At 41.2% G+C, this 72,089-nt stretch overlaps 1 protein-coding gene and 1 long non-coding RNA gene across 2 annotated transcripts; both read left to right on the top strand.

The window, feature by feature from the left end:
- Positions 1-26,559: 26,559 nt before the first annotated feature.
- Positions 26,560-39,986, top strand: LOC137580353 (uncharacterized). Its single transcript, XM_068294364.1, has 5 exons — positions 26,560-27,585; positions 27,678-27,889; positions 28,023-28,307; positions 36,631-38,827; positions 39,672-39,986. The coding sequence occupies exons 1-5, from the start codon at positions 26,560-26,562 to the stop codon at positions 39,984-39,986; spliced, it is 4,035 nt and encodes a 1,344-aa protein (XP_068150465.1).
- Positions 39,987-41,024: 1,038 nt separating this feature from the next.
- Positions 41,025-41,641, top strand: LOC137580179 (uncharacterized). Its single transcript, XR_011032965.1, has 2 exons — positions 41,025-41,325; positions 41,382-41,641. It is a non-coding gene; the product is annotated as an uncharacterized lncRNA (long non-coding RNA).
- Positions 41,642-72,089: the final 30,448 nt, after the last annotated feature.

Genomic DNA, 72,089 nt, shown 5'->3' on the forward strand with positions numbered 1-72,089 from the left:
ATCAGTACACGTGCAACATTGCCACTATTTTGTAGAATTTAGATTTTAAGGACCCTATTTTCTTATTGTTTTCAAATAGGGGTTCAAAATAATGGCGTACTGAAACTGAGAGATCATTTCATTTTTCTAATAAGAAACTAAATAGATTTTAAACTTTTCTTATCCGTGTATGTGAGCTATATGATATAGTGGTCCGATCTGGCTGAATCCGAGATATACAAAAATAAATTAAAATAACCTTTTTGCAAGGGTATAATTTTATTCCAATTCAACGACTTTTAGTTTATCGGTAAGTACGTCTTCTTGCTCCTGTTCAGATTCTGACAAAGTCTTTTCTCCAATGTCCTCCTGAGGCCTTTCGGTGGTCACCTCGGCTTGCGCGTGGAGGGCTGCAGCACGCAATTTCTGCCTCATTGGTGTTTATGTTTTGCTATGCCGTTCCCTTTTGGCTTGGTCTTGGGTTTTGCTGCTACCTGCGGCGGTTGCCCAAAATAACACGTAAAATGAAAGGTCTGAAAAAATGGCAAGAATTCGGATCAACATTAATAATTTCTACATGATTTCAAATTCATTTGTATATATTTTTTACTTACCGACTTTGTGATGGTAATGTTTGCCATTTTGATCAATTATACATTTGTAAAATGCATACTAAGTTGCCACTAAGAAATAAATGGGGTTCAAGCAACCCCATTTAAAAATGTTGCAAAATAATAATGGTCAAATGACATTATTTTTGCACAAAACAGTACTTAAAATATCAATATTTTGCTTGAAATAAATAAATAGAATAACAACTTAACAAATAATTTGTATACCCTTGCAAAAAGGGTATATAGCTCTCATACAAACGGCAAAGTCACGAACAGTGACTTTTCTCAATAACTTCGTTACTTTGGACGCGGTTGCTTTCCAATTTAACATTTGTTACTTTAATATATCTTCTAATGACTATGCCAAATTTGATCCAGATCGGGTGTCTACATCATATAGCTTTCATGGGAACTGTGGGAACCAGCACCGAGGTGCTAAGCGGCAATCGACGCCTACAAAGCAAAGCCCTTTTACTCTCTAACTCTCTCTCTCTCTATGATCCATTATTACCTCTCTCTCTTGATTCTAATTAGTATATGTATATGTATTTAGTATATTTGTGACAATCAAAGCGGCCGCATCGAAGCAGAAAAATTTACATGTGTTAATAATTTTTGGAAGTAACGTGTTGTATTGGAAAGTACCGGGTTATTACAGGAACGATCGGTGAAAACAGGACCTCTACCCTTTACACCGCAGAGCTGCTTGAAGACCACTCGGAGCTTTACCTATAAGTCACTGAAGCTACAACTTTAAACGCGATTTTTCAGGAAAATATAGAATAGTGCGCCGAAATATTTCACACAGCTTCAAATTACGGGGTATTCTACAACATATCCAAAATTCATCCAAATCGGTGATTCGCTTACCTCAAGTTCCCCTTGTTAGCACTCGTTTGAAAAAAGAAGTCATGAATTGAAAACCAGTGGGCCGGGGCCAACTTCGACCTTGCCGAAGTTTGTTTTTCTTCGGAAATATATGTACATATGTATGTATGTATGTATGTATATTCAAACACTTTCTCGTCGTGCGTTGAAAACGTTTTCACCGCTTTTCTTTGCCGCTTTTTCGTCGTTAGCCGCCAATTTTTCGTCGTTTGATGAAAAATTAATTTTATTCGTTTCGCGCTGTTTTTTTTTTGTCGTTTGATTCCACTGTTGCGTCGTTTTGTGTATGTTTGTCTCTTTCTCACTCACTGATATTACTTTTTTTACTTCTTTATAAGTTAAGCCCCCATATTTGTAGGAATTTGTGTTATTCAATATACATATGTATGTACATGTAGGTATGTATGCCAATAAATAGAATTTAAATTTCATAGGTTGTTGTCTTTTTCTCCTTTCTTTATATATATGTATGTACATACATACATATGTACATATGCATATTATTCTGCAGTAAAAAAAAAACTACTTTGTCACTCGAATTTTTGAAGCCAATCAACCTCTCTCTTTCATTTACTCATTTCCTTCTCTTGCATTTTAAGATTGTGCGACTCGGTCCTATGCTAGAGCACTCAATCAAACCAACATTCACTCATTCCAACATGTTCGACCTCGCACTAGAATCACTCAACTCATTTCGTCAATTCGAGTGTGTTTTTTGCTATTTAATAGGGTTGTGAAAATGTGTAAAAAATATCGTATCGATGATTATCATTGTTTAAAAATATCATCAGGTCTTTTGCGATATTTATCACCAAAATATATCGATATATCGGATATTTCAAATTTTTTTCTATTTCGCCATAAAAATCTTAAACCCCCCAAAATAACATTAATTTTAAATGCATTCTAATTTTTGTTTATTATTTAAAAATAAAACAATAAACTTTTTTCAATTAAAGAGATCTTAAGGTTGAAGTAAGGATACAATAAAATAATAAAACTTAAAAGACTTCATTTCATTTTTTAAACAATGAAAAATTAATTACAGGTTTGTAGAGTGGTGTAAGTAAAATTAGATATATATGTAACATGATTTTACCTCCAAAATTCTTTTTTAAGGATTTCAAAAAAACTCTTTGTTATACCCTTGCAAAAATGGTATATTAATTTTGGTCAGAAGTGTGCAACGCATAGAACGAAGCATCTCCGACCATACAAAGTATACATATATATTCTTGATCAGCACGACGAGACGAGTTCAAATAGCCATGTCCGTCCGTCCGTCCGTCCATAGGGATCAACGCAAACTCCTCCTAGACCGTAAGAGCTACGAGCTGAAATTTAGCATGTAAACATTTTTCAAACATCTCTGTAAGTTTTGCTCTCAGCTATAAGTTTTTTGAACTGAATCCTCCTCTCAAAAGACATTTGCGTACCACGGATCATTTAAGTATGCAAATTTAAATACTTTAATGAATCTTCTATCGCGAAAACTTGACACATAGAATAGGGTAAAAAAACCAACCTTCTAGCAATAGTGTTTGATCGTGGAGGGGGAAGGATCCAAATAAGCCACAAGTGGTCGGCGGGTGCCAATTTCTTCAGGGGTCTAGTGTGTGAGTAATGCAATTAAAACGCGCGAGAACTTCGTTTAAATTAATGATGGTTTATTTGCTTTAAATTACAATATGTCCCGACACACACGAGAAATGATTCGGGTTGGAAAAAAGTACAATCGAGAAAAAGAAACGCAAAAAAAGAACGGGTGTTCGGGTTGGATGCTCGTACTGGATTGAATATGGCGATTTACAGGAGAACCCTTCGTCACCCTCCTCAGTATGACCGAATTCGGTTTTGGGAAAAAACCCTACCCCTCACTCTCTGCTGTTCACCCGGTGGCGTGAACAGTGTTAAACAGAACAGTGTCATTATCTGGCAAGTTATAGTAATAAATATCGGCGAGTGTTATGCGCTACTATTTTGTTGATCGCAATTGCATATACATATGTACACTGCCGATCAACTGAATATGTTCATGATCTCAGAGGTAGGAATTTGTCCATAATTCCTAAACCAGTATTCCGATTTACATAATTTTTTTTTTCTTTAATTCTTAAATCATATTAGAGTAATACGCTGAAGTACGATTTTCAAAAACATTTGATTTATTATATATTTATTTTATCTTCTGAGAGAGTATCAAAATTAGTGATTTTTTTTCGTTCAACTGAATAGGTTCAACCTATAAAAATAAAAATTATGAAACAAACTTAAGATTATTTTCATTTTTTTGGCTCTTAGCTTATATTTAAAACATTTTTAAAGTAATTTTAAATAAGTTTAATAATGCGTGAGTCCTCCGCTGTTAGAAATAACTTCAAATACACGATTGGGTAGTGAGGTGTACAAATTTTGAAGTATTTGCAGCGAAATGGTTGTCCAGGCCGCTTTAATTGCCGCAACTAAAGTTTTTTTGGAATCAAATTGCCTGCCTCCTTCATATACTTTGCGCGATAACAACCCCCATAGGTTTTCCATTACATTTAAGTCAGGTGAATATGGAGGCCATTCGAGTAAGTCCACCATCTGAGCCTTTATCCACTCCTTTACCACCCTGGCTGTATGAATAGGAGCGTTATCGTGCTGGTAAGTCCATTGCAAAGTGTTAAATGTTCAGCCGACGATATCACACGTCTAACAGTAGATACTCTGGCTGTAACACCGCAAATTTCTTTAATTTTGGGTGCTGATAGGTGGGAATTGAACGCAGCTCGCACAATATGCCTCCTGTCTGCCGCAGAGGTGGCGTGTTTGACTCCGCCTTTCATGTTTTTGCCGTATTCGGACATGTTTCTTAAAAAATGACCCACAACATTTTGACTCCGTCCAATTTTTTGACCGATTTTGCGTTGGCTAAGTCCACTTTTGTGATAGGCTTCGATTTGGCCTCTTTCATACTCGGATAATTGATCCCCACGTCCCATTTTTCATTAAATTTAAAGAAAATATATTAAATTAAAAATTTGCATCAAAAATAGGTCGCCGCACCGCCAAGTTATACCGCAAACTAAAAATCTTTCAGCTGAACCTAGTTGAGCCAAAAAATTGTACATTAATTAGCGAAAGAAATAATAAAACAGAATATGCAAAGTAACGGTACTTAGCGAACGGTTCTTTACTAGCGCACACTGATTGATACAAATATAGAGATGCACTGGATTTCAAAAAACATGCGTTCGATCAATAGGTGATGAAAAAATCATGAAAATGCAAGCATAATTATGTGAACCTATTCAGTTGATCGGCAGTGTACATATATGAGCCTACATTAAAAATTTTAGCTCCCTATACTTTATGTGATCGGAGATGCTTTCTTCTATGCATTGCAAGGGTGTAATGAACCAACAAGGAAGAGAGAGAGAGAGAGAGAGAGAGAGCAACAAAGACAAAGCTATGATGATTGAATTGTATTTGTCATTTCATTCATTCAAAAAAAATTAAAACTTCTTTAATACAAAAAAAATTTATAAATATTTTTTTAAAAAGTAGAAAACTTTTAGAAAAAATGAGTAAAATTAAAAAAAAATTTAGAAAAGTTTACCAAAAATTGAAAAATGAAGAAAAATGGGCAAAAATGAGGAAAAATTGAAAAAAGTTGTACTAATTAAGAATAAATTAAAAAAAATTTGGAGAAAATAACAATAACCTAGGAAAAATTTAGCGAAAAATTCATAGTAACATAAAATAATTTTGTTTATAAAAATAATTTTCATTTTAACATATGTTATTTGCTTTTAAAATGACGAGTTCTTCGCAATGGCCATAGGATAGGTTTTGCCTTTTCTTCCTGTCGACTATTCCGGCACATCTAAACATCTACATAGATCAACGGAAGGCATACTGCTATCATCTTCGTCGGAGTCATCTTTTAAATTGTAGTTCACAAAATTAAACATACATACCTTCTACCTTCATCAAAATGGCTGTCTTCACTAAAATCATCGTTTTCCGTCGCAGCCAGAATCAAGCAAAGCTCGGTAGCCAATTCGATTATTCATTAAATAGATTATTTACTTTATAGATTATTTTGGCGAGAGTTTGGGAAAATAATGAAGACTTGAAAAAGCACGGAGATCGAAGGAAATCATTCAAATGTCTGCCCCCACTAGAATCGTCGTGTGGAGTAGGGTCAAGCCAAGGAGGGTTATTGCACGTGCTCACCAAAGGGGATTAATGGGCAAACATTTATCCCACAAATAAAACATCTATTTGGTATAAAATATTTAGATATACATATGTATGTGCAATCCACATACTAGTAAATTCAATAAAAACAACAAAATAGTTCATATATATGACTGAATATGTAATAAAAATAATATAATTTCTTTAAATTAACCAGAGGGCCGGGGCAAACTTCGACCGCTTCAAAGTTTGCATATCCCTACAAGTTTTTTGCTACTCTTTCCTTACCTATAGCCGTCAAGAGAGAAGAAAAAGAGCTAAAGTTACCAGAAGCAGATAAAACGAGTCTAGGTGCCTCTCTCAGAGAGCCATTAGTGAGGTTGTAACCTACCGCATTACGAGTTGAACGGGACCTGGGCATGGGTAACCTAAAAATCCACCACTCTCACCCAAAGCAGCAGCAAAGTGAAGGCCATTTAAGTCCAAGCATATGCACTGGCAAGGGCAGTCAGTGTTTGGAACTCAGCAAGAGAACATTGAGGAGAAAAAAAGTGCTTCAATCCGGAAGGATAACAACTTGACAAGGATCATCAACAGGACTACTCGTCAATACAAGGATTTACAACGGAAGGATCAACAAGGGGATAGGACAAGGATATTCACTGCTAAGGTGAACTAAGCTTCAAGGATACCTCAGCACCCAAGGAGATTAAAGCAAAGGACATCAGGAAATTCGGCAGCAAGGACCATTACTTTCCCAAGGATATTCTAAACATTAATCGGGGTAAACGCTTATTTTCTTTAGGCAACATCGAGGGAGATTTAATCACTTCACCAAATATATTCTACATTTAAAGATTTTCCCAATCTAAATAAACAAACTGGGTCTAATTCTGTCAACAGGCAAGATCTTTCTTATACATTCGAACCATTGCAAAGATTTTGTTCAAAATATTTAAACCGAAAACCACCTCGAAAGTTTCCCTAGCGGCGATAATTCTCATTTAACGGTGACGCTACTTCTCTTTGAACAAACATATATATTTTTATATTTTCTGTCCCCTCCCCTGCAGAATTTATTAAAAATTAAATAAAATATATATACGCATTGGTCAACTTGCACATCCATATCATAGTCTATCGGTTTACCGTAGCCATCTTTACCTAGTATCGCGTAGCCTACTGGGCGAACTCCGATATCCTTTGGCCGCTTATCGCTTATATTACGATCCCGAGTTGTTACTAATATCCTAGCAATGGGCGCTCATTGGATAAACCATCGTCGCAAAGCCGAGTTGGAAGTCCTTTGTGACGAATTCGGATTAGACACCGGAGGAATAGTGGTGGACCTAAGAAATCGTTTCCGCGAGTTCGCCTCAAGGGTAGATCATCATCCTGAGGTATTGAGTCGACTTGCCGAAATCGAAGCCCAATTTAGTGCCGGGGACAAGAAATTAGATGTAAAACTACAGTCTAGAGCACCGTCGCCTACTCCCGAAGGAATCGTTTCTCAACTACCGGTGCCACAAGACACTAACTATCGTTCTGAATCGCATTCTGGTTCTCGTTCCGGTTCTCCGACACCTTTCGTTATGCCTGGCTCAAATATCAACGTCGAACCCAGTGAACGGAATCGAGTCCCTGAATCTATGGTAGGCCTTACAACTGGGAGCTATGCCTCGATCGCGGAGCGTATAACTAAATGGGGAATTGCCTTTAGCGGATCTACCGATCCTATCTATTTCATAGAACAAATAGAGACCAGAGCCGCGACGTACCGTTTGAGCACTAACCATAGAATACATAGATGCGTCAAACTCAAGATTTTTTGATTACAAACGCTAGCCTGAGCGTGGAACCCCAGAGAACTTCGGCAAAAGCCGAACAGCGTAGAACCCCAGAGAGCGGCCGCAGTGTCGCTACACATCGAAAATAATTCAGTCTGCCACAGATCGCAGAACGATAAGCGCATGTCTGTGTCGCTGTGCTCTCGTTTTGCATATGTATGCGTACACTCGTCGGTACATGCTCAGGCTTCGTAGTGTGTGTGTGTGACGTGAAGTTGTACAACATCGCATTTCAATAGTTCCCTCAACCAAAATTTTTAATTTTCGACAAAAAAGCGACAATGCGAATAGGTAATGCCTCTGTGAAAAGAATATCAAGAAGTATTGGCATCAGATTCGTATGTGTCACGGTGGCTGTGCCGATAGAGTGCTCGCTTGGCGATCGGAATATCACTGGTTCGAATCCCAACTCGATTATCGTTAACGAAGGTTTTTTTTGTTTATATAAAGGCCCGTATAAAATAATCAAGTTTCTTTCCAGCAATGTTGTTAGACTACAAGAAGCCCAGGGGCGTGAGCGACGTACCGCCGGCCTGGCTGGCTTGAAGGCCTTCAATAGCGACGACAACGAACCCCTAGAACTCGGTCTTTCTGAAGACATCGGCCTCTGGACGCCTCGTACCCACGGCCCGCAAGAGGCCACTGATTAAAGATCTTTCAAGGGGGACCACTTGTTGGTGGGTGCGCCTGCCCAACGTCCCCCTCCCTTCTAAAGAGGGGTTCTTCGCACCGATGCTAGGCAAGAATTATCTAAAACATTGTATCTTAGCTTTAACCCTTTCAGGACTGAATTACAATGGGAAGACTAAAAAAATATTTGATTGCATATTACGATTAATATGGCCACAAATATTGACCAAAATCCATATTTTAGTCCTACGTATCCTGGCTCGTCCTCACCGAAATGTTGCCTATAGGCAACATTGGTCCTGAGTAGTAGATGTTTAAAATAATACGTATTCGTAATTGATGAATTAATATTTTATTTATTTCACTCTTTTATTCTTAATATTTTAATACGTTTAAACTCAAGAAATTTTTTCTGAGACTCTTTGGTCTTCTGCTATATTATATATTTATTACTTAAACTTATGTGTGGTATGACACAAAACAATTCTTTTTAGGATTTGAGCAAAGGTGAACGTCACACTTGGAACACTTTGAACGTGGGTATCCTGTTTTGCACAGTCTGCACCTGCTTTTTGAACCCCATTGAATCCAATGTTCGATTTTGTCATATCTTATGTCCTTAGGTTTTTCTATAACATAACTTCTTTTAGATGTTGGAGTGGATAAAATTGATAAAGCGGGGGAAGATGGTGCTGGAGATGAATCGCGCGATTCAATATTGAGCACAAGTTGTGCTGGACGACCCCTTTTTCGATATTTAATTTGCATACTAGATTGAAGAAGTTCATATGCAATATCCAGTTGAAATTGTAATAAAGGCATGTGACGGGTGTTATCTTTGGTGCAGTTCAAATATCTACGATACAGAAGCCAACTATTTACCACCGCCATATTTATACACCAAAATACAATGCGCATATACCACTTTTTGGAGCGGTGATTAATTTTATAAAGTTCTAAAAACATGTCTGAAAGATCAACCCCGCCCATAAGCTTTTTGTAGCATTCTACAATAGCAGGACGAGGCACTTGTACATTTTTTCTCTCCTTCCGGCACCAGCGAGTGCATTCTGTGACAGGTTGGTCGCCAATATAATTTGAAATTAATTGGACACTTTTGTTGTCATACCAGCGGCAAGTAATTAATTTTAGCGAGGTTTCTACTTTCAAACCATAGGATCCTCGACCTTCTTTCGAAAGGTCCTTTTCAATCTTAAGCACACAATTCTTAAGGCGGTTTGGGCGAATCGTTCCGGCTGCGAGGATACCTTTTTTTTAAAGCAATCATAAGACTTACGGAAGTGAACCAGTTATCAAAGAAGAGTTTAAAGTTTTGATCTTGGGGCACATTTGATGCCAAATGAAGAACTATATCTGATGATAATCCAAGCCCAAAAGAATCACAAGTTCCTTCACCAATATAAAGGCAGAAATCATAAGACCAGATACTCCAGCTCTTGAAAACATTTTAAAGCCCCACTTGTGTGGTTTTTTAGGAAGATATTGTTTCAAGCTATGTTGACCTTTAAATGAAATCATTTGTTCGTCAATGCTTTGATACTCCTCTTGCTTCAATTTGTTGCAAACTGCTTTTATTTTTGAAAGCAGCGGTCGTACTTTATATAACTTGTCGTAGTCATCTGAACCTTTTAGGGGTTGGTTTAAGTTGTCATTCAGATGAAAGTTTGCTTTAATTTTTTCAAATCTGATTCGACTCATCGAATCGGCAACGGCTGACAGTCTAAATTTTGATGACCAAGTCATGCGCCAAACAGGTATTTAAACCACTCCCAAATATAGCAAAATGCCTATAAAACGTTTAATTTCAAAGACACTGCACTTGAGTTCGACTCCATTACTTTGTAAGGCATATGCGTTTGTTTCTGAGCAGATTTTATTCAAAATTTCATCATCGAAATATACAGAGAAATACGAAATTGGTTCCTTTGTTTCCCCAGATTTTTCGAATCCTTTCCAATAGCTAATTGGTTCAATTAGAGTTGAAGTATTCTTTCTCCATCTCAGAGTATCTTGATTTCCTTTTTCGATACTTTGCTGCACCGTTTCAGTACTGGTTTCTCTCTTACTACATTCCAATTGACCTTATTCAACAGTGTGCCTTCATAATCATAGCATTTTTGTAAGCCGCACTCATAGGGCCCCGTTAGGACACTCAGAATTCAGGGTAGTTTTAACACACTTTATATTTCACAGTACTTCACAGCAAGGAGAAGACGACGGCGATCGCGCGGCCGACATAGCCCGGATCGTCGAGAAGATGATAGCTGTATGGGAAAGGGAACACGGCTCTGTCAAGCCCGTCCCCCCCACAGGCGATAGTCCACCGGAAGACCCGGTCCGGCTCTGCCGCGTAGAGCTGACCCCGACTGACATCCCAATCGAGCGACCTTCAGGGAGCAAGGATCACCAGAGCGACAGAAAACCACCCGACGAGGCTCAACGAGCTTCAGATTCTGCCAAACTCCCCCCCTCGGCACAAGACATTGGACCCTCGGAGTCTGCCGGCCCTGTTCGTCTAGAGGATCCAACGATATCCACTGGTCCGGTGGGGCAAACCTGCCCGAAAGAGACGATCGTCTCGGCTGCAGCCACGTTCTTTGGGTCAGTCCCACTGGCACTCGGACAATATCGGCAAGATATCCTCAAACGGAGCCCCTTGTCTGGCAAGCAGAGCGCGTTTACCAAGAGGAAATATTCGTCCTGCCGTACCCAGGGCCGGACCCTGGTGAAGTGCTCGCCGTCCCGATGGAAGACTACGAGCCCCCGCCGCTGATGACTGTGGATCCAAGTCCAACTCGCCGTCTCCCCGTGTATCGGACACCCCTCTGCGGCACGTGCACGAGCCGATTAGCCCCCCAGCAGACACAGGTGTTCGCCTGACAACCATCAAGTTCAGTGAAACGCCGTCTGACAACGCCGACGAAGAGATGCCCCTAGACCTCTCCGGGCCCCGCCCTCGACCATCGCTCGCCCCAGCTAACGACACCGCTACCCCGCCGATGGCCACCCCCGCGGCTTCCAATTGGGTCCTCACACCACCGGAATGGCTCGTCGACACCCCCGATAGACGAGTACCCGCCGAAGTCCGAGATCGGGTGGCGGTACTCCGTCATGATGGACCCCGCAGAAATCACCTTTTCCTCATGTGGGCCGACGACCGACTATTCCGCATCGAGATTAAGATACACTGTCAAAATAAGGACACCGTGTGACGAGTCACATTTTTTGCTGGAATCTAAACTACGCCCATGTTGGGCCCCTTTTTATTTTTACGTAACTGTAGTTCTTTTTTTCTGATAGGCAATACTTACGATCGCCGCCTCCCTCTGTTTCTAGCTACCGTCTTGATGCGGCTGCAGCGTCGACGCGTCGCCGAGAGAACCACCTCCCGACAGCGGACGCTGCGCTGCATGTCGACGCTAAAGAGACCGTGAGCAAATCGAAAGTGAAAGAGAGAGACGGCGATCGTGACGCGTGCCAAAGCACAAGACGCATCGTATGTTTTCACCGTTAGGACATAAGTAGGCAGAGCAAGGGTGGGTTTGAACAGAGAGTTAGAATTAGGGAGAAAATCACTTCGCCAGTGACAAAGTTAAGAAAGTGAGCAACCAGCAGCAGAAAACAAGGACATAGAACCATAAGCAACCATCAAGTGAAATACCAGGATTAGCAGGTGAGCCCATGTCCTTAGATCCCCTTTATTTTGCTTGAGTGCGGTAGGGACCCAACTTACAAAAGATGTTTAGAATTAGTTAATTAACAATAAACTATATATTATTATCGTTTAACACACCCAGCATTATTTCTTTATTTGTGACCAAATTTATGTCTACCCTTTCCCTTCCCTTTTCCTTGGCCCCTTAACTATTTAAGTGGAGCCGCAGGATCAGCGGACTTCGGCAGGATGAGTTATTCTCCTGCAGAAGAAGTCAGTCGCTGCTCTCCAGGCTCAGTCACTCAAGGTGAAAAGGCAACGGATCTTGGCCAAGCGGGCTTCGCTCGGCAGACGAGACCAGCCGGTGCAGTTACTCTTCACCATCCCTCTCTAATAACCCCACTAACATTTCGTTTCACGCTTCCCTTTCCCAGTCCAAGAGGCAAAGGATCTTGGCCAAGCGGGCTTCGCTTGGCAGACAAGATCAGTCGTTGCTACTCCTCTTGGTCTCTCCTCCTACCCCTTTCCCACCCTTTCCTCCCCTTCATGTGGTCTCAGTCTCATATCCTAATGCTCATCAAGGTCTCCAGATCAAATAAATGTTCTGTAGACGGGACTCTGGGACTGAGAACTGTACCCCAGCGAGAGCTTCCTTACAAAATATTTAGATATATGTATGTATGTACAATCCACTAGTAAATTCAATAAATAACAACAAAATAGTTCTTATATACATATGTATATGACTAAATATGTAATAAATATCAAAGAAGTTAAATTCGGTTAAATTTGGCAACTCAATTCATCAATATACAAACAAAACAATTTTACTCTTTACACTACAATTTGTTCTTCTTCTTGCATCATTCCCTAAGCAAAGCAACGCACGCATAGACATACAGTTCATGTAGCGTCGCGTCTGTGTGTCTATGCATGTGCTCTGTTGATGACGTAGTAGGCAGCAAGCAGCGCTGCCGGCAGCGATTGAACCGATTCATATTGTGTTCTATTTATCCGATCGGATTGAAATTGGGATCTTATGTTTTATATCCAATATTATCACATATGTAAATTTTATAGCGATACTCCAATTTTTATGAAATTTTTATTCAAAATGTTTCTTCTGGAGCTATATGATATAGTGGTCCGATCCTGACAATTTTCATACTTGATCTGCTCCAGATAATAAAAAGCACACAGCCGGACAGCTCTTCAGATGGCTGTGTAAAACGCATACGCACGGACGGACAGACAGACAGACGGTCAGACGGTCATGGCTATATCAAATCAGCTTCTCATGCTGATCAAGAATATATATACTTTATGGGGTCGGAAACGTCTCCTTCTGTGCGTTACAAACATCTGACCAATTTTATAATACCCTCTGCAAGGGTATAAAAAAGGCGCTAACCTACTGACCACCACTGTATTTGATGGCAAATACCAGCGTGTTGTTTTTGTGTTTTGTTTTGTTTTGTTTAAAGCTTGTGTTTTAGTTTTACTAACAAAATGTGTAGTTATGACCGTCTATAAATGTTTTCTATGTTGAATTATTTATTTGATTAAAATATAGATAATATAGGAGAACGCGTTGCTTAAAAGCGACGAAATAAAAAAAATGCTACAAAGTGGATTGTAAAGCTTAAATGATAAAAGCGAGCAAAGCGAAGTGTGGCGATATTTTGCAAAAATCAAAAACAAATGTGGAATTAAGTTGAATGGCCTTGCTTGCAAAATGTGTTTTTTGGTTTTGAAGTTTTCAGGTAGCACATCAAATTTGGTAAAACACAAGTGCTACATTGTGAACGCCTGTAAAACATAGAAAACTTCACTAATCGAAACAAATTCTGCAACAAAGCATGAGGCTGGTAATGTTGTTACCGAATGAGTAATAAAAAATTGTCGCCCGTTTAAAATTGTCGAAGACAATCGAGCTATTGTTACTGATCGTGGGTACAACATGAGTAAAGCCTTCTGCAACTTACAAGGGGAACTTCAGGTATGCGAATCACCGATTTGAAGCTGTGTGAAATATTTCGGCGCACTATTCTATATTTTCCTGAAAAATCGCGTTTAAAGTTATAGCTTCGGTGACTTATAGGTAAAACGCCTAGTGGTCTTCAAGCAGCACGGCGGTGTAAGGGCTAGAGTTCCTGCTTAAAAGTCAAGAAATCCAAGTTCAACCCAACCCCCGCCCGGAACTAGTTAGTTTTGTTTTTTCATTCTTTTTTTATTTTTTTGCATTTTTAATAATTATTTAGGCAGGTTAAAAATACAAGAAAACGGATGAAAAACTCCTCAACGCGTATAAAAGAAAATCGTGGAATTTTATCAAGAGAAGACTGCATTAAGGTCCAATTCCTTGCACATTTCCATTTGTCATGGTTCGCTTCGAAGTTGACCGATAAGAGAGTGTTTTTCCAAAATTGTTATTCGGTTTGTTTCTTTGAAATTAATTTAAAGTTGGTATAAGTTTGGCCAAAATAATTTTTTTTAACATGTTCATAGTCTTGAATAAATGTATGATTTATTTTTATGATTTATATCACAACAAAAAATGTAGAGGCAGAAATTAATTCTATTCTATACGTCTATTTTATGTATGTAATGGTCTATATTTCTAGATTTATGTTTTTGTAAAGGCATACATGAATGAAATAAATTAATCCATTGAAAAATCATTGTTATTATCCTATTTTGCTATTAGAAAAAATAATTATTAAAATGTGAAAAAAAAGAATGAAAAAACAAAACTAACTATTCCGGGCGGGGGTTGAACCAGTATTTCTTGCAGGGACCGTAAATAATGATTATTATTTTTTTTTAAATGAAAAAAATCATTTACTTATAGAGGACTTAAAAAAGAATAGATTACACCAAAATATTTAATTCGATACCATCTATGCATTTTTGGAAAAATTTTTAAAAATTCAATTTTTTTAATTTTCTTCAAAAAAGATCATTAATTTTGAGTAATTTAATAAGAATTATCCATAAAAATCTTTTTTGATCAAAAAAATAAAAATCAAAAATAATGATTAAAATGATTTTTATTTTTTTCGCTCAAAATAAAACTCACTTTTGAAAAACGGCTTCCATGTTAAATATTTTCAAAATATTTTTGCACATCCTTAAAAAGGAGTTCAAGGACTACCACTCCATAAAATTTTTTTTTTTTTGCATTAGTATTAATACCAATTTTATCATTGTTTTCATTTTTCATACATTTGTCAAAAGCTAAAGCTGATGATTTTTATTTTTTTTTTCGCTCAAAATAAAACTCACTTTTGAAAAACGGCTTCCATGTTAAATATTTTCAAAATATTTTTACATTTTGGTTGGTTGAAATTTTACATATTTTTGCCAATAACTTAGCAAAATCGTCCACTGTGCGACGGATCACAGCTTTAACACGCGTCGAGATTGCATTGGGCCTACGCCGCTAAGCTAAGCAACTGTACTATTTATTGCCCAGCTTTACAGCGATGCCCTTTAGTAGCGTATAATAAAATTGGGTATCCCCAATCTGTCCATCTGTATTGCTCTGTTGTACTTTCCGTTTTCAAAAAGATATTAATAATCTTATAAAAACACATTATTATTTAAAAAAGATCCGGCTTTACACCGAATTCCATAAAAATCATACAGAAAATAACAGGGTATAGAGCATTCGAAGACACTACTTTATTGGAAATGTCTTAAGCCGCGAGTGTTACTGAATCAAACATATTTTTGTTATTTCTAATTATGATCATTCTTTATCGTGTTCCGAGATGGGTCGCAAGCGTAACTCTATTTTGCGAAATTTGTTTGCATTTGACGTGGAAAAAAATGTTTCGGAGTGTAAACTTTGCAAAATGTGTTTCACTGGCAACTATGTTTGCAATTTAAAAAGACATCTAGAAGTGAAGCACAAAAATGAGTTTAACGAATTGTCCGAACCAACTGAAGCGCCTGAAAAAAAGAAATTTTCTGTTGTTTTGGGACAAGAGGAGGTTAAGAATGCCTGTATCGACCTTGTCACCACCGCGAAAGTACCGCTGGCTGTATTGGACTCGGACGGTTTTAAGACTCTAACAGCTCAAATATTTCATGCCATCTGTCAATTCAAAGAATGTTATGAGATTAGTTGAAGAAAAATATAGCCAAATTAAGAGCGAAATGGTCCAAGCCTTAAAAAACAGAATCCTCTGCCTCAAAGTGGATACGGCCACACGGTGCAACCGCGGAGTGCTTGGTGTAAACGTTCAATACATTGATAAAGGCTTAATGTGCATTAAGACATTGGGATTGATCCAGTTAAAAGCATCGCATACATCCCAAAATATATGTGCTGAGATCAAGTCTATATTGACTGATTTTAGCATATCCAGAAAGCAAGTCTATACCATTACAACCGACAATGGTCGAAACATGATAAAGGCAGTGGAATTACTGAACAATGATTCCGAAGATGAAGAAGAAGTTGCTGGGGACTTGGATGATGATGGACTGCTAAAAGATCTTAAAATTTATTCAACACGTTCGATCAAATGCGCAGCACATGCGCTTCAACTGGCGGGGAAATATTTTTTCAACGGCACGAATCTGCTAGCTTCATTAACAAAGCACGGAAGATTGTGAAGCTTTTAAGAACACCAGCAAATAGGTAAGATTGATTTCAATTATGGTTATAATTAAATATTTATGACGTTTTTTTGTATTTTGAGTGTAGGTATTTAATAACGGAGGAGTCATTGCCACAACCAATTTTAGATGTCGCGACTCGGTGGAATTCCACCTATAGTATGTTGAGTCAACTTAAGAACTTTGAAGACTTTTGTGAAAGGCGCCTCAAGTGTTCAATGAAGCTAACAACGACTGAGTGGGATGACCTAAAAAAGACTCGTTACTACCCTGCAACCGGCATACACAGCTACTATCAAGCTACAAAGCGCCGAATTATTTATAGGTGACTTTTACAAACTGTGGTTGGAGCTCAAGCTTACTGTTGCAGCAGTAAACACGGCTGAAAGCAAAGCTTTGAGCGAGTGCATCGCTGAAAGGGAAGTTGACCTCTTAGGGACTGACTCAGTAATTTGCAGCATATACTTGGATCCACGGATAAGACGGGTATTGCTGCAAAACCCTATAAATGTTATGCTAGCTAAAAGCAAGCTTAAGCAGCTTTTTCTGCAAATATTTAATTTGAAAGAATCTGTAAGTTTTTCCGAAAACGAATACTAATAATTTTATTTATATTTCAGATCATTGCAACAGAAGTGCCTTGCTCAAGTACCTCCTTGGCATCCACATCCTTTGAGGCAGACATCGCATTAACGCAAAGTTCAAACACCTGCTCTCTGTTGAACGATTTTTTGCAAACCATTGAGGTAGCTTCGGAAGACGAAACTGACGATGGTGAGCGATCGGATCTGCTAAAGAAGGGGTATGCGGAAATTGAAGCCTATAGCCCGAAGCCAATTTCCTTGTCCTCCAATATAATGAAGTATTGGGAGGAAAAGCGCTACGCTACGCTGTCTTTATCAGCTGGTGGTGCACTCGGTTCCCGCAACACAAGTTAGTGTCGAAAGAGCGTTTTCAGCCCTTAAAATGCTGTTGACGAATCAACGATGTAACCTCTTCAATAAATCACTGGAACAACTGCTTATTGTCAAATTAAACAGCAAATAATAAAAAAAATTTTTTTGTTACTGAATACCTCATTGAAAAAAAAAAAAAATTTATGGAGTGGCAGTCCTTGAACTCACTTTAAGGATGTGCAAAAATATTTTGAAAATATTTAACATGGAAGCCGTTTTTCAAAAGTGAGTTTGATTTTGAGCGAAAAAAATAAAAATCATTTTAATCATTATTTTTGATTTTTATTTTTTTTGATCAAAAAAGATTTTTATGGATAATTCTTATTAAATTACTCAAAATTAATGATCTTTTTTGAAAAAAATTGACAAAAATCGAAATGTAATGATTATCAAATAAGTTTTTTAATATAACTTATAATGATTACGGTCCCTGCTTTTTAGATAAAACGTTCTTCCACATTGATGGCTCATAGGTAAGGAGAGTTACCAAAAAAGTTGCAAGGGTATACAAACTTTGACGCGGTCGAAGTTAGCACCGGCCCTCTGGTTTTTTAACATTTTGGCACAACTGTGTGCTAATCCACTCCATTCAAAGAACATAGATTCGAGTCATTCTGAAATGCTGGAGATTTGGCTTGTATTTTTCTAGTTTCTTCCAAAGTTTTCGATTTTTTAGACTATAAAGAAAAAATTTATACAAAAACCCTATAAACTTTTAACTTAAAAACTAGGGACTTACAATTAACGTTAACTTATTAAGTATTTGGGGATAACTTAAAGAAGTACATCTAGATACAAAGTTAGTGTGCAGCTTAGTCAGTCTTTCTAAGACTAGTTCTATTTTGGCGATACTGTCCAACTCCAAAGTGGAGAAATGCCAGGGAAGATTTAATATCATTTTTAATATTTTGTTATGCAGCACTTGAATTTTATGAATATGAGTCTTAGCAATAACGGCCCAAACAGGTGCGCCATAGAAAATTGTGGACTGAAAAATAGACCTCAATAAGTACATCTTATTAGCTAAGCTAAGCCGTGAATTTCTGTTAATAAACGGATAAAGAACTTTAATCAATACATTAGTTTTTCTAATTGTATGTTGGACGTGATCTGAAAAAGTTCGTTTTTTGTCTAATATAACGCCCAGATATCTCATTGTTTTCCCATTTGATGTCGATTCGATCGAGCTTAATACAGTCTGGGGGAATAAATATATTTTTCCTTTTTCTTGAGAAAAAGGACTGCTTGCGTTTTTTCGGCATTGACCATGATTTTCCATTTTGTGAAGTAACGAACAAGAGAGTAGAAAGCTACTTGAAGTGACTCCGTGATGTCTGTGGCAAGTGACCCAGAGCAAGGATGATATATTGTATAATATTGGGGAAAGACAGGAACCTTGTGGGCAGCCTGCTGTTGTGTCAATTACAATTGAATGAGAGTTGCCTATGTGCACTGCAAGTAATCTGTGTTTCAAAAAACTTTTGTATTAATTTAATAATTTCAATAGGAAAAAGAAGGAGATTCATTTTGTATATGAGTCCATCATGCCACACAGAGTCAAAGGCTGCTTTAATGTCTAGTAAGACCATACCCGTATAATTTGATCTGCTGAATTCTGACTTAACGATTTTCTAACTAATTTCTTCTTTAATATTATCTCCATAATCTTGCTTAGTGATGAGAGCAAACTAATGGGTCTGTACGAAGCCGGGTTCTCCGGGGGTTTATTCACTTTTAATATGGGAATGATTTTGGCCATCTTCCATTGCTGTGGAAAATATCCAATGCGAAAACATTCATTTAAGATAAGTGTTAGGAATTTTACTACTTTTCTAGGGAGGGCCTTGAGACACACATTATCTATTTTATCTAAGCCAGGGGTCTTCCTTGGATTGAGATTTTTAAAGATCAAAGAAACCTCGAGAAACTCTGTCGCGCAAGATTCTGCATTGACAGGAAGGGAGTCCAATAGGGTCTTAAAGCTTGAGACCTCAGAAATTGTGGATGGATCACTAAGACCACTTGAATGGGTATGATTTGAGGCAAACATTGAGGCTAATAGTTCTGATTTCTGTTCAGCATTTGCGTATTTTTGTTGATTGTGGTTCAATATAGGTATTTCTATGTTTTTGTTCTTAATAACTTTTGCAAGTTTCCAAAAGGGGGAAGAATTTGAGTTAAGTGAGGATAGGAGGTTGTTCCAATTCTCATTTCTGAGTTTGGATAACTCGTTATTCACCTGTTGGCCTAACCATCTCACCAGAGCTATGTCGCCTCTGCGTCTGCGCCTTAACCAATTCCGACGGTGCCTGTTTCTAAGTTTTATCAGTGAGATAATGCTAGGAGGTAAGGCTTTTGGAGTAGATCGGATCTCTTTTTTGGGGATACTTCTCTCTTTAGCTGTGAGGATTGCTGAGTTGAGATCATTAATTAACTTGTCAATGCCGTCCTTTGACCAGACTAGGACGGGGTCATGATTTGGGAGTAATCTATTGATTAGTCTATGATACACGCTTCAATTAGCATTTTTATAATCAAAAATAAATTTCCGGGTGGTCGTAAAATGGGTGTGGAGTGATGATTTAACTGGAAGATGATCGGAACCAAGGTCGTTTAACGCTATAGTATTAGTTAATAGATAGCAGCTATTTGTTAGAAAAATATCCAGCGTAGAGGACTGGCATCTGGCACTACTTGGCACATAGGTATGATCGTCTGGGAAATGAACTGTCAGGCCATGTGATAATAAAAAGTCGTAGATCAGAGCACCCCAGACGTTAGCACGACTGCAACCCCAGAGCCTTTGTCTGCTAATAAAAAGTTTCCAGGACGAGAAGTAAGTTCTCTTATGTCGTTAATAAAGCCTCGTTTTTGGAAAGAATCTGCTCGTCCCCCAGGGAAATAACAGCAAAAGAGGGTAGTACAGATACCTGTATTATTGGTGATGCTGATGCCAATGGATTCGATACATTTTGTGTTAGGGAGGGGAAGCAGTGAATGGCGGATGGATTTTTTAATAAATATGGGAACTCCTCCTCACCTTCTACTAGCTCTGTCACATCTGTAGCAGTAGTACCCATTGTGTTTGATTGATAAGGAATCGTTAAGCCAGGTTTCAGTTACTAAACATATATCTATGTTTTCTCTATTGAGAAAAGCGAAGAGCTCCTCTTTCTTGTTTTTAACGCCTTTCGCGTTCCATGTTATTATAGAGAGGTTATCAATCATTATGTGAGGAACTTGTACGCTATTGAAGTTATAACTTCAAATTGGTACGCCTTGGATTTGCAATTTTTTAGTTTGCTTATAAGCTCAAATGTTAGGGACTTGATCTCGTCAAATGGGAAAAGCTTGTCATTGTCATTAGGCAGGTGACTATTGACTGGGTTTGCCCACTTGGGGCTTGGATGGAAATTGGGTTGATTAAGCGCGTTAGGAAAAATATTAATATTGTCTAGCTGCGGGGGGCTTAGGAGAGTGGATAGATTTAGATACTGCTCTATTGGATTGATTTTGAGATCTCAATTTAAGGAAACTTAACCTGCTGGGGCAGTTGACGTCATTGGCTTTGTGAGGTCCATTACAATTGGCACATTTAATGGTTGATCCTACCAGGCAATCGGTTGTTTTGTGCAAACCCGCACAGATTGAGCAATACGTTTTGACGGAGCAGCGGTTAGAGCCATGGCCAAACATTTGGCAGTTGTAGCACTGGGTGATTTGATTGCTGTTTCTTTTTTGATACTCCCATTTCACTCTCATAAAGTTGATGATCGAGTGGTTTCTTCAGAGCTCATTAAGCGAAATAGATTTTTTGGTGAAGTACACCACGTACAATATTAGCTCCGAGTTGTTTACCCTCTTTCGCTGAACACGCTTTACATCCAGGCACTGAAAGCCTTGGCCAATAAGGTCGTCTTTTGGTGCAACTGGGTCCATTTTATCTAACCCCAGTAGCAGCGCTTTATAAGGTTTCTCATTCTTGTCTGAATATGAGAAAAATTCAAATCTGCTTTGCATTGCACGGCACGCAACATCGTAGTCTTTCATGACGGCACAGTGCAGCTTGATACCAATTGATATCTTTTTGATGGAATATTGTGTGCAATTTATTTCATTGCAAAAATTATGGATTTGTTCCACTGTGCACTTAAGTACTGTTATAGGCGGAACATAGACTTTGTTTTTGGGAATGATGTGCTCAAGTTTATCATCATTCTTTTCAGTTGCTTCGTTCTCATCGTTTGCCTGCACAAGAGTTTGCAGAGGCGAGTAATAGTTTTTGTATGACTCTGAACGCTGCTGCCCAGAGTCCCGTTTAAGAATTTTGTTTTTCACTTTGGGGGACATAACGGAGTCCCCTGGTGACAACGGCCTCTTGATTTTTGGAATTTTGTTTTGCTTGTATGTAATTGCACTTGTTGTAATTTGATCGCTGTGATGCGTACTTTCGTGTGGACAGGTTGAGCGCTCACACAAGACCTTCTAGCCGAGCTGTAATGGGCGTGGTGGTGTGTCCAGTCCAAATCCATGCGCTTCCTTGCTCGTTGGTATTTCCTTTTTGCGGCCATACAGGATCTCCTCAAATCTCCAATTTCTCCGTTCCACCAGAATACTGGTTTGTAGTGGCTTCTGAATGGTCTGGATTGGGCCATACTTGCCGTGCTTGCAGCTGCCAACATACTGCAGACTTCGTTCGCCATTTCTTGTGCCGTGGTTGCTGTGAAACTTTGCCGGGACAGCATTGAAGAGAACGCCTGGGGGTCCAGCGTGTCTTCTTTGAAGGGCATGTCGACAGGGAGGGGGTGCGCTGCGTGCTGTCGTCCATCCGCTTCACGGCCTATAGTAACACAGATCGCCTCATGGTCGCTCGCCGTGTAACAATTATCCAGTTTCCAGGCTGATGTCCTCGCAAGGCCACTGCTTGCGTACGTAAGATCTATCACTGATCCCCTACCAGCCCGATTGAACGTGTTTTGGGTGCCATGGTTCAATAGTTCGACGTCTAGGGAGGCAAAAGCGTCGAGCAGAGCGCGGCCACGCGCGTTTGTGGAGGATCTTTCCCATTCCTGTGTCCATGCATTGAAGTCTCCCGCGATTAAGGTGGGGCTGTGTGTCGGTCGTCAGTTCATCTAGCGCCTTGCAGAAGTCCGTAAGGCACAGACTGGGCGGCAAATAGCAACTGTACAGCCATATCCCTTTGCCCTGTGCCCTGATGATGCATGCATGTGTAGTATAAAATTTAAGCAATTTTAATTGTACTGCACAAATTATTGTCTAATCTTGCTAAAGATCATTTAGTGCATAAGAGGGCATGTAACGGTCGAACCTACTGTATCGGACAGAGCGATCAAGACAGTACAAGACAGTTAAATATCAATGTATATATGTATGTACATACATACATATGTGTGTACATTATTGTCTTGGTATTGGTACTACTTTGAGTTTCCATTTGTGGCATAGCTAGAGCAGCACGCCAGTGATGTGGCTCCGTAATATTTGATCAATTCCGCATACAAAACCCCGACGTTAAGAACCGATTTATTTTAATTTTTTTTGTCGCCGCAGAAAATATTTCTAAATAATCGCCAAAGATGCTGCGTTACCTTGCGAAATCAGCGACAAATCATTTAAGTCTTGAATCTCGTTGCGTGTGGACATCTTTGCTCATTACAAAAAAAAAAATAATAATAATTACAAGTTACCAAGGCTAAAGTAGTGAAAGTAAAACAGTGAATTACAGTGAAAAGGTGAATGAAGCAGATTTTAATTCCCAATAGTACAGAACTTGATGCTGGACAGGATCACTGCATCGAGCAAGGATCCTGGCCTGCTTCAATTTTCGTATACAAATACAATACAAAATACAAAAAGGAAATCAAAATACAACACAGTATGTACATACATATGTATATGTATGTATGTACATATGTACATATATAGATATGTGCAACATAACTGATGTCTGTCCGCCCTTAGGCATGATTAGTGCAACGCGCAAGAATCTTACTTAGCTTCAAACCAGTTATGTAAACATATATGTATGTACATATACTCTTGACAAAAAAAAAAAAAAATAATAATAACAAATTAAGTACAAATAAAATAAAAAATAATAATAAAATAAAGTAAGACGACTCGCCGACTTGGGTATAATACACCAGATGAAACAAATATTTCAAATTTCGTAAACCAAATAAACGTCTATTAAATTGTTTTTACATTCCTCTCATACCATATGCTATCTCGCTCACTCTACAAACACACGAGCACTCTAGCGCCGTCACTAGCCAACGGCCAATTTTGGCCTTATGGATCGCGTAGTAAAATACTTTCATACGCATATTTTGCATGTTTCTAGTCCGATTTCAATAAAATTTGGTAGTTTGGTAGAAATAGATAAGATTAATTAGTCTGCCGAATTTGAATGCGATAGTCAAAAAAATACAGGAGGAAATCGGTTTTTTCTAAATTATGGAGGCGGAAGTGGGCGTGGCAAAATATGAAAATATATATACTCTGCGCGCATACTAATCCAGTGTACATACTAAATTTGGTGACTTTAGCTTTCTTACTTTTCGAGAAAATCAGTTTTGTTTAATTTGCGGGTCGGAAGTGGGCGTGGCAAAATGTTTAAATATCCAATATCTGCGTGTCTATTAAGCTAGTCTGCAAAAAAAGCTGTCATAGTTTTAAAGGAAATCAGTTCTATGTAAATTCCGGGGGCGGAAGATGGCGTGGCAAAAAGTTTAAACAATTAGTTTCTGCGCGCTAAAACTTGCTATAGAGCTCACTGCTGCAGTATAAGGGGCCGAACTACCTGCCTGCTCTTGCGGTCAAAATGGTAGAAATCTGCCGAACGTGTGTAATTACTTCATTATCGCATATTTGCATTCAGGACCAAGCCAAATGTGTACAGGTTATTTATGCATTTGAAGGCTTCTTTGGTTTGGAGTCAGTTTTGTGTCCTCATGTAAGTGTGTGCGCGTCTGAAAATTGTCTCCTAACTACTTTGGCTCAACCATTAGACAATATTCGCGATGCAGTTTGGAAGTAGTTTTTGTGGTTTTGGTCATGCCCAAGCGATTTCATGGCTTTTAAATACACTAAGAATTGGAATTGGAATTCACTTTGGTGTTAAGGTAAATATTAACTTGCTATTTGGGGAGCCTTTTCATTGATTACAGGGTTAGATAAAAGACCCTCGAAAAGTTTAATAACAATAAATTTCGACTCACATTTGGCAAACAATGAATTTTGAATAATAATTATAAAATTTTAGCTTAAAATTTACATTATATTATGAAGAGATGAATGTCATATGCGGATGGGGATCCTTTTTGGAGTCTTTTCTTTCTTGTTGATATCTCCTCTCGGCACTAGAATATGGACAGCGCACAGGTTAACAACGTTTTTATACCCTTGCAAAAAGGGTATATTAATTTTGGTCAGAAGTGTGCAACGCATAGAACGAAGCATCTCCGACCATACAAAGTATATATATTCTTGATCAGCACGACGAGACGATTTCAAATAGCCATGTCCATCCGTCCGTCAGTCTGGATCAACGCAAACTCCTCCTAGACCGTAAGAGCTGCAGAGCTGAAATTTTGCACGTAGGCTTGTATATATATATATGTATTGTTTATGCCCAACCGGGCAACACAAGGGTTAAAGGAGGCGGAAGCTTTCAACTCGCGCCGCTCTCCCGATGATGCCCATCGCTCTCCCCACACTTCGCTCCAAGCGGGGCTTGGTGCCCTGCTCTTAAGTAAGCTAGTTTTAGTTGAATTATATACCTGAATATACATACAAGTGAAGTGAAATTTCTCTGCGTGTCAACACTTTACTGGGAGAAAAAGAGGAAAAAGGGAAAATTCATCTAGCTGCCCCAAACCAGAAGAAAGTTCGACCCCCTACATAAACATTTGGTCCTTCGAGCCGGATACTAAGATCCTCTCGAACCATTAGCATCGGTGGAATTTCATCCATATTTCAAGCTAAGTAATTTTTTTCCAAATTATAGGTATATATATATACATACATACATACGTGCATACATAAGTACCGCTTAACTGCAGTATACCAGCACAGCTGCAAGCTCATGTGCCAAAGACCGGCACAAAGCAAACGACCAAAAGTAGCTGTGCTGTATACCCTAGGTTGGCAGGCACTTTGTGGGGTATATATGTTGAAGGGTCACGTTGAGGAAAAATCGAATAATATTTAATTATTAAAAATTTGTGTTCCGCGCTTTTGTTTATTTTGTTTCCACGCGTTTCAAGTCGTATCTTTGGTTCTATTTCAATTCTAAAGTATTCCCACGCGTTCCAAGTCGTATCTTTGGAGTTAGATTCCAATTCCAAAGTGTTTCCACGCGTTTTCAAGTCGCATCTTTGGAGTTATATTTTAAATCCAAAGTATTCCCACGCGTTCCAAGGCGTATCTTTGGAGTTAGATTCCAATTCCAAAGTGTTTCCACTCGTTTCAAGTCGTATCTTTGGTTCTATTTGAATTCCAAAGTGTTTCAACCCGTTCTAAGTCGCATCTTTGGAGTTAGATTCCAATTCCAAATTGCTTCCACTCGTTTCAAGTCGTATCTTTGGTTCTATTTCAATTCCAAAGTGTTTCAACCCAAACGTTGGCAGTGTTCCAAGTCATTCCAAACGTACCAGCTCGTTTCCTGGATTTTCAATCTATTTCAAGGCGTTTCAAAGCCGTTCTTTAAGTGGTTTGGTAGTGTTCCAGTTTTTCCCAAACGTTCCAGTTGGTCTCTTTGGCTAATTTTCAAGCCGTGCCAAACCAGCTCACCACTTTATAACCGCCACTCGCTGGGGTTATGAGCACGAGCCGGTCAAAGGACGAGAAGGCCACTGAGAACACTGCAGCCCCGAGCAAATCCTCAATTGCTGCTCCAGGTCAGCGCCAGAGGAGTACCAGCCCTACTACTCCTCCCTCCCGAGCATTTCAGACCCTCTCTAGTCCATTAACTCTCACGTCCGCACCATCGAGCACGACCTTTCAGCAAGCCACGTCAGAGCCGCGACGAGCAAGCCAAAAAGAGGTCAAATCATTGGTACCACTTCCACAGATTTTTGGTAACCGCCCCAAGAGTCACTCGGTCCGAAACCAAAAGGGTTTTAGCTGCTTCCACCATGGCTTTGAAGAAGTTTGTTTTCATTTGCGATAAACTAATTCAGTTTGAAGTCGACACCCACGTCACTTCACTGTCCGAGGTCAGCGTATTTACGCTCCAAGTCCGTCGTGATCGAGTTCAAGCGTTGGGGGAGAAGGTCGAGCAGGAATATGAGAAATGCGAGGCACTCACAGATGGTAAAGATGATAACTCTGAAGATTTAGCCATCCAAGCTAAATATGACAAATGCTATCAAGTTTACGAGCGATGCACGGCTCGATTAAACGAGCTTATCCATGAAGGCTCTGCTCCTACTCCTCCGAACCGTCATGCGCCTACCGCTGCACCAGCAGAACGAGGCTGTCGATTGCCACCCATTGACACAGAAGTATTTACGGGAGATTACTTAAAATGGCCCACGTTCCGTGACTTGTTTACAGCCATCTACATAAGCGATTCGCGAATTTCCCCCGTTGAAAAGCTGTACCATCTCCTAGCGAAAACGAGGGGTGAAGCCAACCTCATTGTAGCAAAATTCCCGCTTACAAATGATGGTTTTGAAACGGCATGGAATGCACTCAAACAGCGTTTCGAAAATAAGCGACTTATCGTGAACAGCCAATTCCGAGCACTTCTTGACCTGCCTCAAATTTCCCATGAGTCCGGAAAAGCATTACAGGATCATCAGAATGCTCTGCAGGCATCCATTCGCGCTTTTGAGCACTGTGGCCTGCCAGTAACCACTTGGGGAGGCATGTTCGTATTTTTCTGTTCCATCAAATTGCCAAAGAATACCCTTTCATTATGGGAACAATTTCTGGGAGACAAGACTGCCATTCCAGAGTGGCAAATGATGGACGATTTCCTCACTGAGCGGTTCCGTACGCTCGAAGCAGTGGAAAATACAACTGCAATGGCTATTTCGGTTCCCACACCGAAACCTCCACGAAATCCGCTTCCAGCCACCCGAAAGGCTAATACATTTGAAGCCAAGGTGACCACCAAACTAAAATCCCGTGATCTCTGTATGAAGGAGAATCACCCGGTGCGTCGATGTCCCCGCTTTCTTCAGATGACGGTGCCAGAGAGGGTGGCATACATAAAGAAAAAGTCCCTTTGTCTGAACTGTTTCGCAAGAGGACATCAAGTAAAAGATTGTCCGAGTCGATTCAGCACATACTGCTCTTGCACAAGGACGCCCGACCGGAGAATAATCCAACGCCGGTCCCAGCTCAGCCCAGTTCGCACAATATTGTCCGGACTTACTTTACCTCTGAGGCAAGGCCTACAAGAATTATTGTCCGACTTACTTTACCTCTGAGGGGAAGTCCTCACGAGATAAATTTTAGGTACAGCCATCGTGGACTTTTGGCACAAGGGCACTACTTATGCTTCACGGGCGCTATTAGACCCGGCTTCGGAAGCCAATTTCATATCCGAAAGAATGTTCCGACTCATGAAGTTACCATTCCAAACTGTCAGGGCCGAAGTGACAGGCATTAACGGAAAGATCAATAGAACCTTGAAGGTCTGTCACATAAGCATTCGGTCATCGCATGGACCTCCAGTCCAGATAGAGATAGAAGCTTTTGTCTTGTCCCAAGTTGCTGATGATTTGCCGTCATGTACGATAGCCCAAGCCAGACTGGAAGGAATGCCCAATATTCCTCTAGCCGACCCCTCCTTCAGATTAAAGGCAAAGATCGATCTACTTCTTGGCATTGATGTCATACCAGCGGTGACTCTTTCCGGCATCCAGACCGAAGTGTGCGGATCTTTAATGGCTCAAGAGACGAGATTCGGTTGGGTCATTTCAGGCCCGTTGCATCCCCGTTAGTTCATGTGCCGCGTTCACCACGAGGGTTTTTTTTTTTTTTTTGTTTAATTTCATTTATTGGTTAATTGAGTTAGGTTGACTTAATAAATAACAGTATATCATTTTTTTTTCAACTTATGCTAGTCTCTCATCGAGCTCTCGGCAGAAATAGATGTTTGTAATTTAGACTTTCTTTTCAAAAATAAATTTGTTTTTGTATATATACTTAAAAGCTAAATTAGTGTAATGAAACCAAAATCGATCGCAACAAAAAGTAAGGAAAAAATATCAAAGAAAATAACATCGGCTATGCCGCAGTTTATATACCCTTGCAGTCCTTGGCAATAATATTTTTACATTTTGAAATTAGTTTTCTGCAACTCAATTCAACTTCACAATTTTTCTTCTTCCCTCATTCCCTAAGCAAAGCAACGCACGACGTAGTAGACAGCAAGCAGCGCTGCCGGCAGAGCTGGGAGCAGAGCCGATTATTATATTGACGGTACCTTATGTTCTATTTATCCGATCAGATTCAAATTTTGGGATCTGGGGTTTTATATCTAATATTATCATATATGTAAATTTCATAGCATACTCGATTTTTGTGAAAATGTTTCTCCTAGTTCTTCTAGAGCTATATGATATAGTGGTCCGATCCTGATGGTTTTCATACTTTATTTTTCCCGGGTAATAAAAACCCCCGAAAAAAAATTTCAGCCCGATAGCTTTTAAGACGGCTGAGTAAAACGCATACGCACAGACGGACTACAAGGGTATATAAACTTCGGCATACCCGATGTTAGCTTCTTTGATATTTTTATACCCTTGCAGAGGGTATTATTTAATTTTAAGTAGTTCGATATTAATATTTTTTATACCCTTGCAGAGGGTATTATAAAATTGATCAGATTTTTTTTTTTTTTTTGAATCCATTAGTAGGAAATGTTTATATGTATTATTAGGAATCCTTTGAACACATGATGTCAGCAAGTGGTGCTATTTTTAAGTTCGCGACTGTATTTACACTTTATGAGGTCGGAAACGTCTCCTTTTGGGAGACCAATTTCATAACACCCTCTCCAAGGGTATAAAAACAAATGGAAATTGAAAATCGGATCACTTGATTCTATTTGACTTAACATTTAAAATTAATGCCCAATGGAGAATAATAGAGCAAGTAGTTTAAAGTAATAAGTAATCAAGCTACATATATGAAATAGATTGATAATAATGATGTAATCCATCAATGCTTGTAAGATTACTGGATGGGCCAATGTGAGATTTTTTTTCTTGCTTTTCGTTCAGAAAAGAAAGATGGACAGCAGATGGCCTAAGAATCAAGCAGTTGTCCTGCACAATTCGTTGAAGTTCGCCCCGAAAAAAAAGATTTGTAGTAGTAATTTAAGCGTCCGCCTGTAACAACCTTTGACCAGAAAGAATTATATTTCTAAAGAAATAAAACACAAGTTATAATTCCTTTCTTAAGATTGCGGGACGGGCCAATGAGATATTAAATCTCGTGCTTTTCATTCAGAAGAGGAAGATGATATGCCTAAAGAACTAAGCAGTTGTCATGCACAATTTGTTGACTCTAGAAACGTAGTCTGTCTAGACTCTAAAGTTCAACATTGAAACTCCCGTCCCGGAATATAATGGAACACACCATGGAGTGGGTGATGGACGTAATCTGTGGAATAGATGGCTACGAGGCTATTTCTCTTCCAAGTCTTATTGTCATCAATAGAAACGTTTTGAACGCGTGCTCAAAGGAAAATAAAGCGGTCGAGTTTTACTTGGACGCTGACAGCTTAATTGAGTTAACAAAAATAAAAGATTTTTCTTAAAATATAAATATAAGTTAACGAACGGCCAACAGCCTCGTTTTTTTCGGAAACGGAGTTACCGCGGGTCTGAATTCACGATGAAAGACTTCAGAGTAAGCGGGAACCATAATTGGTCGGTCACCTCGACGGCACTCATTTTTTCGGAGACCGAGTTTCCAAAAGACTAAATTAATATCGACAGACTTTAGGTAGCGGGAACCATATTGGTGTCCCTCGGCACTTTTTCGGACCAGTTTCAAAGACTAATTAATATGACTTCAGAGTAGCGGGAACCATAATTGGTCGTACCTGACGGCTTTTTTCGGAGACCGAGTTTCCAAAAGACTAAATTAATATCGACAGACTTCAGAGTAAGCGGGAACCGGATGCAAGAGTATTTAAAAAACATTTTAGAAATTAAGTTTTAGAATTAACAATACATTGTTATACATATAATGTAGAGACAGTTGATTGTTGGCCATAACTGCCATCGTTTGCAACCGTAATTTAATTTAAAAGTCGAAGTTTTTGTTCGCTCTTTAACTTTTAGAACCGGGTAATGCGTTTTAAAAATGTTAAATTTTAAAAAAGTAATAGAAGGGAAAAGTAATGTGAAAAATAGTTTAAGTTGCTGTTGCTCTCATCTCGAGAGCCAAAAAGCAACTGATGAAGCGTCACACAAGTCGGCAAGTCGGCACCACGTGAAGTATTAGGTATGGGAAAGGCTTCGATTAACAATCGATAAAAAAAACAATCGAGATTTCAGTGTTGAAAAGTGGAAAATCGGTTAAAGCTAGATTTCAATGTTGGCATACGCTATTTTTTTTTTTTGGGCGTTGTTTGAACGCCCTGGTAGCCAAATATTTTACTTTAAATTATAAAATCAAGGAATTCGGCTGCTCGGCATTGTATTCTGAACTTTAATTGTTCTATAAACAATATTCAACAATATTTTCGTTTGTTGAAAGTAGTGCGAACAAAAGATTCAAAAAAGCCCGCGTCTTCGAGTATCTGAAATTTGGCATCTGGCAACACTATCTCAACAATTTGAAAGTTTTTTTCTAGCCGGAAACAGCTACTTTCAGCTATAGTCCCGCTAAAAACATAAATTTTCTTTTGTTATTTACACAAAAACTACGGAATAAATCGTCAAGGCGCACCTGAGGTGGTGCTCGTGAAATTTTTCTCTTTCGTTTGATACCAAATTTATGTAATTTAAGCGCGGTTTGGGCCCGAGTAGCTTAAGCAAATATTTCCCATTTGTTCTTCTTCTTCTTCATACAGCAAGCAGCACTGCCGGCAGCAGAGCCGATTTATAGTGACTGTAACTTGTGTTCTATTTATCCGATCAGATTCAAATTTCGGGATCTGGTGTTTTATATCCAATACTATCACATATATAAATTTCATAGCGATACTCCAATTTTTATGAAAATGTTTCTTCTAGAGCTACATATGTATATGATATAGTGGTCCGATCCTGATATTTTTCATCCTCGATCTGCTCCAGATAATAAAAAGCACAGTAAAACGCATACGCACGGTCGAACAGACGGACATGGCTATATCGACTCAGCTTCTCATGCTGATCAAGAATATATATAGTTTATGGGGTCGGAAACGTCTCCTTCTGACCAATTTTATAATACCCTCTGCAAGGGTATAAAAAAAATATGCGTAAGTAGGGTAGTTTAAGATAAAAGAAGAGAAGAAAACAAATTTTAAGACCGAGCCTCAATTTCTATGAGCCACCAGAAAAGCTTCCTTGATGCTAACTGGAATTCTTTGTCTCTGATCGATACAGATGTATCAAATCTTTTATTTTCAACAGTTAAGCTTTTTGATTGTATTGACTTATTATTTGCTCTTCTCAGAATGTGGTAAAGGATAGGTATGCCGCAACTGTCTTGTATAAATCCTCTTTTATCTAGAAAAAGGAATGATTCAGGGGGTGAGAACCCGTTACAAATTGCTTGCTCTAAGTAGAGATCATCTTCATAGTATGGAGCCTTAATAAGATCGTTAGAGCTCTCCAGACAGCGGCAGATGTGCCTTCTAATAAGATTTATAATTTGATTATCAATCCTTATTATACTTGCAGCGTTATAAAGTTTATTGTTGGAATAAAATCTTATTCAGTTACTAGCTGGAGTTCTATATAATGAGGTGCAAGCTCTAAGAATCTTTCTTTCAAACATGATGGTATGATGGTGAAATTAAGTACCATATTGGGCAACCGTACGTTATTATGGGCCTGATGACAACTTTATATAGCAAGACTTTCACTTTTTTATTGAGTATTTTGGAGCTAAATGCCTTTCTGTACAATTGATATGCGCTCATTGCCTTGGAGAGTTGTAGATTGATGTGATCATTAAAGTAAAGGAACTTGTCAAAATGTACCCCCAAGTATTTCACCCTATTAGCGAGAGGAATGGGTTCGTTGGACATGTTAGAGACAACTTGGAATCTTTTCCAATTTTTTCTGACATTATAATTGCATTTGCTAATTGGAGGTCGAAAAAGAATACTTTCGCATTTACTAATATTTATTTTAAGATGCCAGTTTAGTGTAAATTCTTCTAGTGTATTGAAGCTTTTTGTAGGTTTTTGTTAATTTTGGCTATTGTTTTGTCTGCATTGTAGATAACAATATCATCAGCGTAGGCTATAATATTTTCAATTTTTTCCAGTAAATCGTGTATGAAGATAGTAAACAACGTAGGTGCATTTACGGTGCCCTGCTGCAAACCATTGATTGCTTTAAACTGTGAACTACTAGTTGTGCCATTTAAATGAACCACAAACTTCCGAAATGAGATCATATTGTATATTGACATTAGAAGGTGTAAGGGGAATTTGAAGCTAATTAATTTTGCAATTAGTCCTTTAATCCAAACCGTATCAAATGCTTTTTCAAGATCGACAAAACAAGCGCCAACAACATGCTTTTTGTTCCAATTCCAGTTGATTTCAGATGTTAAGAGGTTCATTGCATGAAGTGTTGAGTGATTAGATTTAAATCCGAACTGTTGCATACGATTTTGTTTTTGGCACAAATTTTATGTATGTTTAAATTAACTAGTATCTCAAATACTTTGCTTATATTAGGGAGTAGACTAATAGGTCGTAGGTTATTTATTTCGTTCTTGTCTACCTTTTTCTTTGGTATGACTACTAGCTTAGCAGTTTTCCAAAAAGAGGGGTAAAAAATTGAACAATATTCAAAAAGAAGGCCTTTTGGTATATGTTTCAGAATTATGTTTGGGATTTCATCGATTCCTGATGAGGTTTTAGGCTTTAAGTTAACGAATATTGCACTTAGTTCATTGCTTGTAATAAAATAGTCATCAGTCTGGCTTTTTGTTAGGCAATTAGCTCTTTTGTTTACGCTGAATTCAATAAGTGTAGATTGTATGTTGTCAAATCTATTTTTTAATATCTAAAAATTGATTGAAACAGTACTCTACATTGCTATGGACAGAATTGGTCCCTGCACTCTGTTTTTCAGAGTGGACCACTTCAAAAAAATTACCTATAAAGTTGAGAATGGCTTGCTCATTTTCCAGCACTAAATTGTTTGAACCAGGGTCTTTGTAAAGAAAATCGGGGTGTGTATCGGCCTTTTGCAGGAGGTTTCTGAAATCGACAGTGTCTGGTATGGTTATGTGATCTAAAGTATGGCTGATACCTTTAAGAAAACATTTTTTAATTGTTGCAAATTTAAGTGGATCAGAAGGAGTTAAGTTAAGAAGCTGAGACCCCACCATCTTGTTGTAGTGCAATATTATGTTTTCAGTCATAAGTTTCTTGATAAGTTTTAATTTGGTTTTTGCTAGTTGTAGAGTAGAGAGTGGAACTATTTGTTCTAGTCTATTGTGTTTTTTTATAAGTGTTAGGACCTTGCTTTTTTCTTTTTGTAATTTTTTGATAACACTACTTTTAGTGAGTATGTCTAGTGTATGAGTATTCTTGTATTTTGGTACACTTTTATTGATTGCCGTTGTAAGGATCTTTTCTAACTTCAGTAAGTGATAGTCTATTTCTGTATTAGATAAATTATAATCATTGGGAGTAGGTATTTCTCTTTGAAGCAAGGACGAACATTTATTCTTAAATGAGACCCAGTTGGTCCTTTTAAAATCGCGTTTTAATAATTGTCGTGGTTCAGAAAGAAGAAAAAAATCGTCTCTACCCTGGCAAGATACATTTATTACAATTGCACGGTGGTCACTATCAAAGTCCAAGCATTCTAAGCAGTTCACAGATTCATTAGTTTTGTGTATCATTAAGTTATGATCTGACAGGCAAATATCTAAGAAGGAGCTTGATCTTTCGAAAGATGGTGTTTGAGAGGCATATAAATTACAACGATACCTAATTTCGTTGCGACACAAGAAGTTTTGAAGAGAGTTACCCTTTGGATTGCAGCATGAATTGCCCCAATTTGTATGTTTACAGTTCATGTCACCAGCTATAATATAGTGGTGGCTAGTGTTGTCAAGCTTAAGAGTTTCAAATAAAATGTTAAGTTCGTTTTGAAATGAACCGCTTTCGTTTCCTGAAGGACAGTATACGGCAGCCAGAAATATGCATTTATTAGACTGTAAATAAAGCTTTACCACACATGCCTCAATGTGGGAGAAAAGGTTTAAATTGTGATTATATTGTCTCTGATATTTTATACTATTTTTTATTAGTATTGCGACGCCTCCCCCTCTGGAACCGATGTCTCTATCTTTTCTTATTACTTCGTATCCGTTTATGTACAATTTGTGCATGCGATTGAGCTTGGTTTCATTCAACATAAGGATATCGGGCTTGTTTTCAATAATGAACTGATTGAGCTCAATTCTTTTGGATGTACTAACTAGTGAATTTACGTTAATTGAAATTATTTTTAAAGTATTTTTAATGTTCGTGGGGTGCCTGATAGTATTCATGATGTGTATACTAAATTACAAATAGTGTCTACCCGAGCGGTTTGAAATTCGAGTTGTTTTTGAAGATTTTCAATTTGTTTACTTAAAGCTAAAAGAGATTTTTGTATATTTATAAGAACTGAATCACTTTGGGGGTCTAAATTTAGATTACCTATATTCGCTTCTTTGCATACATCGGCGTATCTTATATTAGGGTTAATTAGTTTAGTAGAATAGTTTAGGGTTAATGGTGTTTGTCTTTTCTTATCCCTGATCCTCTGTTGGAGTTCTTTGTATCGCTCGCATCCTTTATACGAGGCCGGGTGGCCACTCTTCTTGCAGAGTACACAGAACAGTTCCTCCTTGTTACACTCAGAGTTTTTGAGGATGGGGCAGGGTGCGTCGCCGTGCTGGGCACCACATTTCACACATCTAGATGGAAGGTTACAGTTAGCAGAACTGTGAAAAAAACGTTGACACTTTCTACATTGAGGAATCTCCGCTCGGCGCAGTGGTTCCCATTTAATGCAATGATGTTGAATCGCCTTAATTGCTTTTAAAGCATTTGCGCTGCTTTCTGCGCTTATTTGCACCAAAAACATAGGTAAGACAATTTTCCGTTCCACAGAGGATTTTGTGCTGAAGGGTTTTACTTGTACGAATTTTAGAGCTTCTGATTCAAAAGTTTTTAAATCACTGAAAATTTTCTGTACGTCTGAATCCCCACTTAGGCCTTTCATTAGATATGTTTTGGTTTTGAGGCTCCTAGGTGTATAGGAGAAAAATTGAGCGTTGGATTTTTCCAGGTGGCCACGTACTTTTATGTAATCGTTCATGTTTGTCAAGAAAACGGCAGTTTTGTTTTGGTTTAGTTCTCTAATAGTGAATTATGTAATTTTTAAACCAGTTTTAATTAGTTTTATTATTTGTTTTGCTTCAATGTTAAACACATTTATTGGGGGTATATGTTTATTGTTGTTTTTGCTGGACTTTTTAATATTTTCTGCATTGGGCCCTGTACCCGCCGTTATAGTTGAGGTGATTTTTGCAGCTTTGGAAGTTGACGGTGATGGTATGGGCTCATCTGTTGAAGCTGTTGTTGTTTTTGTTGTTACTATATCGCAGTTTTTGCTTTGTGCACTATTTCTTTTATTGAGACCAGCTTGTAATTGCACATGCTGCGTAAAGCTTTCAAGCACTTTTTCGTCGCACCGTTGCGAATCAATGTCTAATAATTCGTAGTAGTTAGTGCATTTACGCGGAGCTTTTTTTTTCATGCTTTGTGGGAGAGTAAACACTTTTTCTTTTTCTGGAGTTACCTAGTATTTCTTCTAGGTCTATATCATTAGAATTGACGTCCATATCGTCGAGAGCATTATGCTCAATCATAATTACGGGCTGCTGCCTCTATGGGCAGTTAGTATTTGTATTAAACACTCAAAAAATAATTAATTGTAGAAAAGAAACTACAGAAACACCGATTGTTAAGCACTTAATTTCTTGACACGTCTGCTTCTCACCGCTGTCAGAATCGAACTCTCCACGAGGGTCGCTGTTAGCAGAGAGGAGGGACTTGAAACTCTTCTCACAAGGTTTTGGGAGGTGGAGGATCTACCGGGCAAACCGGTAGAAGATTCTGACTCTGTTTGCGAAGTCGATTTCCAGAAGACCACAAGAAGAGATGTTTCGGGGAGATATACGGTCTCACTTCCGTTTCGAGATCCAACCAACATCAACCTTGGTCATTCCAGACCAGGGGCATTGGCTCAGTTCCTAAAAAACGAAAGCCGGCTCCTTAAAAATATTCCGGCAAAAACTGAGTATGACGCCTTCATCCAAGAATATTTGGACTTGGGCCACATGCGTCAGGTTCCATTTGACGGCACTAATAACAATTTTTATTTGCCACACCATGCGGTTTTCAAGCCCGACAGCACCACAACAAAGGTACGGGTAGTCTTTAACGCCTCTAGCAAGTCCACCAACGGAGAAAGTCTCAACGACATACTTTACCCTGGTCCGGTACTTCAGTCCGATCTCACTACTCAGATTCTCAAGTGGCGTTTTTTCCGAGTAGTTTTCAATGCCGACATCACAAAAATGTACCGCCAAATTATGGTCGATCCAATCCATACGCCATTTCAGAGGATCCTGTTCCGAAATAAAGAGGGGCAACTTGGTGATTACGAGCTGAATACCGTCACGTTTGGCATTAACTGTGCTCCGTTCTTAGCCATCCGAGTACTTCAGCAACTCGCAAGTGATGTACAATCCAAATTTCCTTTGGCTAGCGATATTATCAAGTCCTATATGTATGTCGATGATGTCCTGGCAGGGGCTCATAATGAAGCAACGGCAATCGCAATGGTCAATGAACTTCAAGACGCTCTTGGTTCAGCTGGCTTTCCTTTGCGCAAGTGGACATCGAATGTGAAGAGCGTGCTCAGTTGCATTCCAAAGAGTCATTTACTGAATGCTGATTTCCTCGATATCGAAGAGGCTAGCACAGCGAAAACACTGGGAATCCGATGGAAAGCGACTACGGATGAGTTTTATTTTGTCATCTCACCCCAAGATGTCAAGTCAGCTTATACTAAGCGAGAAGTCCTCGGGCAGATCGCCAAGTTATTCGATCCCGCTGGCTGGCTGGCTCCCTTTGTGATTCAAGCCAAGGTGTTTATGCAAGAGCTTTGGCTACAAGAGCTAGGGTGGGATGATCAATTGCCCAGTGAACTCCATCACAGGTGGCAGGATTTTACAAAGAGCTACTCCTTCCTTGATCAGATCCGAATTCCACGATGGGTTCTTCATGACCCAAATTCCGACATCCAATTCCATTGTTTTTGCGATGCGTCACAGCGGGCTTATGGTGCCGCAATTTACGTGCGCGTTAGCAATGACCAAGGCATATCATGCTGCCTTCTTGCAGCGAAATCTAGAGTAGCCCCGGTTAAAACGGTTTCATTGCCCCGCCTTGAATTATGCGGAGCCACACTTCTAGCTGAACTGGCAGCTGCAGTTCTTCCGCAACTTCCAGTTGATAATGCGGAGGCTTTTTATTGGTCAGATTCCACCGTCGTACTGTCGTGGTTAAATAAGCCACCCTGCACATGGACAACGTTTGTCGCAAATCGGGTAGCAAAAATTGTGACGGCAACAAATGACGCCCCATGGAATCACGTTCGTTCAGAGGACAATCCAGCAGATCTCCCTAGCCACGGCCTGAGTGCGCAGGAACTGGTACACAAGGATTTGTGGTGGCACGGCCCACCATGGCTACGGGAACCACAAGAGTCCTGGCAGCGAGCGACACCACTCCCACTAGACACTACCTTGGAGAAGCGGGTAGTGAAGGTCCACGTCGCGATCGCTAAGCCAGCCAACGAGATACTATCTTGTTTTTCCAATCTGGCACGTGCCTTACGAATGATAGCATATGTGATCCGTTTCGGCAGAAGGTGTCGTAAACTTCCAAACGATTACACCGGGGAGGTGACCTCTAGCGAGATCAATCAAGTACTCCAGGCGTTGATCCGAGTCACTCAGCGTGATTACTTTCCGACGGAACATCGGTGTCTACAGCAGAAGAAATCTCTGCCCACGTCTAGCACCATTCTCAATTGGAATCCTTTCATTGACGCATCAGGTGTGATCCGAGCATGTGGGCGCGTGCAACAAGCAGCGGCCCTTAGTTACGATGAGCGTAACCCCATTCTGTTGCCAGTAGTAAGTCCATTGTCCCGGCTGTTGGTGCTTTTCACGCATCAGATCTCTCTCCATGGGGGCAGCCAACTAGTAGTCCGTCTCATCCGACAGAGATACTGGATTCCAAGACTGTGGAATCTAGTAATATCGGTGGTCAATTCATGCAAAGTCTGTGTGATTTACAAAAGAAGGCTGCAATCACAGCTAATGGGCACCCTTCCGGCCCAGCGAACTACTTTCGCACGTCCTTTCACGACCACCGGGATAGATTTCGCAGGTCCTTTCGACATCAAGAGTTTCACCGGCCGCGCTTGCCGCATATCAAAGGGATATGTGTGTGTCTTTGTTTGCTTTTCCACCAAAGCCATTCACCTTGAAGCAGCGTCGGATTTGAGTACCGAAGCATTTCTGGCAGCATTCGCTCGCTTTGTATTGAGGCGAGGGTGTCCCCAGCAAGTGCAGTCCGACAACGGAAAAAAACTTCGTAGGTGCATCCAGAGTGCTTGAAAAAGATTTCCTAAGTTCTACCCAGCAGAAAATATTATCCCACTACAGCCATCAGAATCTGCCGTGGCATTTCATCCCTCCCGGGGCACCACACATGGGAGGGTTGTGGGAGGCTGGAGTTAAGAGTTTTAAAACTTTGTTCTACAAGGCCACCTCCAACCAAAGGTTTGAAGAGTTCTCTACGCTGCTGGCTAAGGTAGAGGCGTGTTTGAACTCGCGGCCGATTTCTCCTATGTCTGAAGACCCCACCGACTCTTTAGCTTTGACCCCAGGCCATTTCGTAGTGGGCGGTCCATTGCTATCCGTGACGGAACCTGAAATCAAGGTTTAGGTACCGTCTATCATTAACCGGTGGCAGCGTCTGAAGGCCGTGAGTCAGCATTTCTGCACCCGATGGAAAGACGAGTATCTGAAGGAGCTACATAAGCGCAAAAAGTGGCGATTCCCTTCTAAAAACCTTGAAGTGGGCGATCTGGTGGTACTCAAAGACGACAATCTTCCATTTAATGAATGGCGTCTCGGGCGAATCCACCAAACACACCCTGGCAGTGACGGCAATGTCCGCGTCGTCGAACTGCTTACCGCTCGCGGTATTGTGAAGCGTCCCGTCGCAAAGTTGATCTTTCTTCCTCCAGTAGAAAGAATTCAAACTTATTACGTAAAACTACAGTAGCGTCCAGCACTTGGTCCTTCCTCCCAATTAAGAAGGGCCGAGCTACCAGTAGTAATATGTGTATTCTATCGTATACACATCCGATCTCGGATTCAGCCGGATCGGACCACTATATCATATAGCTCCCATAGGAACGATCGGTCGAAAACAGTGACTTTTGTAAATAACTTCGTTACTTTTAACGCGATTGGTTTCATATTAAACATTTGTTAGTTTAATATATCTGTTAATAACTGTGCCGAATTTGATAAAGATCGGGTGACTCTATCATATAGCTCCCATAGGAAGGATCGCTGGAAAACAGTGACAGATGATCAATATCTTCGTTATTTCCTTTGATTGTAGGCCATTCTTTCTCAAACATAAGCCTTTCTAGATAAAACGTTCTTCCACATTGATGGCTCATAGGTAAGGAGAGTTACCAAAAAAGTTGCAAGGGTATACAAACTTTGACGCGGTCGAAGTTATCCCCGGCCCTCTCGTTTTTTTCACATTTTGGCACAACTGTGTGCTAAACCACTCCATTCAAAGAACATAGATTCGAGTAATTCTGAAATGCTGGAGATTTGGCTTGTATTTTTCTAGTTTCTTCCAAAGTTTTCTACTTTTTAGACTATACTAAAGAGTTTTAAATAAAAATAATTAGTTTTAGATCGTCTATCCATTTGATGCATCGCCATGCATTGTACCAATAATTTTGTTGTTTTTTTTTTTTTTTTTTGCTGTTAAGTATCTGTCCAGACTGGACAATAATTAAATTCGATAAAAAAACACATAAAACATGGCATTAACAAAAGTACAGCCAAAAAGCAAAGCCGCAGAGGGGTGGGTGTTCAATCCTCATCTGCTGAAACCGAGTAGACTAGTCAAGCCCCACCAGTTAGGATCATGCCTGAAAAGCAAGTCCAGCGGGGGGCACAGCGAAGAGTGGCGGCTATACTTGTTACTTAATATTTATACAAAATAACTAAAACTAAGCAAATAGTAGGCCATCCGAATTTGTTTTGGTGGTGAACATGAATTTGAGTTCATTATCATTCTAATATTCTAAGTAGGTTGAGAAAAATTTTTCAGTAAAAAGTTCAGTTAAAAAAAATAGTAAAACTAATTTTAGAATTATGGATACCACAGTGCGTAAGTGCAAAAAACAGGGCGAAAGTAAGGAAAGACCGATCTATAAACCGCAGAAAGTAGCCAGAATAACCTGCAACGGATACCTTAACTTTTACGGGAGTTTAAGATGAAATGTTGCGGCCTTTCGCCCCAAGACACTGTCCGTGAAGGAGCCAAGGCTTGGAATCGGTTGACTTGCCAACAGAAAGAGAAATACAAGAATATGGTAAGAAATTCTAAAGAAGTCTATGTTTACTTGTTACCTCGTATCTCTCCTTGCAGTACTTCAACCAAAAATCAAAGGTATTGAAAAAAAACGTTGTTAACCTGTGCGCTGTCCATATTCTAGTGCCGAGAGGAGATATCAACAAGAAATGAAAGACTCCAGAATATGACATTCATCTCTCCATAATATAATGTAAATTTTAAGTTAAAATTTTATAATTATTATTCAAAATTCATTGTTTACCAAATGTGAGTCAAAATTTATTGTTATTAAACTTTTTCGAGGGTCTTTAATCTAACCCTGTAATCAATGAAAAGGCTCCCCAAATAGCAAGTTAATATTTACCTTAACACCAAAGTGAATTCCAATTCCAATTTTTAGTGCATTAAAAAGCCATGAAATCGCTTGGGCATGACCAAAACCACAAAAACTACTTCCAAACTGCATCGCGAATATTGTCTAATGGTTGAGCCAAAGTAGTTAGGAGACAATTTTCAGACGCGCACACACTTACATGAGGACACAAAACTGACTCCAAACCAAAGAAGCCTTCAAATGCATAAATAACCTGTACACATTTGGCTTGGTCCTGAATGCAAATATGCGATAATGAAGTAAATACACTCGTTCGGCAGATTTCTACCATTTTGACCGCAAGAGCAGACAGGTAGTTTGGCCCCTTATACTGCAACAGTGAGCTCTATAGCAAGTTGACAAACCATTTAACATTATAATACAATTTCTTCCAACATGAGTAGTCTATAGTGCGGGCACACATGCTGGGCAAATCCTACGATAGTGCCATCTAGGATAGCATGGAATAGCAACACAAATAAATGGTAATCTTCCGTAGAATCTGTAAACCCACATTTTCGTAGAATTTTGCTTTGAATCGACTACTATGGAGTTTTAAAGTAAAAGAAACTATTGACTCACAAACAGAAAATACTTCAGTTTTAATTTGGTAAAAATACGAGGAGTTTAGTTTTTTTTATAAATGTTAATATAAAGTAGGAGAGGGTTGACAAATTAATATCGGATTGAATGCAGTCCAGGATCTTACAATTTGGGACCTCGAATTCAGTAAAAGAGGGAAAATACCAAAGAAGCTAACTTCGGCTATGCCGAAGTTTATATACCCTTGCAGTCCTTGGCAACGCAATTCTTCAATACACAAACAAAGCATTTTTTTCTTCTTCCCTCATTCCCGAAGCAAAGCACGTCACGCATACATATACAGTTTATGTGCTCTGTTGATGACGAATGAAGTAGTAGGCAGCAAGCAGCGCTGCAGGCAGAACTGGGAGCAGAGCCGGTTTTTATTGACTGTAACTTGTGTTCTATTTATCCGATCTGAGTGAAATTGTAGGACGTGAGGTCTTATATCCAATATTATCATATACATATGTTAATTTCATAGAGATACTCCAATTTCTTCACCTATGTTCCTTCTAGAACTATATGTTATATTGGTCCAATCCTGAAAATTTTTATACCCTTGCAAAAAGGTATATCAATTTTGGTCAGAAGTGTGCAACGCATAGAACGAAGCATCGAAGCATAGGAACGATCGGTCGAAAACAGTGACTCTATCATATAGCTCCCATAGGAAGGATCGCTGGAAAACAGTAACAGATGATCAATATCTTCGTTATTTCCTATGATTGTAGGCCATTCTTTCGCAAACATAAGCCTTTTTTAGATAAAACGTTCTTCCACATTGATGGCTCATAGGTAAGGAGAGTTACCAAAAAAGTTGCAAGGGTATACAAACTTTGACCCGGTCGAAGTTATCCCCGGCCCTCTCGTTTTTTTCACATTTTGGCACAACTGTGTGCTAAACCACTCCATTCAAAGAACATAGATTCGAGTCATTCTGAAATGCTGGAGATTTGGCTTGTATTTTTCTAGTTTCTTCCAAAGTTTTCCACTTTTTAGACTATACTAAAGAGTTTTAAATAAAGCTTATTAGTTTTAGATCGTCTATCCATTTGATGCATCGCCATGCATTGTACCAATAATTTTGTTGTTTTTTGTTTTTTTTTTGCTGTTAAGTATCTGTCCAGACTGGACAATAATTAAATTCGATAAAAAAACACATAAAACATGGCATTAACAAAAGTACAGCCAAAAAGCAAAGCCGCAGAGGGGTGGGTGTTCAATCCTCATCTGCTGAAACCGAGTAGACTAGTCAAGCCCCACCAGTTAGGATCATGCCTGAAAAGCAAGTCCAGCGGGGGGCACAGCGAAGAGTGGCGGCTATACTTGTTACCTAATATTTATACAAAATAACTAAAACTAAGCAAATAGTAGGCCATCCGAACTTGTTTTGGTGGTGAACATGAATTTGAGTTCATTATCATTCTAATATTCTAAGTAGGTTGAGAAAAATTTTTCAGTAAAAAGTTCAGTTAAAAAAATAGTAAAACTAATTTTAGAATTATGGATACCACAGTGCGTAAGTGCAAAAAACAGGGCGAAAGTAAGGAAAGACCGATCTATAAACCGCAGAAAGTAGCCAGAATAACCTGCAACGGATACCTTAACTTTTTACGTGAGTTTAAGATGAAATGTTGCGGCCTTTCGCCCCAAGACACTGTCCGTGAAGGAGCCAAGGCTTGGAATCGGTTGACTTGCCAACAGAAAGAGAAATACAAGAGTATGGTAAGAAATTCTAAAGAAGTCTATGTTTACTTGTTACCTCGTATCTCTCCTTGCAGTACTTCAACCAAAAATCAAAGGTATTGAAAAAAAAACGTTGTTAACCTGTGCGCTGTCCATATTCTAGTGCCGAGAGGAGATATCAACAAGAAAGAAAAGACTCCAGAAAGGATCCCCACCCGCATATGACATTTATCTCTCCATAATATAATGTAAATTTTAAGTTAAAATTTTATAATTATTATTCAAAATTCATTGTTTGCTTAATATATTAAAAACTAACAAAGCTAAGGTCACCAAATTTAGTATGTATACAGGCATAGTATGCGCGGAGAATTTATATATTTTCACTTTTGCCACGCCCACTTCCGCCTCCATAATTTAGAAAAAACCGATTTCCTCCTGTAGTTTTTTGACTATCGCATTTAAATTCGGCAGTCTAATTAATCTTATCTATTTATATCAAACTACCACCTTTATTGAAATCGGACTAGACATGCAATATATGCGTATGAAAGTATTTTACTACGCGATCCATAAGGCCAAAATTGGCCGTTGGCTAGTGACGGCGCTAGAGTGCTCGTGTGTTTGTAGAGTGAGCGAGATAGCACATAGTATAAGACATGAAAAACAATTTAATAGACATATGTACATTTGGTTTTCGAAATTTGAAATATTTGTTTCACCTGGTGTATGGTATACCTAAGTCGACGAGTCGACTTACTTGCTTCATTTTTTTTTTTTTTTTTTTGTAATGAGCAAAGAGGTCCACACGCAACGAGATTCAAGACTTAAATGATTTGTCGCTGATTTCGCAAGGTAACGCAGCATCTTTGGCGATTCTTTAGAAATATTTTCTGCGGCGACAAAAAAAATTAAAATAAATCGGTTCTTAACGTCGGGGTTTTGTATGCGGAATTGATCAAATATTACGGAGCCACATCACTGGCGTGCTGCTCTAGCTATGCCACAAATGGAAACTCAAAGTAGTACCAATACCAAGACAATAATGTACACACATATGTATGTATGTACATACATATATACATTGATATTTAACTGTCTTGTACTGTCTTGATCGCTCTGTCCGATACAGTAGGTTCGACCGTTACATGCCCTCTTATGCACTAAATGATCTTTAGCAAGATTAGACAATAATTTGTGCAGTACAATTAAAATTGCTTAAACACACAGCCCCACCTTAATCGCGGGAGACTTCAATGCATGGACACAGGAATGGGAAAGATCCTCCACAAACGCGCGTGGCCGCGCTCTGCTCGACGCTTTTGCCTCCCTAGACGTCGAACTATTGAACCATGGCACCCAAAACACGTTCAATCGGGCTGGTAGGGGATCAGTGATAGATCTTACGTACGCAAGCAGTGGCCTTGCGAGGACATCAGCCTGGAAACTGGATAATTGTTACACGGCGAGCGACCATGAGGCGATCTGTGTTACTATAGGCCGTGAAGCGGATGGACGACAGCACGCAGCGCACCCATTCCCTGTCGACATGCCCTTCAAAGAAGACACGCTGGACCCCCCAGGCGTTCTCTTCAATGCTGTCCCGGCAAAGTTTCACAGCAACCACGGCACAAGAAATGGCGAACGAAGTCTGCAGTATGTTGGCAGCTGCAAGCACGGCAAGTATGGCCCAATCCAGACCATTCAGAAGCCACTACAAACCAGTATTCTGGTGGAACGGAGAAATTCGAGATTTGAGGGAGATCCTGTATGGCCGCAAGAAGGAAATACCAACGAGCAAGGAAGCGCATGGACTCGGACTGGATACACCACCACGCCCATTACAGCTCGGCTAGAAGGTCCCTCAAGAAGGCCATCCTTTCCGCGAAAGGGGAAGTTTATTTGGAGCGGTGTGACTCCGCACAAGACGATCCATGGGGAAGAGCATACAAAATAGTGGTCAAGCGGATACATGCAAACCGCCAGCTCATCCCATCTGACGCTAAAGAAGTCTCACAAATTATCGACGGCCTATTCCCCAACCGTCCGGTTTCCCCAAGCATAGCCCAGCATCCAGTTCCAGCATCACGCACTATTGATGCCATTTCGTCGGATGAAGTCCTGGCGGCGGCCAAATCGCTCCAACTCGGCAAAGCACTCGGTCCAGATCGGATCTCAAACCGCGACGTTAAACTGGCCCTGTCTCTACGACCAGATGTCTTCGCAGCCGTCTTCAACCGCTGCCTCACCGAGGGAGTCTTTCCCGAGCAATGGAAGATCCAGAAGTTGGCCCTTCTTCCAAAGCCGGGGAAGCCAACAGATACTTCGCCCTCCTATAGACCGATATGCCTGGTGGACTCTATAGGCAAGGTGTTTGAAGGTCTCATCGGAACGAGACTGAACGTTTACGTCAGCGAGGTCTCTGAGCCAACCAATTCGGTTTTCGCAAGGCAAGATCCACCATTGACGCAGTCAGTAAGGTGGTTGGCATAGCCAGCAGCGCCATCGAAGGAACAAGATACAAAGGAGGCTCCAAACAATATTGCCTTGTTGTCACGCTTGATGTAAAGAACGCCTTTAACACCGCGGATTGGAGTTGCATACTTAGTACCATCCATGATCTCGGCGTCCCCCCGTAGCTCCTTGCCATCATTCGGAGCTTTTTAGGCAGAGGATCCTGAGATAAGGCACCTCCGACGGCCCTAAGAGTCGTAATGTGTCTGCTGGAGTGCCACAAGGCTCGGTTCTGGGTCCGCTTCTTTGGAACCTGATGTACGACGGAGTGCTGCGTCTCCCACTCCGGCCAGGTTGCGAAGCCATCGGATATGCTGACGACGTGTCTATTGTTGTTGTTGCCAAGGAGCTGGAGAAGGCAGAATCAGTGGCCTCGCAAGCTATAGCCAGCATCACGCGGTGGCTTCAGTCGGTTGGCCTAGCTCGGCAGCCGAAAAAACGGAGGCGGTCCTGATCAGCAGTAGGAAAACAGTTGAGCATGCCTCAGTGCAAGTAGAAGGTTCCACAATCACCTCAAAGCGAGCCATCCGGTACCTGGGCGTGTGGCTAGACACCCGTCTATGCTTCAGAGAGCATTTGGAGAACGTTCAACGGAAAGCAGCGAGCACAGGACAGGCGTTATCAAGGCTAATGCTGAACACGAGGGGACCGAAACAGGAACGGAGACTGTTGCTAATGAGTGTGCTGAAATCGGTCATTTTGTATGCGGCACAAATCTGGTCCAACGCCATACACACTACGGCGTACAGTAGGGGCATTACCGCTACCTACCGTCTCTGCGCGCTAAGGGTCTGCAGCGGTTTTAGGACGGTCTCTGAGTATGCTGCACTGATGGTTGCAGGCATGATCGCCATCAACTAACTTGCGGACGAGGCCAGGAACATCGCGGACACAAAAAGGAACGGCACACCAAAGCGGACAGCTAGCGAGAACGCAAGGATGCAAAGCTTAGCCACCTGGCAAGAGCGGTGGGATTCATCTAGCAAGGGTAGGTGGACCCACACCCTTATCCCCACGATCAGGCCATGGATTAAACGGAAGCATGGACAGGTGACTTTCCATTTGACACAGGACATGGCTGTTTCAGATCCTACCTCTACAGATTCGGACACGAGGCTGAGCCGTACTGCCTGACATGTGGTGAAGGAATGGTAGAGGTCGCGGATGCAGGCGATTTACTAGTCAACGGCGGCTTCTGGAGGAAACGGTCGGCACTGTGCTGACTACCGAGAACCTGGTGCCTATAATGCTGGCAGACGCGGCGGCGTGGGAAGCAGTGAGCAGCTTTACAGGCTTCGTGGGAATCAGCCTAAAAAAGGCAGAGCGTGAATGAAATGGCCATACCTAAAGGGTTCTAGGTTTTTGCGAAGCAATTCCCAATGGGACATCCCGCAGAAACCCCCTAATACGAATTTGCAGCCTTCAATTTGTGATATATATATATATTTTTTTTTGTTATTTATGTAATAAATGAATTAAAAAAAACACAAGATCAGCCTACAACTAGAGTTCCTTAACAGGAGAACGAACTGCGACATGTTATTAAGGAAAGCAAAAACAAATGCTTTCTCGAACTTTGCGACGTGGCTGAAAATAACATTTGGGGCCGGGCTTACAAAGTGGCAATGAGAAAATTCAGAGCTGCTAAGCCAGCTACACCAGACGAGTCTCAAATGCAGCTGATAGTGGAAACATTGTTCCCAGCCACTTCAGTAGTAGAACCAAGGACGACCCTACACAGTGTAGCAACAGATGCTTGCAACATCAGTCCGGAAGGGGTACTTCAAGTAGCTGTCGGAATGAATGACCACAAGGCTCCAGGTCCAGGCTCAATACAGAATAAGGCACTTAAATTGGCTGCTCGGCTTCACCCCGCTAAATTCGCAAAGGTGTTCCACAAATGTTTGGCAGAAGGCGTGTTTCCCACCATTTGGAAACACCAGGACGATCTGCCTCTTGGACTCGACAGGAAAGATGTTCGAGAAGCTAATAGCGCTCCGTGTAGAAGCAGCCATCCAACGGTCTGGCGATCTGTCTCCGATGCAGTTTGGTTTCAGAAAGGCTACAATAGAAAAGATACAATAAAATCAACAATAGACGCCTTAACAACGGTCGTCGACGTTGCTAGCAAAGCCATCGAGGGACTACGGTGGAAAGGTGGCAGTAAAAAATATTGTCTGGTGACCACACTTGACGTCAAGGATGCGTTTAACTCGGCGAATTGGAGCAGAATTCTGCATGCTTTGAGTTCATTTCAAGTTCCTGAGTATCTAATCATCTTAGTGGAGGACTATTTTAGAAACCGTATACTGCGATATAGCTCACAAGGCGGCTCCAAAATGCACTTGGTACAAGGAGGTGTTCCCCAGGCGCAGTTTTGGGCCCCCTATTGTGGAACATAATGTATGATGATGTTTTGCGGCTGTCTCTACCACCTGGCACACAAATCACCTCGGTTGCGAAACACATCCACGAAGCAGAGTAGAAAACTGCAGAGGCGGCGAGAATGGTGAAGCAGTGGCTCGCCAATTCAGGACTCCAACTTGCAGACCACATAACAGAGGTTGTGCTAATAAGCAGCCGGAAAGCTGTTGAAAGAGCGAAAATCACACTCGAGACCTGTACATTTGAATCGGTGAGGGCAATAAAATACCTGGGAGTAATGCTGGACACCCGACTCAGCTTTAGAGAGCATTTGGATCATGCCAACATTAAAGCTGCAGACATTTCGAGGAGGAGTCCGACGACGATGTGACGGACATATTAAATCCGGCCATCGCCGCCTCCTCTGATGAGGAGTTCGATGAGGACGAGGGTGACAGTGGTTACACCACAATGGAGGAGTCGGATGGTGTACTCGATACTGCGGATGAAGGGGAGGAAGAGGTTGTCGCTGAGCCGGTAGTGGCAGACCGGTTCCCTGATGAAGAAATAATATGGAGGGAGCTGGATGAGGCGGTCCAGTTTATGGAGCAGGAGGAGAGACTGAGAGAGGAGAGCAACGAGCGGAGCAGTGAGGCAGAGAATGCGCAATGCGACGACCAAAGGCAATTCCAGTTGGTGGATCCCGAGGAATTCCTGGAGAGGCGAAGTGGTCGGAATAGCCCAGAATACGCACCGTGGGACGAAGTATCCGAGCCACCGGCACAAGTCTGGGGGCCAGCACGGCCACCGAATGCGTTTCGTATGGTGGACTACATGTCAGAAGCCAGCGAATCGTAGGAGGAGGCCGTGGCTGAGGCAGGTGAGGCTGAGGGAGATGTGGTGCCAGGCGATCCGTGTTGGCAGCACATGTGGGTGTGCCAACAAGTGGCGCATCTACAAAAACAAGAAAGGGCGCGGCAGGAGGCGGTGCAGTTGGCATAGGTCAGGGAACGGCTGGCGGCAATAATAGCGAGAGAGAGGCAACAAGAGCAGCAACAACAAGACCAGGAGCAACAGTTAGAGTACCGAAAATGCCCGTGGGTCAATATTAAACAGACAAATGTCTGCACCCACGGGGCCCAGGGGAAGGATCTAGGCCTGCGATGGCCCGCCAAGCATCATGCCCAGTGCCAGAGGGGCACGAGAGATACGAGGCGGTACAACCAGAGGAATGGGCAGAGGCGGTGGAGGAGATTGTGGGCCAAATGGCACAACAAGAAGGGCCGAGGAGAGTTAGGCTAGTGTGGGCGGGGCAAGTTAGGTATAGGACTAGGATAGTGCAAGGGGTAATTCGTGTATATAGGGAAAGAAGGGTATAATAAGTAGGGTAAATATATGTAAGATATAGAAGATAAGAAAAGATGCGGAACGGGCCAAAAACAAAAGGGGGAATAGAGAGAGAAAAGATGCCCTAATCCGCCACCAAGAACGAAAAGATACTCAGTAATCGCCAACAAGAAAGATGCCAAAGGGCCAATAAAAGATGCGATCTGAGTCACAAAAAAAAGGTTTGGCAAAGCCGTAGCATAAAAAAAAAAACACACACAAGCATAAAACAAAATGAGACAAATGCACATAGAAAACAAACACAAGGTACTAGGGACAGGGGAGGGCAAATTCCTCCCGAAGAAGGGTGGGGGGGAGTGTGAGGAATATTATAAATGATAATAATATCCCACACAACAAACTAGCAGCAAAGCAATCCAACGGTGTAAATAACGCACCAGATACAAGATACAGCCGAGACACAAACAAAATGTACGATATACGACCAAGCTCGTTACTGGTCGATCAAACCAGTGCAAAGCAAATAAGTTACGATCAAACGCAATAGATCGAACCACACGCAACCGCAAACGATTTCGTACAAGCGGGAAGATGCGTGGGAAGTAGAGCTGCAAAACCATCGATGGTTGGTCCATCGATATTTTCAAGCTCGATGGAATAAACCATCGATAGTATCGATGGTTCCATCGAAATTTCTTTTAAGTAATAACAACTTGTTCAAAAACAAACGCTGTATATTTTTTCAATATAATATATTGGCTTCGTGCCATTTTAATAAATCACAAAGATATGTTACTTAAAATTATAAGGCAATTCATTTCATTTCATCTTAAGACTATTAAACAAATGAGTATCTTGAATGTTCAGTCATTTCATACATAAAAATAAAAACTTAAAACTCTTAGAACTAAATAAAATAACAAAAAAAGAAAAATAAAATTACGTAACACTTCAACTTAAAAAAACAAAAATATTCGAGATTTATTCCAAAATCCATTGGTTCTGCTTCAAGGCTAGAAGCATATTCACAGCTTTTGGCTTTAGACTGCTTCTTTTTTGGCTGACGATTTCTCCAGCCTTACTAAAAACCCGCTCAGACTCCACTGAACTACCTGGAATGCACAATATTTTCTTGGCACATTTGGCCAGTTGGCCAAATTGTATTTCATTAATCTGCAAGAAAGTTAATTAGAAATATATTGAGATAATGTTTTTCACTTACCTTCCAGTAGTCCAATGGGTCAACGTCTTGGGTTGCGTTGTTTTGCTCCAAGTATTGCCTCATTGTAACAATAGAATCCAATCTGGTCGTCTTTTGTTTTTCAGCTATTTTCTTGGTCACAAATTTGAAAAGATTGTCCTTTTCAGCATATGTTGGCGGTTCCTCGTTTGGAGATCGATTTTCCAAATTTTTGTTTAAGTAGGTGATTTCATTTTCGAGTGCGATTGCCGCTTGCTGGGCGTTATGCTGACTCCTAAAACCTTCTTTTTTAAAACGAGGGTCGAGCATTGTTGCCAAGCGTGGAATTAATCTGGACTCATATATAGAAAGTCGTGAGTTAATTCGACTAGATAAAAATGTGATTATTTCGCATCCGACAGTAGACTTCACTTTTGGCTGAAGCTCTTCTAAGGTACTAACAAGGCCCAAAATCGTCGGAATTATTAGCGAAGCTGTGACGGTTTTCGATGCTGAAATTCTGCTGGTAGCTTCGTCGAATGGTGCCAGTATAGTGCAAAGGTCTTGTATAGCGGCAAAAGCATCTTCGCTTAGGGGAATAGGCGCCTTTGGGGTCTTCAGCAAAACTGAGGCAACTGCTTCTCGCGTGTCTAAAATGCGTTGGAGCATATGGTACGCACTATTCCACCTAGTGGGGACCTCTTGTATCAAGCTGTGAGGCTTAAGTTGACCTTGCTCATTTTTAAATTTGGCATTGGCAATAGTGCTACATTTAAAAAAGGCAACGATTCGCTTTGTTTGAGTCAAAATTTCCCTCACCTTATCTTGAGCCAAAGCGTCTTGAACTACAAGATTTAAACTGTGGGCAAAGCACGGCAAATGTTTTTTTTTTTTAGACTCTCGCATGCCTTTATCATGGACGCCGCATTGTCAGTGACTATGGATTCAATTTTATTGAAAATATTAAATTCGTCACATATTTCCTTCAACGTTGCGCTAATGTTGGCACTTGAGTGGTTTTCTTCGTTTAAAAGGGGCTGTGTTGCCAATACAGCCGCCTTTAACTTGAAGTCATCGTCAATGAAATGGCACGTTACAGTTATGTAGTTACTATTGCCTCGAGATGTCCAGCAATCTGTACTCAACCCACAGTGCTCGATTGTATGAAGCTTGTTTTTTAGCTTTAATTGCATCTCATCAAACATTGTCTTCATATGGACGTTTTTTAATGTTGTGCGGCTCGGTAGAGAATACCTCGGATCTAAGGCTTTTACAAAGCACTTGAACCCTTCATCCTCTACTACGCTGAAAGGTTGCAAGTCTTTCGCAATCATTTGAGTCAAACACTTGTCCAATTTCGCCCTTCTTTCAGATGTAGGTTCATAAAGCTCGGACCGTTGAACAAATTGGTCAATTTTTGGCACATTTTCGCTAAGTTGACTTAATTTGAGCGGGTGGGCACGCCTTAAATGCTCTTGCATGTTAGACGTGTTCCCGCTCGTTTTGTACTCATTGCCACATAATTTGCATTTTGCGAAATTTCTACTTTTACATTTTTCAAAGTAGTCCCATACCTGAGAGCTGCATTTTTTTCGCTTGCAAGGCAACTCGTCTGGATGCGGAACCACAGCGGACGACGAGGCAGATGTTGATGGTGAGGCAGCTAATATCGATGAGGCAGCTGAAGATGTTGAGGCAGCTGATGATGCACTTTTATCTAAAATACAAAAACAATTATGAACAAATAAGAAAAAATTAGCTTGGAAACACTTACTTGATGAAATCACAAACTTATCCATAATTTTTTGAGGAACCGCCAACAAAGTTACACCTATTTTAGAAATCTGTGTACTAAATAGTTCAAAAGTGAATTAATATAGAATTAATTAGAAATAAAATCGAAAAACTTTAAATTTTATGTAAAAGTACTTACGCGTGGTTTTGTGTCTAGCCATGCAGTGAACTATCGATGGAGGAAAAAAACCATCGATCTATCGCTCAATTGAAAGTCCATCGATATTATCGATAGTACCATCGATGGTTTTGCAGCTCTAGTGGGAAGCATAATGCGAGAAGTCGGCAATCACATATACGAGGTACGATATACGATACGGTTACGATCAAACACGATCGATCGAATCGCACGCAACCATTGGCGATTTCGTACAAGCGGGAAGATGCGTGGGAGGCATAATAGACGAAATCGGCTGTGTAAGAGCAAATAAATGCAAGCGAAAAAGGGCATTGGCCCAGTGAGACAATTTAAGAGCACAGAGAGGCCATAATAGAGATTAGAGTTGGGAAACTATCGATAGTCGGCACCATCGATAGTCGACGATAGTTTTTTCATCACCATCGATAGTGGACGATAGTACCATCGATAGTGCCTCGATAGTGCACAAGGCAAAGCTAACTATAATAAAGTACCTATTTAAAAAATGGTTTAATTCGATGTTGTAAGATATAAGAAATGTCCAAAATTGTATTACCTATTACTATAATTTTTTGGAAGAGTTTATCCATAGATATTGGTTTAAGAATAATAAAATATTGACGTTTTCCTCCTTCAACCGTGTTCTGCGGTCAGAGACAATTTGCCCTGCCTTGCTAAAAATACGTTCCGACTCCACAGATGTTGCAGGAACGCAAAAATATTTCATCATTAATGTCTTGATGGGCGGAAAGTCCATTTGGTTAACCTGAAGAAAATTTTATGTAAAACAGATGAATTTTTTCTATCCATAGTTAATTCAATTAACTAATTTTTTACCTGTATCCATAACAACGGATCCATTTCTTGCGGCACTATGGCTCTTTCCAAATACTGCCTCTTTACAATAATGGCGTCTGATCGCGCGTTTCCACGCCTACCACTAGCTTGATGATCCAAAAGTCGAAAAATGAGTCCTGAGTTGTTTGGATGGGTTCCGAGTCCACAGTGTTGCCACTCTTACATAAGGTCGCTAACTCGTTTTCAAAGCATTTTCCGGCTTGATCAGCATTTGCACTGTTTTCAAAACCAACCTTTTTGAATCTCGGATCTAGAATTTTTTGCCATCCTCGTCAGAGTTCGTTTTTCATTTGGAGACAAACGTTTTACAATTGATTCCGACAAAACAGCTATCATTTTTGGTCCAACGTCAGTTTGCAATTGCGAAGATATATTTTGCATTTTTCGTAAAAGTCCAAAAGTTAATGGAATAATAAGCGAGATTGTGACATATTGTGCTCCAGATATTTTTTCGCTGGACAATATTTTTTCCATGTCCTTCAGCACTTTTATTTCTTCAGCATAAATTGGTAGTGGTGCATCTGTTGTTGATAATAGTACCAAAGCAATTTCTTCATGCGTCACTAATATTCTTTCAATCATAAAATGAAAACTATTCCATCTAGTTGGAGTTTCTTGTAGCAACGAATAAGCAAAGCCGTCTTGTGCCATTTTAAACTTTTAGTTTGCAATTGTACTTTTATTGAAAAATCTGACAATTGATTTGCATTTTTGAATTAACGCCTTAGTTGCTGCATCATCATCAAAGTTTAAACCATCTTGAACAACCAAATTTAAGGTGTGAGCAAAGCACGGAATGTTTCGAATCTTTAACAGTTCGCAAGCTTTAAGCAATCCATCATTAGCACATTTGTTAGATGTGCGCGACTTGGCAACTGGTATCTGCAATCCAATATTTTGCTGTATTTCATAAAGCCTATATCCTCTACTATGCTGTATGGCTGAACAATGGCAATCAATTCCGCTAAAGTTCGATCAATAACCTTTTTCCGATGTATGTACGTTGGGGTCATATAATACACTCTTTTTTATATATGAGTCCATTGATCGCATACTTGATCTACTATCGATACTATCGACTACTATCGGAAGAGCAACACCATCGATAGTGAGTCGACTCGATAGTGCTCAACCATCGATAGTGTCGATAGTGCCATCGATAGTTTCCCACCTCTAATAGAGATGCATGCATTAACATACAACAGGGCCCGGCACAAAGAGAGCGCTAGAAAAATGTAGTTGTATGTGTGCACTTGCTTGTTTGCGTGTGTTGCTTTACACTGCGCAAAAAGTTGACAAAATTTTGCCTTAAATCTCTCAACAAAGCGACATAGATCTGCTTGCGTCGAAATGCTGAGGAAAACTAAATCCAGCCTCATGCTCTTGATTTTTTTGTGTGAGGACTTCGGCAGCCGTTCAGCTACACGCATACGACGAGCCGAACGTGTTCGTCCCCCGGGGGATATGAGTGCCTGGCTTTGAGATACAATGCATGTGCAAATACGCTGAATAAACATACACCCACATTACACGGATACTATGCGTGTATGACCGCGAGAGGGAGTACCGGTGGCAAATGGCTGCTCTCTGCCTACGTCACGCATGCGAGATCGAAAGCAGTTAGAGCACGAACTGCCGAATTTATCACAGTGGTTTTTTTAAAAGTTTTTTTTTTGGCATAAAGTCAATTTTTTTTTTTTTTTAGGTATTTTAAAATTTAGTTAATTTTTATTTTTTAAACATTCTAGTTAGACAAAAAAATATTTAACTTTAACATTTAACTGCCGCCGTGTACAGACGTGTTTTTTAATGCACTCCGCAAAAATTGAGTGTAAAAAAAACACCGCGTTTGCAAAAATTTGTGTAAGGCTCTCAGTCGCCCCAGAGACGCCTATTTACAATCATATTGCTATTAGATTGCTCTAATAGCAATAAATACTAAGTTGCAACAACAAAGTGCGTAATTTTTACAAAAGCCATGTCCACCAATTCGGGCCCAAGCTCTCTCGATCCCCAACAGCAACAGCTACAAGAACTAATTGTACAACAACAACGTGAGCGTCGACTCTCGGTCCAACGCAACAACGCGTACTTTTCGGTGGTGTCGCCGACCCCACTGAATGCTAACGTAAGCAATAACACCGAAAGTGCCAGCCACTCAGCAATCAAAAGCAACTTACCGTGGAGAGAGCAGTGTGCTTCTCCATCAATAACGATAACTGGGTCACCGATTGCACCGACCAGCACCGTCAGCTCGTTGACAGCAACTACTGCAGCGTCTGCCGAAGTATTGACCTGCCTCAAGCCGTCAACGACAAGTCGCCCTGAGTCAGCCACAATAGTAAACCCAACGACTTCTGTCCAAACTGGAATGGATAGATATATTAAAATAACTAAGCGGAAGCTAAGCCCGCAAAAGAAAAAAAGTGGCAACACGCCGAAAATAACCAAACCAAATGAACGAGTAGCACCCCTTAGCGGGAATCGTTTTAAAATTCTTGCCGATCAGCAAGATGATCAAGCCGGCGCTGTAGATAAAGTTAAATCGGCTAGACCACCCCCCTTATACATCCGTGGAGCCAACTGCAGCGCCCTGATTTCGAAGCTAGTAGAAACAGTAGGGGCAAATAACTTTGTTGTAACCCCTCTCAATAGGGGTAACATTAAAGAAATTAAATGTCAAACCCAAACTGAGGACAATTTCCGCATCATTGAAAAGTACCTCCGTAATGCTAACATCAACTTCTATACCTACCAACTAAAAAGCAGTAAAGGGCTCCAGGTTGTGTTGAAGGGGATTGAGCCATCGGTCCCTACTCAAGAAATAGCAGACGCGTTGGTCGAAAAAGGGTTTGCGGTCAAATCCGTTGTCAACATCATCAACAGGAACAAAGTCGCACAGCCGCTCTTTAAAATCGAGCTCCAACCAGATGCAAAGCGGTCGAAGCCAAATGAAGTGCACCCAATCTACAACCTACAGCTCCTATTGCACAGAAGAATCACCGTAGAGGAGCCCCATAAGAGACACCAACCACCGCAGTGTAAAAACTGCCAGGAATACAACCACACCTCTAACAACTGCAATCTCAGGTCAGTGTGTGTTGGCTGTGGCGAACATCATAAAGATGGCATTTGCACCAAGGACAGAAACAATGTCGCTTTAAGATTATGCAGTAACTGTGGAGGGAACCACACGGCCAACTACAGAGGATGTCCTGTCTTCAAGGATCTTAAATCTCACCTAAGCGGGCGCAAACCCCCAGCTGGACCAAAAATCACCGTCAACGCCTCTAAAACTACACCCGAGGTATTCTTCGCCAAGGCTGTTAGATCATCTAACTTGCCTGCTACATACAGTCCTAGTGTATCCTTCGCTAGTGTGCTCCGAACTGGACAGACGGAGCCCGCAAAAGAGACCCCGTCACTTCACCATCTACAGAATCCGCAACCTAGCGCACCAGAGCTTGGCCAGCAAACTCCAAGTGGCTTAGAAGCCCTATTGATCTCACTCAATCAAAACATGACCACTTTTATGACGTTCATGCAAAACTGTATGCAAGAACTGATGCGGAATCAAAACCTGCTTATTCAGAAGCTTATCGAGAATAAATAATGGCTTCCCTACGTCTATGTCTTTGGAATGCTAACGGCATCTCCAAGCACAAAAATGAACTGCAACTATTCCTAGACTCAAGTGAAATCGACGTTTTGCTGATTTCGGAAACACATTTAACATCAAAAAATAATTTTCAAATACCAAAATATACCTTCTATGCAACAAACCATCCAGACGGAAAAGCTCATGGCGGGGCTGGTATCCTAATCAAAAACCGTATAAAACACTCGTTCCTCAACAGATTTGAAACACAGCACCTACAAGCAACTGCTATAACCGTTCAAACCAGCTGCGGCAACACTACATTGGTTGCCCTGTACTGCCCACCACGCTTCTCAATCTCTGAAAAGGAATTTACCGATTTCTATAACACACTCGGAGATCGCTTCATTGCAGCAGGGGACTATAACGCCAAACATACGCACTGGGGATCTCGCCTGGTAAATCCTAAAGGCAAGCAGTTGTACAACACAATAGTCAACCCTCTCAATAAGATGGATTGCGTCTCACCGGGTAGGCCTACTTATTGGCCTACAGATCCACAGAAAGTGCCTGACTTGATTGATTTCGCAGTAACCAAGAGGATTCCACGTAATCGGATCACTGCGGATACACTGCTAGATTTAAATTCCGATCACTCTCCAGTATTATTCACACTATTAACAAGACCTCAAGTACTTGATCGCCCATATAGGCTTACAAACAACAAAACAAATTGGCTTAAATTTAAAATGTACATGAGTGCCCACATTGACTGTTCGCCGAAACTGGATGCTGCAGAGGACATTGATATGTGCGTCTCTGCACTTGAGTCTATGATGGCAGCTGCAGCAAAAGTATCTACTCCACCTGCCTCTTCTTACACTAAACCTGTTGACAGGCCTACGAACCGGCGGATAGAACAATTAGTAACGGAAAAACGACGTCTAAGAAGAGAATGGCAGATTACTCGCTCACCAGCAGCAAAACTTCGCCTAAGGTATGCTAATCGCAACCTCTCCAAGGCGTTAAGACAAGAGGAAAGCTGGGCTCAAAGAAAATACATAGAAAAGCTCAGCCCAACCAGCACTAAACATCCTCTGTGGAAAGCCCACCCAACTTACAGCGCTCCTGCAGAGACAATTTCACCGATAAGGAGTCCAACCGGTGGATGGGCCCGCAGTGACGAAGAGAGGGCATCCGTATTTGCCACACATCTTAAAATGGTTTTCCAGCCAAATCCAACATCAAACTCATCTGTACTTCCCCCTTCGAGCACACTAACGGATAGTGAGTACTCGGAACTCCAATCGGACGAGATCACTGCAGTTATTAAAAACCACATAAAGCCAAAAAAAGCCCCTGGCCATGACCTAATCACACCGAAAATGATCCTGGAACTCCCTATCATTGCCATACAATACATCTGCAAACTGTTCAACGCTATAATAAGAATTGGCTACTTCCCAAGAACATGGAAAAGGTCCACTATCATCATGATTCCTAAAGTGGGAAAGGACAAAACCCAGCCATCATCCTATAGGCCAATTAGTTTGCTGCCATGTCTTTCGAAGCTTTTTGAAAAGGTCCTGCAGATCCGACTAAACTCATTTCTGGCATCGGAGAACACAATCCCTTCACACCAGTTCGGCTTCCGCGAAAAACATGGTACAATTGAACAAGTCAATCGCATAACATCCGAAATACGAACAGCATTCGAACTAAAAGAATACTGTGCGGCTGTCTTTCTCGACGTTGCCCAGGCTTTCGATAGAGTTTGGCTGGAGGGTCTGATGTTCAAAATCCGGCAAAAACTGCCACAGTACACCCACAAACTCATGGAATCTTACCTTTACAATAGGCAATTCGCTGTAAGATGTAATGGCTCCGTCTCTGCTGATTTTGAAATCAAAGCTGGTGTACCGCAAGGCAGTGTACTCGGCCCATTGCTCTACCTACTGTACACTGCAGACTTACCAACGAGTTTAGGACTTACAACGTCCACTTTTGCCGATGACACGGCAATCCTCAGCAGATCCAAATGCCCAATACAAGCCTCTGCAAAATTAGAGGAACACCTCAAGGTGGTAGAGGAATGGCTAGCAACCTGGCGTATCCGGGTCAACGAGCAGAAATGCAAACATGTTACATTTACGCTTAACAGAAGAAACTGTCCAGCTCTAATGCTAAACAACGTACCAGTTCCTCAAGCCGAGGATGTCACTTACCTTGGCATCCACCTAGACAGAAGACTAACTTGGCGCAAGCACATCGAGGCAAAAAAGTCACAGCTTAAACTGAAAGCAAGTAGCCTACATTGGATCATCAATGCTCGGTCCCCTCTACGTCTGGAATATAAAGTCCTCCTATACAACTCCGTACTGAAACCCATCTGGACTTACGGAGCCGTACTATGGGGGAAGGCAAGTACCAGCAATGTCGATATTATACAAAGAGCGCAGTCAAAAATTTTAAGATCAATCACGGGGGCCCCGTGGTACATACGGAACGACAACATTCAAAATGATTTAAATATACCTAGCGTAAAATCTGAAATAGGTAGTCAACAACTAAAGTATTCTGCGAAACTGGATGCACACCCAAATGTTCTTGCCAATTCCCTTACGCGAACTAATAATAGAACTCGTCTTAAAAGAAATGACAGACCAACCCAATAACAAGTGATTCGGGCCGCCTGCAATATCCCCAGGATTTATATTAAGTACTAGATTAAGAAAAATATCTCAAACTTGTTGTTAGGCTCTAATTTAAGAGTAGATTCAACAAATATATATTAAACGTTAAAAAAAAAAAAAAAAAAAAAAAAACTTTAACATTTGACGCAATAGTTTTCTGTTAGGGCGCTGTTAAAGTCAGCTGTTTATATACCACATGTTTTGTAGGAAATTGGCGGCAAAAGTTTGGCAACTTTAATTGTTTGTTTTGGCGAAAGTTTACACAAAAGTGAAAAGATTTAATATGGAAAACGGTTGTCCAGGTATTGAAAACTATAGTTTATTTATAATTGTATCGTTTTTATGTGTTTCTATTTAGTTGTACCGTGTTTTGTAAATGTGTATTTTCAGAATGAACTTACCAAGCGTAGTTGTGTTTCGTGGATCAGTACTTTTGTATGGCAAAGCGTTGCAAAAGGTTTTATATGCAGAGTTATTAACAAATTTGTACAGATTAATATGAAAATCTTTTTTGTCCGAATCCACACGTTTTCGATCAAATTTAATTTTTCTAGTACAATATGAGTTTAGTCGTGCTAATCTGGTGGACATTTGGAGCAACAACAATCGCTCAGTCGACACAGTACAACAACATATGTATATTGGCAAATATTGCACAAAAACACTTAGATGAGGAGAACATAAGCTTAATAAATGAAAAAGTTAAAGGCTTTGTAAATTACATTCGTGAGCACCTGCCGAAGTGTAATTGAACTCTTGAAAGATTTAAGATAAAACACTCGGAATGGCTTGCCAAAAGCTTATTCATTGACATCACTGGTCAATATGCCTTAACAAATAAAATGGGTCGCCCAAAATGTGATTACGAAAGCGCTGGTCCACGTCTAAAAAGAAAATTAGCCGCCGAAATTTCTGAAGAGAATAACAATTCATCTCCCTTACTCATACATGCAGTCACAGTTTCAGCTAAAAAATCAAATGAAAAGAATTTGGCTATTGTTTTAAAAGCAGCTGAGAATTGTGGGTATATATTGATATAAAAATATCAAAGAAGTTAAATTCGGCTATGCCGAAGTTTATATACCCTTGCAGTCCTTGACAATAATAATTTCACATGTTCAAAATTTGTTTTCTGCAACTCAATTCATTAATATACAAACAAAACAATTTTACTCTTCATACTATGTACAATTTGTTCTTCTTCTTCCCTCATTCCCTAAGCAAAGCAACGCACGCATACACATACAGTTTATGTAGCGTTGCGTCTGTGTGTGTATGCATGTGCTCTGTTGATTTGATGATGACGTAGTAGGCAGCAAGCAGAGCTGCCGGCAGCGATTGAACCGATTTATATAGACTGTAACTTGTGTTCTATTTATACGATCAGGGTCAAATTTTGGGATCTGAGATTTTATATCAAATTCTATTATATTGGTAAATTTCATGGGGATACTCCAATTTTTGCAAAAATTTTTGTTCCAGAGTTATATGATATAGTAGTCCGATCCCAAAGATTTTCATACTTTATCTCACCCGGGTAAAAAAAAGCTCCCAAAAAAAATTTCATCCCGATAGCTCTTAAGATGGCTGAGTAAAACGCGTACGCACCGACGGACAGACGGACAGACGGACATGGCTATATCGACTTAGCTTCTCATGCTGATCAAGAATATATATACTTTATGGGGTCGGAAACGTCTCCTTCTGTGCGTTACAAACATCTGACCAATTTTATAATACCCTCTGCAAGGGTATAAAAAAAACTTTTTACGGATGAACCAAAACAAATGTCACCCGACAGTGCTCTTGCTTTTAAATTGGAAAACGGATTCACAAAAAGCCAGTACATAAATATCCAAAGAAATTCAAAGATTTACGGTTGTGATATATACCCGGCATATCCGGCCGTTCTTAATTCTAAATTAAAACTTAGGCCACAAGGAATTGAATATTTGGAAAATAAAGCACACAAGAACCACTTATAAAAATACCTTCGGAAAATAATGAAGTGGATTCGTCCGACGAGGAAGATGAAGGTAAACTTGAGGTCATTGCTTCAGAAGATGAATATTTTGAGCCAGAATAAAGTAAACTTAATTAAAAATTTGTTAAACTGATCTATTCTTTTAAATATATTTACTTAAATTTCATATCTTTATAATTATTACTTTTTTTCTTTTTTAAAATAAAAAATTAAAAAAAAGTATTTTATGCAACATTCACCAATATCGGCCAGATCGGTTATATGGCAGCTATATGAAATAATGCCCCAAATCATAAAAAACTTGGTAGGTCATCTAAGGAGTGTAAAATATTCATACAATCCAAATTTCAATGTAATAGCTTTAAATTTAGAGTTTATGCCAAAAAAAACTTAAAAAAAAAACACTGTGATCATGCGAACAGAAGAGAGCAAAAGTGAGGGCTAAGCAAGCCCGCGAGACGGGTGCGGGAAGTGCATGGTGCCGAAACAAAACCAAGTGAGGGCTATGCTAATGAACCGGTGAGTAGGGGGGAGAGTGAGAACATGTAAAAACGATAATGGTTTGTGGATTGAAAAAGGGATGAGCAATGGGGAAGCCCTCTATCTAATAGATACGATGCGTGCTTTGGATTGCGATATAAATAAAAGTAATCAACATTATACATTGAGTTAATCAGGCTAATTATTATTAAATAATAGATTAAGTTTAAATACAACGAATATATATGTATGCATAATTATAATGTGGGAATAATTTGAGCAAAGTTGGGCATGACAAGCGGATTGAGGGGAGCGACGGGCGACGGCAGCGCCGCCAGAAAAAGGGAAAGCAGCGAAAGTCAACGGGATACGAGTGGCGGCCAACGGGAAGGCGACGCCAAAATAAGAAAGTGATGGAAGTCAATATATACAAGCGAGGAAGACAAGGACAAGGGAACGAATGGGCGCGCAGCCACAGAGAAAGTGGACATGTGCGCCAAGGATTTGCGGGACTTTCACCACGCATAGCAACAAGTGGATGCGTGGGTGAAAGCAGAGGGCCGATGGAAATGTATCAGCTGTATAGCGGTACTACACCAATCTATTCCTGAGGCCGTGGGAGCTGCCTATATAAAGGCAACGCCCATCAAGCAAATTATCAAGTCTACAAGTCGTGATCAACCAAGGGAGTTTTAAGGCCTTACGAGTAACCTTAAAAGCTCTTACTAGTGAAACAAAAACGAATGAAAGGATCAAGAAAGTTAGAATAATTCGAGAAGGCCTTCCGAGTAACCTCTCAAATTATCCTATAACCAGCAAGTCCTTAGAATAGGACTAGAACACCGTGCCCAGGCAAGAAATAAGAAAAGTCAAGCTTCTCCAGGACGATTCCCAGCATATTGAAAGGTACAAGAATATATCCTGTTACCGAAATTCCAGGATCTATATATCGTGACGAATACCAATTGCTGAGAGAATCCTGCCCTACGACAAACGGCCACAGGATTTATCCTTGGGGCTACGAGCACGCAAAGACCATCTTTGAAACGCAGTCAGAGGCATTGAGGTGGAAGCAACGTCCCTAGGAGATCAGAATACGCCAGTAACGTGAGAGAAAAGCCATAGGATATATCCTAAGGCCAATTAACGCGCCGGCATTATTCTGAAGAGGGAGATATCAGACAAGATATTTATATCACAAGTCTGAAACAGGAACCAGAGGAGACACAATGAACGAGAGACGGACTGGGGTCGAGCGTCGAGGGACCCCAGCCACAAGCAGCGCTGTCCAAGTTCGGGACTCCTTCAGAGAAACTTGTCATATCCAACCAAGCCCATAAATAATCGTAAATAAATACATCACCAAAACTAATAATTAAACAAACGAGTTCTAATTTCACCGGGGCACAAAATAAATTTTGTTGTGCCGAACCTGGCCCAAGAGATAGCATAAATATCCCAAGGGACGAGAAAGGAACGTTACAACTATAAATCGCATCCTGCTCATCAACAGGGGCTCAAGACAAATGCAACGGCTACTGCTAGCGTCAGTACTAAGGTCAGGCTATATGGTGCACCTGTATGGGCATCCGCGATGGAGCAATCAACATATCGGCGCGGGATGGAGTCAACATATCGACTGACAGCGATTCGGGTATGTCGTGTCTTCTGCACTGTCTCGGACGAGACGGCTCTGGTCATTGCTGGGATGACTCCAATTGATCTGCTAGCACGCGAAGCGAAGTTCATGTTTATTAGGAGACAAACCGTGGCATGGACGCAGGCGGAAAAAAGCGCAACAAAAGCAGCGGCCAGACGAGCGAGCGTGGCAACGCAGATGGTCCAGTTCTACAAAGGGTAGATGGACCCATAGGCTGATCCCTAACCTAACGGATTGGCTTTCCGGACAAAATGGAGAGGTAACATTTGAGTTAACACAAATTCTGAGCGTCATGGCTGCTTCAGGTCATACCTTCACCGTTTTGACAAAGACAGTAGCCCCGAATGCACGCTTTGTCGTAATGGCATGATCGAGGACCCGGAGCACGTTCTATTCAGCTGCCCAAGATTTTCGTCAGAGAGACTCGAACTAGAGACCATTCTAGGACGGACGCCCACAGTTGAAAACTTGGTCCCATCAATGACTGAGAGCCAGGAGAAGTGGTCTGCGGTCTGCATATATGCAGCAAATACCATGGGCACGCTCCGCCGACTGGAACGCCTAAGAAACGCAGGAGGGGCATAATAAGCCCCTCATCCCCCTGCGAAGCAATACCCCACGGCAGTCCCGCAGGTCACCGATGGCATCTTATCTTCTTGAGCTATCCCTCTCTTCTTTCTTTTCTTTGTTGTTACCTAAATCTATCGTTAATTGTTGTTCTCTTCTTAATAAACGAATTAAAAAAAAAAAAACACAAGATCACCAATGGAAGAATTTACACACATACGTATTGTTCACGCCACCGGGTGAACAGCAGTGAGCGGCGAAGAGCAGTGAGCGGTGAGGAGTGAGGAGGGTTTTTTGATCCTCGGCATCTACGGTCACACCAGGAGGAGTGACTTGGTTTTTCCCAATGGGCACCGCCATTATTCTGAATCGAGCTTTTCACCCGAACACCCGTTCTTTTGCTTTTTACGATTTGTCAATTTTTTCAACCCGAACCATTTTCGTGTGTGTCGGGCTCTCTGTGAATATTTAATAAAGCATAAGTTTATTTAACCGAAGTTTTCGCTCGTTTTTAATTCACCACCCGCTCACCATACCCAGAAGAAATTGGCACCCGCCAACTACTTGTATTTATTTGGATCCTTCCGCCCCTCCACGAACATTGGTCCTTCGAGCCGGATATCCTTCCGCTCCTCCAGCTTGCATCGGCGGAATTCCTGATAAGTACAAAATTTCATTATTCATTTCATTTCCATACTACTAAAAGTGTGAGGTTTTCCCGCTTCTCCATAGCGACCTACACACTTTTACATATTGTATGTACATACCTGACCTGTTCCAAGGTTACATGGTAGTTCCTAATCCTTAGCGTGATTGTCCAACGTTCTCGTTTTACATTCCACGATTATCCATTTTTTATTTATGTATGTTTTTTCCTCGCACTTGTCCAAATCCACCTCTTTTTTTTACATATTTTTCACATGTACATGTATGTAATTTCCACAGCTGTTTGCCAAATCCGCGTAAAAGTTTAAAAAAAAAAAAAAATTATTAAAGTGTTATAAAAAATAGGGAAAAATAATAATCAAAGTGTTCACCGCGTTTTCTTATGTGTTGGAATAATTATTTTTAATGCCAAACTTATTTCCGCACGCGCGTATCTACGTACATACATACATCGTCACCTGTTGATGTACGCTCATATGTACATATCCATATACATATAATCCCTTCGCACATTTACCACGACACAAAAGGAAAAAAAAAATATTCTTTTTTAAAATAGCACTTAACGTATGCATCGCGATTTCTTGCGCGTTCGAATTAGGTGCGAAATTAATTTCCTCACGCGCGTCTTTGGATACCGGTGCACTTGCTTACATATGTACGTACATACATATATGCTTACATAGTCATACATTGCACATACATATGTACATATCCACAACACATAATACATTTCGGTGTCGCGCATTGATGTACATATGTAACACAACCCCACATCCAATTAAATTACAATTACTTACGTTTTTTTTTTTTGTTGTTGTGAACAACGCGTGTGCATACATATCTACATATGTATATACTCACCTGTGTACTTATGCATGTACGTACATACATACATAGATCAAAGCATCTGTCCATATGCATTGATCGGTTGTTTTGTTTGCGCACAACACTCGCGGTGTGTAAAAGCGTTCTTTTGTTCTTGGTTTTTCCGCACAACCACAAAAAATTATTAACATAATTAAACAACAAAATCAAAAAACAAATATACATATAAACAGCGGCCGACAGCTGTTTTCGGAGTAGTGGTGACACGTGAGTCGAGTCGTGATATCGATAGGCGGCTCAAGCGCGCCAAATTCAAATCACATTATTTCCGATTCTCCTTTTTCGCCTAATTATATATCCGCCCATATTTATAAAATAATACATATATATTTTTTCCAGCACTATCGTGCCCACATTTATATATCCGTCCATATTTATATAATTTTTCCGGCCAACTTTTTGCGCTCATATTTATAAATAAATACATATATATTTTTTCCAGCACTATCGGGTCCATATTTATATATCCGCCCATATTTATAAATGAATACTTATATATTTTTCCAGAACTATCGGGCCCATATTTATATATCCGTCCATATTTATAAATTATATATATAAGTTTTTTTTTCGGCCAGTATTTTGCGCTCATATATATATCCGCCCATATTTATAAATAAACACATATAAATTTTTTCCAGCACTATCGGGCCCATATTTATATATCCGTTCATATTTAAAAACTATATATATATTTTTTCCGGCCAGCCTTTTGCGCTCATATATATATCCGCCCATATTTCTAAATAAATACATATATATATATTTTTTTCCAGCACTATCGGGCCCATATTTATATATCCGTCCATATTTATAAATTATATATACAATTTTTCCGGCCATTATTCTGCGCACATATATATATCCATATCCAGATTTATATAAAAACGTATTTTCTTTTTATCCTATACATCTTTATTTATATATTTCATCCGTGTTTTGTTTTATACGTACTCCCATCGGTAATTTTCAATCCGCATTCGTGCGTTCGCATCTATCCCCATTAAAGGGGCTTCGTTTCCGAGCCACACGCGAGAAAATTCTCCCGCAATCCTGCGGTGCACAGTGAGGAAGTTCTTGCGTCCCCATACAGTCCACTTCTCACTTCCAAAACAATCCGCATTCGTGCGTTCGCATCTATCCCCATTAAAGGGGCTTCGTTTCCGAGCCACACGCGAGAAAATTCTCCCGCAATCCTGCGGTGCACAGTGAGGAAGTTCTTGCGTCCCCATACAGTCCACTTCTCACTTTCAAAACAAAAAAAAAAAGGGACGCGCACAAACGCGGTGTTCGTCGGTAAGGTCGTCCCCTGAGTATGTCCACGGAGCCGTCCAAGACTGCGCCGGAGAACCTCACCGCACTGACTCAAGCCAGACAACTCCTTCAGATTCCCGCGGTGGCACAAGAGTCGGGCAAATCCTTGCGAGAGCTGCAGACCGCGTTCCAAGGGTGTCTTACCGCACTTGAGCGTTCGGGTGTTAGTACTGAGAATTGGGATGTCTTACTTATCGCCATCTGCACTAGTAAATTGCCGAAGGCCACAATCCTCCTGTGGGAGCAATCAGTGCCCAATAAGACTGTCGTCTCAACGTGGTCCGATTTGAACCAATTTCTTACCGATCGGTATCGTGTCCTGGATGCCACCGAAGAACATAAGTCGGCCCCAAGTGTCCAAGCCATCACCATTGGTCCCCGCAAATCCTCTGCAACGATGAAGGTCCAAGCATTTCCAGCGAAAGCTCAGCTCAAACCGGCGTCTTGCAAGCTGTGCCATCGGGAAAATCACCCAATACGGCTCTGCCCTAGTTTTCTTGATATGCCTGTTCAGAGGCGGCTGGAAACCATTAGACAGCAGGGACTTTGTCTGAACTGTTTTGCCCGCGGTCATCAAGTGAAGGGCTGCTCCAGTGCGCATAATTGCCATACCTGCAAGGAACGTCATCATACGCTGTTGCATCCTAGTGATGTGTCCGTGCCCTCGCCATCCGCTGCGCAAGTCCCACCATCCAGCGCCACAGAGCGTCCGTCCACGAGCGACCAGCTCACAAATGCTCAAAGTTATTTTGCATCTACTAGAGGCCTTTTAGGCACTGCGATTGTCACTCTGCACCATCGTGGTGTGGATCATCATATTCGGGCGTTGATCGACTCGGGGGCCGATTCAACTTTTCTCTCCGAGCGTGTCTTCAGCATGGTCCAGCCCCCCTTCTACCCAGTAGACGCCGCGTTAACTGGCATGGGCCAGAGTGATGGAGGCTGCGCCGACAAGGTGTGTCTGCTAATGCTGTCTCCCCCGTGTGACAGATTGAACAAGATTGAGGTCTCCGCCCTGGTCGTATCCAAATTGTCAGGGGCCATTCCAACAGCTCCATTCCTTAATACGGTTCCGACGCAGTGCCTCGATCGCCCCCTGGCTGACCCGTACTACAACAAGCCCGCGCCTATTGACATGATCATCGGTGTAGACCTGTTTCCCCACATCCTCGGAGAACGGATCAAAAAGGATATTGGTGATTTTGTCGGGCTAGAAACCATCTTTGGATGGGTTCTGTGTGGGGCTATCACTCCTGACCCTCCGGTGTCTCGATCCGTTTTCGCGGCACAGACGCGAGTTAGTCCCGAAGCAAAACTTGATGTACTCCTCACCAAGTTTTGGGAGGTGGAAGACCTTCCCGCAAAGCCGGAAAAGGAGGATGATGCATTCTGCGAGCGGAACTTCCAGGAGACCACCCAAAGCGGAAAGGACGGCCGATATGTTGTGTCCCTACCGTTCAAAGGTCCGAATAGCGTTGACTTGGGCCACTCAAGACCGATCGCGCTGGCTCAATTCCTGCGGAATGAAGCACGCCTTCTCAAGGATCCAGTCCTAAAAACGCAGTACGATGCCATTATTCAAGAGTACGAGGAATTGGGTCATATGATTCGGGTGACGCCGCCTCAAGATGGGAAAACCTTCTATCTCCCCCATCATGCGGTGTTTAAGCCCGATAGCACCACCACTAAGGTACGCGTGGTATTTAACGCGTCGAGCCCCTCCACACAAGGCGTCAGCCTCAACGATGTCTTGCACACCGGTCCCACTCTTCAGGCCGACCTTACGCTTCAGGTACTGAAATGGCGGTTCTTTCAATTCGTTTTCAACGCCGACATAACGCAGATGTATCGACAAATCCGAGTCGATCCCAGGCATACCCCCTTTCAGCGGATCCTCTACCGAGACCGCTGCGGCAATATTCAGGATTACGAGTTACAAACTGTCACGTTTGGGGTTAACTGCGCGCCATTCTTGGCGATCCGAGTCCTTTTACAACTGGCACAAGACGTGCAAGCGATGTATCCTCAGGCGAGCGAAATCCTTCGGAACTACATGTATGTTGATGATGTCCTTGCCGGCGCTCACACTGAAGCCGACGCCCGTCTCGCCATACGAGAGCTTCAAGCGGCCCTCCAATCTGCGGGCTTCCCGCTTCGGAAGTGGACTTCCAATAAGAAGGAAGTACTTCAAGCCATTCCGAGAGAGCACCTGCTGCGAGAGGACTTTCTCGAGCTGGAAGACGCGAGCACTGCAAAAACCTTGGGTATTCGATGGCAAGCTGCTGAGGACGTCTTCTTCTTCACCGTAGCGGACCCCCACTTGAAGGAGTCGATCTCCAAGAGGCAGGTTCTGTCCCATATCGCTAAGCTCTTTGACCCCGCTGGTTGGCTAGCCCCATTTGTCATCCGAGCGAAGATATTCATGCAGCAAATCTGGCTTACCGAACTGGGCTGGGATGATGTTCTGCCGCCTCTCCTGCTGCAGCAATGGCACGAGTTCCTGCAGGATTACCCAGGCCTCAGTCGACTCCGCATTCCCCGTTGGCTAAACACCAGCGATAAGCTCTCGTGGGAGCTTCATGGCTTCTGTGACGCGTCACAGAAAGCGTATGGAGCGGCCCTATATGTGCGGGTTCGGTACGGCAATCAAGTAGACGTCCATTTATTAACGGCTAAGACCCGTGTAGCTCCAGTCAAAACAGTCTCGCTGCCTCGGCTGGAGTTGTGCGGAGCGGTTCTGCTAGCCGATCTCTGGGCGTCGATCGTTCCTGAACTCCCAATCCCACCTGCAACCTCCCAGTTTTGGACCGACTCTACCATCGTGTTGGCTTGGCTCAATAAACCCCCGTGCAGTTGGTCCACCTTCGTGGCCAATCGGGTATCCAGGATCTCCGAAAGCACCAGTGGCCAAAGCTGGTCACATGTGCGCTCCGAGGACAACCCCGCTGATCTGGCGAGCCGTGGAGTCTCCGCGGCCGAGCTATCGGCCAGCAGCCTCTGGTGGCATGGGCCGGACTGGCTCCAGCGAGCCCCCGAGTATTGGCCAACTCCCCATAACGAACTCCCAGACACCCAGCTGGAGCAACGGGTCCAGTGCCACACCACCGCGACCACCCTACTCGAGGACGTCAGCGAACGTTTCTCGAATTATGGTAGGGCACTACGAGTCATCGCGTACATCCTACGCTTCGCCACCAAGAGGATTTCGACGCCTTCCACGGTTCGCCTCACCAATGACGAACTTCTTTCCGCCGAGCGCGCCTTGATTCGGACCTCTCAGCGGCGGGAATACCTCGCGGAGATACGGGCCCTGGGTGAAGGGCGACCCCTGCCATCATCCAGCACTCTACTCAATCTGAACCCATTTCTCGACCAGCATGGGTTACTCCGCTCCTGCGGACGACTCCGGGCCGCTGAGTCCCTCCGATATGATGAACGTCACCCTATTCTCCTCCCCTATAGTACTCATTTCACTCGCCTGCTTGTCGAATTCGCCCACCGCATCACGTTGCATGGCGGCAATCAACTGATGGTGCGGTATTTGCGCACCAAATTCTGGATCCCACGGATAAAGAACATGGTAAAGTCCCACATCAAGGGGTGCAAAGTCTGCATCGTTCATCGTCGACGACTACAGACTCAGATGATGGGTGATCTCCCTCGAGAACGCATCACGTACTCCAGGCCCTTCACCCACACGGGCATTGACTTCGCACTGCTGTTCGAGATCAAAAATTACACCGGGCGTGCGTGTCTCATAACTAAGGGTTATGTCTGCGTCTTTGTGTGTTTCAGCACGAAGGCAATCCATCTCGAGGCTACCTCCGACCTCACCACTGAAAGATTTCTTGCAGCCTTCTCTCGGTTTGTCGCACGGAGACAATGCCCACAGCGCATTTACTCCGACAACGGCAAAACCTTCGTAGGGGCCTCAAAGGCGCTCGAAAAAGATTTCCTGAACGCCACCAAGCTTGAAATAATGAAGGCATTTCCCCAGCACATTTTATCCTGGCAGTTCATTCCGCCAAGCGCGCCCCATATGGGAGGACTGTGGGAAGCAGGGGTCAAAAGTTTTAAGACCCTGTTTTACAAG

This window comes from Drosophila tropicalis, unplaced genomic scaffold, assembly GCF_018151085.1.
Source record: "Drosophila tropicalis isolate 14030-0801.00 unplaced genomic scaffold, ASM1815108v1 contig_1190, whole genome shotgun sequence".
NCBI classification, from domain to species: Eukaryota; Metazoa; Arthropoda; class Insecta; order Diptera; family Drosophilidae; genus Drosophila; species Drosophila tropicalis.

Bases quoted from the DNA above. Each gene is read 5' to 3' on its own strand.
- LOC137580353 (XM_068294364.1), top strand. From the start codon at position 26,560: ATGGCTTTGAAGAAGTTTGTTTTCATTTGCGATAAACTAATTCAGTTT. The intron at 27,586-27,677 runs GTGCGTCGATGT...CTGTTTCGCAAG, and splicing joins GTATGAAGGAGAATCACCCG to AGGACATCAAGTAAAAGATT. The intron at 27,890-28,022 runs GTACAGCCATCG...CCAAACTGTCAG, and splicing joins CCTCACGAGATAAATTTTAG to GGCCGAAGTGACAGGCATTA.